Below are 69,325 nucleotides of genomic sequence, written 5' to 3'. Positions count from 1 at the left end.
AGGGTTGTTTAGAGAAATGCTGAAGATTTAAAAATCTAAACAAGATAATGAATGTAAACTGCCTACTAGTGCCTAGAAGGTGATAATTTCATAATAATTAACAGCAGCTATGACTATTACTCGTGTCTCTCTAGCAGTTATTGTGTCTTTGAGGGCCCTGGGCACAGGTTGTCCTGCTCTATTTGTTTCAGGCCTCTGGCAGGGCCTCCAGGTTGCGCAGGCAATACCAGGTCTGGCCAGCAGAGAGCAGAAGACACTTCTTCCTTGCTTCCTTCCAGCTCCCTCCCAGATTTTAGGATTGCAATGCCTTGAAAAGCTTGGAGAATTTCTCAGGGAGAAATGGAATCTTAGGGACAGGCAACAATGTTGGGGAATTATGATCTCAACTGCTCTTGTTTAAGCTTTTGTCACAATGACTGAAATATACCAGTGGTAATGCTGAGAGATGTTACTGAAGAGGATGTACTAATCAGAGCCTAAAGCAGCCCTGTCGCAGGCAGCACCACTGAATGAATGACTGGGAACATTCAGACTGCCCTCCCCACAGATTGAAAATTCTTTGTGCTTCTCACCACTAGCTCACATGAACCCTCTCTGTGTCTGTCTTCACCTTTTCAGTTCCCATACCTTGGCCTGTTGTCCTTAGCCTTTTCTTCATCAGTATGTCCAACAGACAGGGCCCCAGAGGCTCTCTTAGCTTGTATGCGTTCATGGAAGCCTTCTCTCAGAATAATCTTCTGTTAGCTCTTTTAACCTTTGAGTGAGGCCCTGACCTGGGAGATCTAGGCCTTTCTTGGCCTACCCGTGAGGGTCTACATCTGAAGTCAAGTATCCAGCCAGAGTCAGCCCCTGAATGGGTGCCTCTGCTCTTCCCCAACACAAGCCCCAAGCATCTGAAAGGCCAGTCCTTGTCCTTGTTTCTTTTGTCTGCTCAATAGCCCTGCCTGCTCTGGCTGTAGCCCATCTGCCTTCTCAGCTGGCTCCCTCTGTTTAATCATCCCAAGAGAAGGGCCTCCTGCACGGGCAGGGAATGTGTGGGCAGGAGCTCAGCACAGAAGAAAGTTTGTACATCATAGAAATGCAGAGAACAGAAGGCCTTGAAAGATGTGAGGAGAAGGTGGCCTAATCAGACACAGAGGGAGGGGCTGAGCCAATGGGGAAAAGGGCAAGCTGGGCACCCCAAGGACTGAACTGTAGCTGATTTCTCTCCTAGCACCAGAAATTAGCTGCACATGTGTGCGTCAGAACCAGGAGTGCTGGAGGCAGAGCCTATTACATGACCCTCACACTACTGGGAATGTAAACACTGAGTTTCCTGGTTAAAAGCACTGATATTTTGTGGACCTTGCAAGCTACCTAGAATAAGCAGTACCTTAAAAAGCAGCTTATCTGGCACTGTGCATGAGGCACTATGTTCTGCTCTCTTTGGTTGTTTCCCATGAATATTTACTGAAGTTTTATTTAAATGTTCCCCTCTTATCTCAGTTATGATATAGAATATTCAAAGAAGGATCATGTGCCCACATTTGGGCCAATGGGGCAGTACCATGGGAGATTGAGACTTCCCAAAAGGGAAAGTAAATTGTTCTAGCTACAAGAGTCAAGCTAGGTGGCCCAAAATCCCCCTCTAAAAAACTAAAACCAAAACTAAAACCAAATAACGAACAACCTTGGCAGGTCAAGGCTTGAGTTAGAAAGACAGAGTCCCTCAGGATTGAGCCCAAGCCTACTTCAGGACCTCTTGCATGTGCTTCCTTGACCTCTTAGTTTTCTGACTTGTTCCTGGACAAGGGTCCAAGTCTCTTTCATATGGCTTTGCCCATATTGGCTTTGCAATTCCCTCCTTACTCTGATCTAAAGCATCCCTATTTTCCTGCCCTGAGATATCCCATTCTCTCCAAAATGCTGACTTATCTCTAGCAAAGGAAGTATAGATGTAATTTCATGATTTCGAGAAATGTGTTCTACCGTTTTAGCACTGCATTTTATTCCTTTCCCCTCCATCCTCTGTTCCCCCTCCCTTCTTCACTATAGCTATTTCTTGTTTTTTATTTTCCCTTTTACAAAACATCTTGAAATCAATCTACACATGCCATCTCCTAGCCCTCACCTTCCATACCCATCTGCGTTTACTTAGAGGGGAGAATATAAGCAAGATACAAAGATAATGAAAACATGGCATCCACAAGGAAAATATAAGATATTTGAGGCTCCTCAAGCCAAGTACGACCATCCAGCTAGAGCCAGTGTTGGGTGTGAGAGTAAAGAAAAGATAGAAAGTAAGTAATGACAGCAGTGTGGCGAGAAGTCTGAGAAACTGTTGGAGAAAGGGGCATGTATTACTCAGCTCAGGCTGCCAAAACAAGACACCATAGACTAGATGGCTTAAACAACAGAAATTATTTTCTCACAGTTCTAGAGCCTAGAAAACCCAGATCAAGGTACCAACACATTCAATTTCTGGTGAGGGCCACCTGCAGACAGGATCTTCACTTGGTCTTTCCTCTGTGTGTGGCTTGTAGGGTGAAGGGGTGGGAGGGGATGAGGGAAATGGTGGATGGGAAGATATTTGGTGTCTCTTCCCCATCTTGTAATGACAACAGTTCTAGCCCCACCCTTATAACCTTATTTAACTTTAATCACCTCTTTAAAGGCCCTGTCTCCAAATGCAGTAACAAGGGCAGGAGCCAGACCCTTGGAATAAAATTTTCTCTTCTCCATGTCCAGCTGAGATTTTGTGACTCATTATTTCACACTTGTCCCTTTATTTTGCCATTCTGTTCATCTGGTAAAATTCCAACTTTGGAAGAACTGAACCATGAACATTCTCCTTGCTTGCGTCCAACCAGCCGAGCTCTGCTGAGAAGTTGATCCCACTAGAAATTCGTAGTCATCAACCCTTAAGTGAGCCCTCAGTATTTTCCTATTATCGTACTACATTCCTCAGGTCTCCTTTCCCTTCTCCCATTATATATTGTTTTCTAAAACCATCTTGACTACTAAAAATTTTCATCACACACACATATGCACACACGCACACACGCGCGCACGCACGCACACACACACACACACCACTCTCTGATAACCACATCTCCAACTTCATAGCAAAAATAAAAACTATCAGACAGCAGCTCCCTACCAAACCTACAAACAACTGTCTTGTTAAGATGCAGGTTAGGTTGCCATGACAGTAGAGAAAAAAATTGTAGGAACTTAAGACTGTAGTTTCTTTTTCATGCAGAAGAACCAGCGATGATAAAATGGTTTGAGAGTATAGGAGACCCAGACTCCTTCGATTTTGTCACTCTGCCATCCCTAGTATGTTACCCTTACTGCATGATTGAAGGTGGCTTGCTTTCCTATTTACATTCCTATTGCCCTCCCATAGGGGCAAAGAGGAAGAGAAGGTCCATTTTTTTCCTTTAAGGCCTTGATTTGGAAGCTGCATATATCACTTCTTCCTACAGATACTACCTAGTCATAATGTGCATTTTTTGCACATAGCTGTGAAAAGGTCTAGGAAATGTAGCTGTTATTTTGTTGGCTTATTTTATCTATAGCTTATTTTCATCTATAATCATCTTCTACTAATTTCCTCTTACAGTTGAGTCTCTACTGCAATCAAAAGCTAGGATCCTCCACTTCCACTCTGGATTGCATACATCCCTGACTCCTCAGGAACCTTGCATTATTAATTAACCATTCTCTCTCTCCTGTATCTTCAGTCTTTTTATATATTGGAGTAATTCCATCTGCCAAAAGAAAACAAAAATGAAAGAGAAAGAAAGAGAGAAAGAGAGAGAAAGAAAGAAAGTTAGTTTAAGTCCTCCCATCTTAAAAAAAAAAACAAAAGCTTTCATTTGACATCCTCCTGCAGCTCTATCCCCTTTCCTTAATAACTACATTTCTTAAAAACTTGCCTAAAGTCGTTTACTCCCCTTCCTCCCATCACATTCAGTTTTCAGGACACCTACCCTGCCTTCTGCCTCAACAACCTCACTAAAATGGCTCTTTCTAAGGTTGCCAAAGATCTCCAGGTCACTAATTTTGGACCACTTTTCTCATTCCTCATTTTGCTTACTCAGAAGCAGCATTTGAATGAGTCACCAGTTTCTTTTTGCACCTCTTCTCTTTTAGCTTTTATGATGCTTCACTCTCTGGGTTTCCTCCTGTCCCTCTGTCTACTCCTTCTTGGTGTCTTTTGCAGGCTCATCTTTCTCTATCCAGTCTTTAAATAATGACCTCTAAAAGTCTGACTTGATACTTCACTTGTTCTTATTCTACACACTCTAATTCTGTGGTTTGTATTACTTCCTATACAATCTGTATATTTAGCTTCCTAATGGAATTCTACTTAGATATCTAATAGACATCTGAAACTTAATATGTCCAAAACAGAACAGATTTAATGGTGGGAGTTTCTCTCTGCTAGTTACTATTTTCTCTATGAAGTTGGAGTCTAGGTTGAGAGTGAATAATGCTGTGTGTGTGTGTGTGTGTGTGTGTGTGTGTGAAGAAATTAGAGATTTTATGAGACAAAATTTGAAAACAATATTGTGTAAAATGAGAGAAAGAAGGTAATCAGAGAAATCTGGTAAGACATCTACTCATTCTAAGCAGCACAGTATGAACAACTGAATTCTGATTTCCAAAATCCCAGACTTTGAATTCTGGCTCTTTCACTTATAGTAGCTTTCTGGCTTTGGGCAAGTTACTTAAACTCTCTCTAAGCCACAGTTTTTTCATCTAAAATATTGATCAACAATATTGGACCTAAATTCATGGTTCTTCGTGAGGATTAAATGTGCTTAAAGGTAATGTGCCTTGAACATAGTAGGTGATCATCAAATAGTTTATATTGAGTTACCAAAACCTTATTCATTTTTTATCTTATCCTTCTTTCTCACCCTCCACATGCAAATTATCTTTAAATTCTGTTTCTACCTCCTAAATAGGTCTTAGATCAATCTTTTCCACTACGTCCATGACTTTAGGTTAAGCCACTACCATCTCTCACCCAAATTACTGTCATGGACTCCCAATTGGTCCCACCTTTTAAGTTGCTCTCCACACTAGCTCCACTGCAATCTTTCCAAATCTTTCTAAATCTTAACAAATTTCCAATGCTCCCAATTCTTCCTTGCATGGCTTGCAAGAATCTGCATTTGCTGCCTCATTAGATAAAAGGTGTATAATTTGTCTATTGCTGTTGTAATAAATTACCATGAATGTAGTGGCTAAAAACAACACCTATTTATTAGCTCAGAGATCTATTGGCCAGAGGTCTACACAATGTGGCTGGGTTCTCTGCTCAGGGTATCAAAAATCAAGGTTTCAGCCAGACTGAATTCTCTTCTACAGACTCAGGGGAGGATTCAAGTCTCTGTTCTTTTGCTGGCTGTCAGCTAGAGACTGCTGTCAACCAGAGGCCACTCTCAGGACTTGCCCTGTGCCCTCCTTCACCCTCAAGCCAGAAAACAGTCACCTGCATTCCTTGCCCATTATCTGTCTTCAAGCTATCAACAGTGTGTTGAATTCTTCTCATTCTTCTAATCTCTTTGATTTCCTCTTCTGCTACTAGCCAGAAAAAAATAACCCTTGGCTTTTAAAGGACTCATGTGAGTTGGTTAGGACTAGCCAGATAATCTCTCTATCTTGAGATCAACTGATTAGTAGAATTAACTCCATCTGCAAAATCCCTTTTGCCATATAACGCAATTGTGGAAGTAGTATCTTATCATATGCACAGGTCCATCCACACACAAAAGATTATATAAGGGTGAGAGTCATTGGGGGTCATCTTCTAATTCTGCCTACCCAAAGAGAGGAAGCCAGGGGAAATATCCCTGAAGAATTGTAGCTCGAGCTGAGATCAGATGGATGAGTAAGTGTTAATTAGGTAAGGAAGGAAAGAAGCAGCTTCCAGAGAGCATATGAAAAAGCTATGCAACTGGAGGACATATAGCAAAAATAAAGAAGACAAAAAGAAAAATAAAAATAAGAGAAAAAAGAGGAAGTGACCAAAAAAGGCCGGTGTGTCTACAGTGGAGAGAAAAAGAATCAGTGACTCATAGTGATTTGAAATAATGTGGCTAAAGAGGTAAAAGGGAGCCAGGCCACATATGTTTCTAGATTCTGTTAAAATATTTTCCCTATCCCAAAAGCAAAGGTCAAAAGAGTGGGGTAGTCAGATTTGTATTCTAAGCATAGTACATGGGCCAAAGGTGAAGGATAGATGTAAAGAGGCATCAGTAAAATATGGTGGCCCACTTAGGAAGCTAGGAGTGTGGTTCAAGAGTAGGGTAATATCAGTGGACATATAAGCAGACAGATTCAAGGAACACTCAGTAGCTAAAATGAACAGGAATTTGTGATTGATTCAATATGGGAACGATGTAGTTACGTCCCCCAGGAAGCAGACGCTCAAACAAAGATTACTGTGGAGGATGTTTACTAAGGAGTACTCTTGGAGTTAACACCTGTGCAAGAGAGAGGATGAAAATAGGATTGGGCAAAAGGAGAAGCTGAGCAGTAATTCAGACCCAGCAAAGACCTCAGTCAACCCTATGAAGAGCTCTGGGGATGTGAGCATCTTTCAGAGTTGTCCACCACTGGGTTGAGGGGACTAAACCTTTATACCTCTGTGCTGATTGGTCATTGGATATAGAATGCCCAAGAAAGGGAGCATAACCTTGGATGAGCTGGGTTTCTTCTGCTTAGGCAACTCCTGAAGGGTTCTGACAGCTGAGGGCCGTCTTTTAGCAGCACTCTCCGCAACTGGAAAATAAATCCTTCATTTTTGAAGAGAGTTCTGGGCTTTGCATCACAGCATCTAGCACAGGGGTGAAGGATCATAGGGGAGTAAGGCATCAATAATAATTCCTAAATTTCTGATATGTACATCCCGATGGGTGCACTTAACTACCATATATTACAATCATTGGCTTACTTGAGAAAAACCCCACTAGAGTAGGGGCAAACTATATTGGACAACTAGTGCACACCCCTAGAACTGGCATAGTTTGCTAAATAAGTGAATGTTCATCTACTTCTATTTTCACTCCCCTCTCCCTTACATCCTTTGCTCCCTTCCCTCCTCATCGTACTGCCATCCAATGTGGGAAAACTTGAGAAGGTTATCTGAGGCCTCACCTGCACTGGAGTTGAATAAATAGGAAATCAAGCTCCTCTGGTCCAGGCTCTCTGATGGGCAAGACAGGCAGTGCCAGGAGGAAAGCAAGGGGGGCAGTTGATGACATCTCAGGCATAAACTGTCTTTCAACTCTCTTTCAATGCTTCAGCCCCTATAAACTCAGGGCTGGCTGAACCAGGTCCTCTCCAAAAGATTGACTGGATAAAGGCCTGCTGAATCCCCCATAAAGCCAGACTCCATTCTCTAATTTGCTCTTCCACTGACGCCCGCCCCCCACCTCTTACAGCTACTGCTGGGGGTCAAAAGACAGAATTTCACATCGTATTGGAGTTCATCTGGAATCTGAAGAATGGATAGGAATCTGGAGATAGGAATCTGGGGAAGAAAAGGAATGGATAGGAGAATGCATAAGGAGCAGGGCTGAAATAGTAGAAGAGGCAAATCCTGCCCTGAGAAGATGAACCCAGTTCAGTCCTGCACCCTTCAGCCCTGTTCCCGCTGCACCCCAGTGACCCAGTCCCCTTCCAGCCCCCACTCGTGGGAACCTGACACCCTACACAGGCAGCTCTGCCTGCACTGAGAGTAAACAGGGAGCGTTAGCGTGTCGGGTGGGCGTGGGCGCTGCCTGGAGACGGTGGAGAAAGTCAACCGTCTCCTCCTCTTTTGCCTGCGCTGGGCCGGCGTTAGAATTATATCCCATCTTCACGTTACTCGGGTTTATCCTTGTCAGCTCTTGCCACCACCCCCAACTGCCCTCAACACCCAAGTCAGAAGCTTCCTCCTGGGAGCCCTTTACCCTGGCAAGCCACCCCTGGAGCCAAATCCCGGCCCCACCCCTACTCCCGCCCAGCTGTGGACGGCTCCTTGGGAACCTTAAGTGGAAGCCTGAGTGTTGAGCCTACCATAGGAGGTGAAGGTTGCGGAGACAGATGCAGGAGCTACCCTAGTCCCGCAGCGAGGAGCTGCAGGGAACTACAGTAGCAATAGTGTCACGGTCACTGCGGTCACTGCAACACAGTACGGTAAACGCGGCTCTAGGCGCAGACTAAAGCATCCGCGCCTCAGCAGGTGACGCACGCAGACCCGGTCTCCAACGCCACCTCCACGATCCCTGATACACCAGAGAAAGATGTTGGATCCGTGGCAGCCGTCTCTACCCAACGCCTCCTACCCTTCCTTCCCCAAAACCTCCCTCTACGCTGCCAACACTCTTGTCTTCTCTCTCTCTCTCTCTTTCTCTCTCTCTCTCTCTCTCTCTCCCCCCCTCCCTCCCTCCCTCCCTCCCTCCCTCCCTCTCTCCTTCTCTCCCTCTCTCCCTCTCTCTCTGTCATTCCGGGGAATCGAGGGTGGGGGCGGGTGATAAAGACAGGTGGGCAGGAGAGAAATCTCTAAGAGGAGACAGGACAGATCTAGGGAGGGGGCGAGCCTGGAGGACAGTCGCACAGGGAGGGGAGAACTCCCAAGCCAGAGAGGGGGTGCACAGTCACCTGGTGGGACAGAGGCTGGAGGAGGGACGGGAACCCAGGCGGGGCGAGCCGCGGGAGAGTGGAAGGGCAGGCGCCTGGGCTGGAGGCGGAGACCAGGCGGGGCAGGGAGGCGGGGGAGGAGGGCGGTGGGAGCCTGAGCCGGAATCGCAGCGTGAGCAGGTGGAGCCGCGGTGGGAGCTCGCCGGGCCGAGCAGAGTAAGGCGGCGGGCTCGGCGGGCGCCATGGAGCTGCTAAAGCTGAACCGGAGCGTGCAGGGAACCGGACCCGAGCCGGGGGCTTCCCTGTGCCGCCCGGGGGCGCCTCTCCTCAACAGCAGCAGTGTGGGCAACCTCAGCTGCGAGCCCCCTCGCATTCGCGGAACCGGGACACGAGGTGGGTGCCTCCCTCATCCCCCTCCACAAGCTCTTTCTCACTGTACCCCAGGACACTAATAGAGTCCCCCCACGAGCTCCACACTATCTTCTCAAACGCCCACACCGTGCCCCTCATAGTACTCCCTCAGCCCCCAAACAGCTCCCCTCACACCTTCACCCCCACAGCTCACAAGTTCATAGCTTCACACCACTTGGTCGGAACTCCTTCACATCCTGGTCCCCTGATTACACCCAGAGCCGCTGCTCGCCCCAAAGCACAGCCCCTTCCCCAACACGCAGCCCCCCCAGACACCAGTTAGAAGGCGAGGATCTCCTCTTGCCAACCCTGCAGATCTCCTTTTCCCTCTTACATCCAGTTCACAAAGCCACAACAGAGAAGGGAAGGAAGAAAGGAAGGCAGGATTGGGAAGAGAAGGGGGCTGGTTGAGGGAGGGAGCACTCTGGAAAGCTTGAATGGGAAACTGAAGATGTGATCACATCTGACACCCCAGCCCCCAGGCATCCCAAAAAAGATCCTCAAATCTGATTTAGGCTGGACACTAGGAGATGCTCCTTAAAGCTGCCTATCTCCATTTCACTCCTCAAACCCCTCTGCCGACCTAGTTGGAGCTTTCAAGGCTTTGTCCTCTCTTTGTCTGCAAGTAATGTCTCCAGCTATCTTCCAAGGTCCCTCTTCAGCCCTAGGCTAGGTGCTGGGGGCACAGGGCAAACCAGACCCAGTCTGGTCCCTCATGACCTATAGCCAAGTGCAGAGAGAAAAAAGCAAATGGAAAAATCACAGACACAGTGGAAATCTCATGAAAGGGTCTAAACTGTGGGCACCAAAAGAACTTCACAGAGGCTAGAACCTTGGAGCTGGGTCTTGAAGTTGAGTGGGCAGAAAAGGAAGGAGTGGGATTCTAGTGAAGGAAATAAATTTTTCTAAACTCAAGAAGGGAAAGTTGGAATAAATTGTAATCCAAGTATTTACCCCACGAAATAATCTACGCTTTCTCAGCCCAGTTGTTACACACTCACACTTGGATTCTGTCATTCAGCCAATATTTATTGAACCAGAGATTGTGCTTGGTAGTAGGAATGTAAGTTGAATAAAACTGACACAATTCCTACTTCACGGAGCTCAAAGCTTAATGGTGAGACAGACAAGCAGGGGATAGAAGCACAAAGTGGAAGCGCCTTGATAGGGAAAAGATAGTGGGAACACAAGTGGAGCACCTCTAGCCCAGCCTAGCCTCCATGAGAATTAAGGTTGGCCTCTTAAGGAAATGAGATACGGAGTGAAAAAAATTAGGGAGACTGGCTCTAAGCTTCCTGTTGGGGGGGAAAAAAAAAAGTATATATAGGAGAGTCAGTCAAGTAAACAGGCAGAAGAGGCAGAAAGCATCCCAAATAAAAGATGTATAAAAAGCTCCAAGTTTGAATTCATGGCACTTTTATCCACTGTGACATAGTTTTGAGTGGCTAGAACATATATCTTAAGAAGGGAATAATGAACAGGCTGGAGACCAGCCTAGAGAGTTTGCAGAGAGCCTACTAGACCTGACCATGGAATGTGGACTTTATCCTGAGGGCAATAGGAACTACTAAAAGATTCAGTAGCACTACCAGGATTAGTTCTATAATGTGGAGAATGGATTGGAAGACATGAGATGGAAGGCAGGGGGGTACTTTAGAAGGTTACTATATTACACTGGTCTAGGTGAAAGATGATGCTAGCTGAGACTAAGGTAATGGCAAGGGGGACAGAGAGAGGTGTATAGATTTGAGAGCCTCTTCTGGAAATGGAATCAACAGATTAGAAGCAGAGAGGATGGAAGAGGTCAAGGGATGATATTCAGATTTCTAACTTGGACAATTGAATGGATATTGGTGCTATAGCAATTGTACACAATGAGCAAGATAACAAAACAGCAGAAACAGGTTTGGAAGAAGGAATTATAAATTCAGTTTGGAACCCATTGAGTTCAAATGTTAGTGGGACATCCAGGTGAGGTTACCTAGTAAGCTATTGAATCCAGTGGTCTGGAACTTACAGGAGAGGTCTAAGGTGGAAATACAGACTTGAAGGTCTTTGCCTACAGAAGGTAGAAGCCATGAGAACAGTTAAAATCATAATATTTTGTATAGAATGAGAAGAAAATAGGTCCTGGGTCAAGACTCTGCGTAAGACCATTATTTAAAACCCAGGCAGAGAAAGGAGAATTTATGAAGGAGATTCAGATGAAACCGTCAGAAAGGCAGGAGCTATGCCCTTCCAGAAAGCAAGAAAAAGAGAGTTTCAAGCAGGTTGGGGTAAACGATGTCAAATGCTGTTGATGTAAGTTAGATAAATAAAAAACAGGACAGTCAGAACAGCATCTTTCAGATTCAGTAACAAGAAAATATTTAGGAGTTGTAGTACTGAGGCTTGACTATGGTAAGTTGAAGATTGGGCTGGTGGGAGAGGGAGTTATGAGAAGTGAACCAGGGTATATAGCCAAAACTTTCAAAAGTTTGGTAGGCAGAGAGAGAGAGAGAGAGAGAGAGAGAGAGAGAGAAAAGCAGGATATTGCCAAAAATAGCATGAGATTGAGGCAGCTGGGTTAGGGTGGGGGGGGGTATATGTGTAGGTTTGTTGTGTGTGTGCACACATATTTTAAAACAAGAGCTTTTAAAAGTGTTTGATGTTGATTGGGCCAAGAGAGGAAGATTGAAGGTGCAGATAAGAAAGGGGATAGTCAATAGAGAAGAGTCCCTGTGAAAGCAGGATGTGAAGCAATTCAGAGCACAGGTGCAAAAATTTGCCTCACTTATCTAAATGCTTCTCACACATTCGGACGTTACCCAGCCAGTCAAATGTTACACACAGAGACCCTGTCAGCCACACTCACTCAGATATTATCCCCACAGATGCATATGTTACCCAGGTTCACTCCAATGTTACCAATAGAAATTTGGATGTTACCACTTTATTCTTCTTATATAATCCATGCAGACTTGATGGATTACCCATGTTCACTCAGATAGTACCCACAGAAAGAAAAATGTTACCACACTCACTTTAATATTGTCCGAAGTCATTTTGGTGTTACACATCCATCAAACACTACTCACTTTCATTTTATTATTATCCACACACAATCAGATATTATCTATGCTCACTTAAGTAAGCTTTCCCCTGATACTACCCATAAAATTATAAATATTACTCTCACAGATAATATTACAGATAATACCCACAAAGGCTTAAATATTACTTACATTCACTCAGGTGCTCAGTTATTTCACTTATTCAGCTTAACTTCTTTTTTTTTTTTTTTGAGACAGTTTCCCTCTGTTGCCCAGGGTGGGGTGCAGTAGCATGATCACAGCTCACTGCAGCCTTGACCTCTGCAGGCTCAGGTGATCCTCCCACCTCAACTCCCTGAGTAGCTGGATCTACAGGCATGTGCCACCACAAGTGGCTAATTTTTTGTATTTTTTGCAGAGATAGGGTTTTTCCATGTTACCCAGGCTGGTCTCTAAATCCTTGACTTAAGAGATCTGCCAACCTCAGCCTTCCAAAGTGCTAGGATTACAGATATGAGCCACCATGTCTGGCCCAGATTAACATCTTAATTTAGTTTAACATGCTAACATCTATCCATACTCAAATACTACCCATACATACTTGGATATTACTTCTGCTCAGTCAGCAATTTCTATCATTATCTGGATATTCCACTATTCACAAGTAGACCTCTGAATGTAATCTATGCTTCCTGAAGATGTTACCTACAAAATGTTATCTACAGAGAGTTGAATATTAACCTTTGCTGTTTCAAATGTTACTACACTTACTCAGATATTATCTAAACTTAAATGTAAGCCATATTCAATTGGATATTACCTATAAGCATGTAGCTGTTACCATTCTCCAGTTATTTCGTGACTTTCACCTACCCATATACTATTTCAAAGACTAAAGTATGCCCAACACTCACTCTGATATTACCTACAAACCCTTGCATATTACTTCTGCTCCCTCAGTACCCACTATGTGGATTCCCCCATTCACCCAGCCACTACCCACAATCAGTTGGATGTGATCCCTGCTTATCGTAAAGACAAGGGTATTACTTTGATGTCTGTGTGCATGGGTGAACAGATCAAACATGCCAGTAGAATGCAGAATTTGAGGCATCAGCAGCTTCAGTGTTCTGTGGAGTTTTTCCTTAGAAAGGCTTGGTTTTCATTTTATGTCACATTGTCTGGATTTTTGTGCTCATACTTCTCTGCCATTATCTAGACAGAACAAATACCGATCTTCTAAACACCAGGAGAAGAAATGAACTGTCCCAGTCTTCTGAGTCCCCTGGTCTGATGCCAGTTTTCCTCTCATCCCCAGGAAGATGATGAGATGATGCTCATGGGTAGACTATCAAGGCACTTGTGAATGTACCCCAGTAGGTGCTATCTCCCATCCTTCTGCCCATGCCTGTTTTCTAGTCACTGAAGCCACTGTCATCACTCATATTCCACCATGCAAACACACATTAATACACACACACACACACATCATACAAGTCTAATTCTGATTTATTTTGTGCATGACTTTTTAAACTAATAGATTATTTTAGAGCAGTTTTAAGTTTACAAAAAGTACAGAGTGCCCATACACACACAAACACACAGAATTTACCCTATTATTGACAGCTTACATTAGTGTGGTACATTTGTCACAATTTATGAGCCAATATCAATACATTATTCACTAAATTCTAGAGTTTACATTAGGGTTCAGGTTTTTGTGTCGTATGGTTTTGACAGATATATAATGGCATGTATTTACCATTACAGTATCATACAGAATAGTTTCACTGCCCTAAAAATCCCCTGTGCTTCACCTATTTATCCCTTGCTCTGTCTCCCCAAACTCCTGGCTCTAAAATTGCTTTTAATTAGAATTTTTCACATTTCCAAACTGTTCAACAGCAAAGACCTGTGGAGACAGTGGTGGCTGGAAATAAGATAATAGCTAGGAATGTCTGGTAAAACAGCAAAACACTGCACAGTTGCTGGTCATTTTTACCGGGACTTTATCTTCTAAATTTCAGGAGTCCCCAAGCATATCGCGAACTTCATAAGGGTGAGATTTAGCTCCATCTTTATGGTTCATCACAATTAGCCAAGCTCAAGGGCACACACATGGGACGTATCAGCTGGATGAATGAATGAGAAATTGCTTCTCATACTTCACAGTACTGTACCGATTTGAGGTGTGGCAGTTGCATCAATAATTAGTTGAAGAAAGACATCCAGAGGCAGATGTAAGCAAGATAATGGACCTAGAAAGATTAAAGAGGTGGAGGCTGGGGGTGGGAGGACAATAAATTTGGAGGAGAAACAGTGAGTCCAAGATAAACCACAGCTCTTTTCTGAGTCCAAGGACCTCTCTGACAGAGGTCTCCCCCATAAAGGTCCTTTATTCTCCACCATACACACTTACTACCCTCAAATTTTGTCACCTATAAGCCTTCCATAACAGAGAGAGGCCCAGCTTCTAAAGGAAATATAGATAGTTTGCATATAAAAAACAAAAGTTATGCATCTGAAATCATAGCCTCTCACTGACCCCCACAAGCACCTTCCAACATGTGTCTCCAAAAAGACAGAGGCAAAGAAGAAGAAGAGAGGGCATGGTGGAGCACCTCTGCAGAGATGAGAGATGGATGAGGAAGGAGAAAGCAGGTGCACGTCTGTCTTGAAAGACAGAATCATCCAAGATTCATTAACAAGCATGTGTTGACTGCCTCCTTTGTGCTAGGGATGACAAGTGCTAGGGATACACTGGAGAGTGAGATGGACATTGCCCCTGTCCTCAAGAAGCTCCTAGTCTAGTGGGGAAGACAGAGAATTACATACATACTAATACAGTGAGAAATGACATGGTTGAGTATAGAGAGAGGGAAAAAGAGGCATTTAGATTGAGATTTGATTAAGAAGGAGGCAGTATGGGCTGGGTGCGGTGGCTCAAACCTGTAATCCCAGCACTTTGGGAGGCCAAGGCAGGTGATCACCTGAGGTCAGGAGTTCGAGACCAGCCCTACCAACATGGAGAAACCCATCTCACTAAAAATACAAAATTAGCCGGGCATGGTGGCGCATGCCTGTAATTTCAGCTACTCAGGAGGCTGAGGCAGGAGAATCGCTTGAACCCAGGAGGCAGAGGTTGCGGTGAGCCGAGATCATGCCATTGCACTCCAGCCTGGGCAACAAGAGCAAAATTCCGTCTCAAAAACAAAAACAAACAAACAAACAAACAAACAAACAAAAAACCAAGGAGGCAGTATGACGAATGACAGAGCACTGCAGGAACAAACAGTAGGAGGCAAAGCACTTTAAGGATCAGGGACTTGGCTTCTATTCTGATTCAGCCCCTTATCAGGTGTGTGGTCTTAAGCAAAGAATGTTACTGCTGAGCTCAGTTTGGAAGATTTTATAAATAGCATTTATTTGATGCCTACAATTTCTAAATAAATTGGTTTTTGTTATGAGAAAATACAGTCATGCATTAACTAATGATGGGGATACCTTCTGAGAAATGCATCATTAGGTGATTTCATTGTGTAAACATCATAGAGTGTACGCACATAAACTTAGATGGTATAGCCTACTACATACCTAGGTTATATAGTATAGCCTATTGCTCCCAGGCTACAAACCTATAGAGTATATTACTGTGCTGAATATTGTAGGGAAGAGTAACACAATATTATGTATTTGTGTAGCTAAACATAGGAAAGGTACAGTGAAAATACAGTATAAAAGATAAACCATCATATCCCTGTATAGGGCATGTACCATAAATGGAACTTGCAGGAGTAGATGTTGCTCTGGGTAAGTCAGTGAGTGAGTGGCGAGTGAATGTAAAGGCCTAGGACATTACTGTACACTTCTGTAGACTTTATAAACACTGGATGCTTAGGCTGCACTAAATTTATTTTTCAAAATTTCCTTATTTAATAATAAATTAACCTTAGCATACTGTAACTTTGTACTTTATAAACTTTATGACTCTTTTGTAATAACACAGTGTAAAACAAAAAACACATTGTATGGCTATACAAAAATATTTTCTGTTTTTATACTCTTATCCTTTAAGCTTTTTTCTGTTTTTAACTTAAAAAAAAAAAAAAAACCTTTCTGTTAAAACCAAGACACAAACACACACATTGGCCTACACAGGGTCAGGATAAATATTGCCATCTTCCACCTCCACATCTTATCCCACTGGAAGGTCATCAGGGCAACACCACACATGGAGCTGTCATCTCCTTATAGTAACAGTTACTATAAGGAATACATCTTAAAGGACCTGCCTGAGGCTGTTTTATAGTTAACTTTTTAAAAAAATAAGTAAGAGTATACTCTAAAATAATGATTGAAAGTATAATGTAGTAAATACACCAACCAGTCACACAGTCATTTATTATCACTATCAAGTATCATGTACATCATTGTATGTGCTGGACTTTTATATGACTGACAGCACAGTAGGTTTGTTTATACCAGTATCCCCACAAGCACATACATAATGCATTATGCTGCAATGTTACGATAACATAGCTAGGTGATAGAAATTTTTCAGCTCCATCATAATCTTTTGTTATTGTTGTTTTGGGTTTTGTTTGAGACAGTCTCACTCTGTTGTGCAGGCTGGAGTGCAGTGGCACTATCACAGCTCACTGCAGCCTCGAACTCCTGGATTCAAGCAATCTTTCTGCCTCAAACTCCTGAGTAGCTATGGCTATAGGCATGTGTCACCACACCCAGCTAATTTTTTATGTTTTGTAGAGATGGGGTTTTGCTATGTTGCTCAGGCTGATCTCAAGCTCCTGGCCTCAAGTGATCCTCCTGCCTTGGCCTCCCAAAGTGCTGGGATTACAAATATGAGCCACTGCCCTTAGCTATTCATTATAATCTTATGAGACCACCATCATATAGGAAATGTGTCATTTACCAAAACATCTTTATTCAGTGCATGGCTGTAGTTTACAATTTGGGAGCTAAAATGAGGGTCAAAGTATGGGGCTCTGGAAGAGAGGACTGCAGCTTTGAGCCCTTCCTTCTCTGCAATCTAGGAGGCTCGGTCCCCTGCCCTCTCTACCTTCGAGCTCTAATCCCTCTCATGCTGAGGTCATAGGCATGTGATTCGGTCCTTTTCAATCCAATTTGATTTTATCTAAATCTGCTTGGTTGTGATGTAGTGATCCAAAGATTAATCCATCTTTTAATAGACAATGGCACAAAATAATGGGGTCAGCCTCCCAGCTCCTCTGCCTCACACAGGTGTCCCTCCTATGAGCTCCGACAGCACATTATATATCCTTCAGCCTCATTCCTTATCACATCTGTTCATGTATCTGAGTTTACTTCCCCACTGTGAGTTCTCAAATGGCAGGGAGCTTGTCCTGTTCATCTCTTTGTCCCCAGTGCCTAGCACAAAGGGAGTCCTCTGTAAATGTTTATAGAGTGAGAATGAATGTTTGGAGAGAATTAAAATACAAGGCAGAAGTAAAATAGGCTTTAACAGTTGTGTAAGAAACAGGCATGGGTCAGAGAAAGGGGAGAGTAATACCAAATGAGGTATCCAGAAGGGCCTTACAGAAGAAGTAGCAGTCACTTTGAGTCTTGACCAACAAGGGATGAATAGGAATTCACCAGATACAGAAAATAAGCTTGTCATGAGGGGTGGAAGTTGTGAGGAGGGTTGGTGAAAGAGCATTCCGGTCTGAGAAACCAGCTTGAGCAGGGAGAGAGTCACAAGTGCAAATGATGCATTCAAGAAACTGTGTCATTCAGTGGCTTGCTTAAATGGCTGCAGTGCAGGGAGGGGGTAGGGGAGAAAGAGGTCCCTTCTGGGAAGATCTTGATGACATTCTGAGGGGTTGCAGACAGTAGAGAATAAGTGAAGGAATTTTTTTGCTTTTGCCTTTAGAGAATAAAGACATGATCTGATGTGATTTAAAAGGCAGTGGGTTATCAACAGTGTAGAATAGGGAGGTCAAATAGAATAGACTAAGAAAGGACCTTTGAATTTAGCAGTTAAAGATTAGTGTACTTGGGAAGAAGTATGCAGCGATAGGGTACAGAATCTTGTATTGTAATGGATTGAAGAGCAAATGAGAAGACACAAATATCCTCTTAAGAAGTTTGGCTGCAAGGAGAAAGATTTGGAACAAAAGTTGAGAAGAGGCAGGCTTTCTTAAGGAAGGGCAGAATTGGGCCAATTTAACCAAACCTCAAGGGGTTAGAAGGCTAAAGGATTCAAGTTCACCATTTACTGAGCAGTTCCTGCGTGGGGAATGTAGGCATCTGGCTGGGTAATGAGGGTTGGGGATAAGAGGGAAGGAGGGGGGTTTGGCTGAATGAGGGCTGACCTCCTACTGCCACCTCTCCCTTTTCTTACCCAGAATTGGAGCTGGCCATTAGAATCACTCTTTATGCAGTGATCTTCCTGATGAGCATTGGAGGAAACGTGCTCATCATTGTGGTCCTGGGACTGAGCCGCCGCCTGAGGACCGTCACCAATGCCTTCCTCCTCTCACTGGCAGTCAGCGACCTCCTGCTGGCTGTGGCTTGCATGCCCTTCACCCTCCTGCCCAATCTCATGGGCACATTCATCTTTGGCACAGTTATCTGCAAGGCGGTTTCCTACTTCATGGGTGGGTGAGACAACCACGCACCCCCACTTGCCATTCTCCCCTCCTAAAGTTCTTGTGGATGTAGGGATCCTCCCCAGTTGGCAGGGAGGGGCGTAAGGAAGTCCCACCGATGGTTGTGCAGCGCAAGTTTCCTAGGTGACTCCTTCCTGTCTCTTCCCTTGCTTAGGGGTGTCTGTGAGCGTGTCCACACTAAGCCTCGTGGCCATAGCACTGGAGCGGTACAGCGCCATCTGCCGACCACTGCAGGCACGAGTATGGCAGACGCGCTCCCACGCGGCTCGCGTGATCATAGCCACGTGGCTGCTGTCCGGACTACTCATGGTGCCCTACCCCGTGTACACCGTCGTGCAACCAGTGGGGCCTCGTGTGCTACAGTGCGTGCATCGCTGGCCCAGTGCACGGGTCCGCCAGACCTGGTGAGCTTACCCACAAACTATCCTAGGAATTCCTTTGTCACCTCTATTAGATGATTACGACCATTGCCCAGAATCTTCCTCCAGCTGCCCAGAGAATTACCACGACAATTCCTATTCCGCATCCACCACCCTGGAGTTCCAGTTTGGGTCCCTTCTGCAGTTCTCTCTCCCTTCCCAGTGGCACCCCCAAATCCTACTCCTATTTCAGGTACTGGCCACAGCCCTAGAAACACCAGTCCTTGACTTTTTCTCCATCTGTGATTATAGCTGGACAGAAACCCGAGTGATCTGTCTGTGTTGCCTTCAGGTCCGTACTGCTGCTCCTGCTCTTGTTCTTCATCCCGGGTGTGGTTATGGCCGTGGCCTATGGGCTTATCTCTCGCGAGCTCTACTTAGGGCTTCGCTTTGTCAGTGACAGTGACAGCGAGAGCCAAAGCAGGGTCCGAAGCCAAGGCAGGCTGCCAGGTGGGGCTGGACCAGGTGAGCAAAATCTGGAAGAGGCGGAGCTTTGGAGGGCGACGGGGCCTGCTGGAGTGGGTGGGGCTAAAATGAAGGTGAGAAGAAAGCTGGAAATGGGGTTATGGCTGGGAGCGGAGGTCAGGTGGGGACTGGGCTGGAAACTGGGAAGACTTGCCTTTTTCTCTGACCGCCCACCCTCTGTGCTCAGGTGCTGTTCACCAGAACGGGCGTTGCCGGTCTGAGACTGGCACAGTTGGCGAAGACAGTGATGGCTGCTACGTGCAACTTCCGCGTTCCCGGCCTGCACTGGAGCTGTCGGCTCTGACGGCTCCTGGGCCCGGCTCCCGGCCCACCCAGGCCAAGCTGCTGGCTAAGAAGCGCGTGGTGCGAATGTTGCTGGTGATCGTTGTGCTTTTTTTTCTGTGTTGGTTGCCAGTTTATAGTGCCAACACGTGGCGCGCCTTTGATGGCCTGGGTGCACACAGAGCACTCTCAGGTGCTCCTATCTCCTTCATTCACTTGCTGAGCTATGCCTCGGCCTGTATCAATCCCCTGGTCTACTGCTTCATGCACCGTCGCTTTCGCCAGGCCTGCCTGGAAACGTGCGCTCGCTGCTGCCCCCGGCCTCCACGAGCTCGCCCCAGGCCTCTTCCCGATGAGGACCCTCCCACTCCATCCATTGCTTCCCTGTCCAGGCTTAGCTACACTACCATCAGCACGCTGGGCCCTGGATGAGGAGTAGAGGGGCCGTGGGGGCTGAGGCAGGGCAAATGACAAGCACTGATCCTTCCAGACACACAAAACACAAATCACAACTGACGCAGGAGACCGACACCCGAAGCATGGACTAACCCCAAAGCACAGGAAAAGGTAGGTTATGTGACACAAAAGGAACAAGAATGGAACAGCAGTACACAGGAAAGGAGGCATGCCTCTGATATGGGACTGAGCCTGGCCCATAGAAACATGACACTGACCTTGGACAGACACAGCGTCCCTAGCAGTGAACTATTTCTACACAGTGGGAACTCTGACAAGTGCTGACCTGCCTCTCACACACAGATTAATGGCACTGATTGTTTTAAAGACTATGGAGCCTGGCACAGGACTGACTCTGGGATGCTCCTAGTTTGACCTCACAATGCCCTTTCCCAATCAGTACTGAAAATACCATCAGGCCCAATCTCATACCTCTGACCAACAGGCCATTCTGCACTGAAAAGGTTCTTCATCCCTTTCCAGTTAAGGACCATGGCCCTGCCCTCTCCTTCCTTGCCCAAACTGTTCAAGAAATAATAAATTATTTGGCTTCCTCCTGAACTTCCTTTCTGGATTCTTTTGGGGCAGGTGAGGAGGCAAGGATTTTGCAATATCCTTCTGTCGGGTCTCTCCCACTGTTGCACACCACTGTGCACAACCCCTTGCCAGAAAGCCCAGTCTCTGAGGCTCAATGTGACTGTGCATATTCTTTCTGGGTTTTCATCCTCTACCTATATTCCAGTGTTGCAGTAACTGTGAATGGGGATGGAAAATGGCATATCCATGACGTATCATGATTCCTGATCACATTATCCCAAAGTGGTGCCACTGTTAAGATACTATATTAATGGATGCTTGTTAAATTTTGATGAAAAGATAAAAGAAGAAGCACTGTATAGTAAGACTAAATTTATTCAGTGTGTGTGTGAAACACCAGAGATCAGACCATGACAAGTATACAGAAGTTAATTAAAGAGTAGGGATTTTTTACTGTACTCTTTTCTGCAGTGTCAAAACCTGGCCAAGATTCTGCCAAATGGAAGCACTCTTAGCAGCTACAACAAAAAAGACCTGAATAGGAGTCTGAGAACCTAGTCTCCCTTTTACTACAAGAATGATCTAGCCCGAGACAGGCAAAAACCAGCAATATCACCTCTCCACACACAATGACAAATGAGGAAGAACAGGAACTGAGGACCTCACTAAGGAGACATACATGAATAATCAGAGGCATAGTATATTGGAGGAGGGGCCTTTTGATGCTTCATCTTGTAACTGACAGGGGAAACTGAGGCCCAGAGCAGGAAGGTAAGCTGCCCAAGGTCATACAGTAAGTTAGAGCAAGATAAAATAATGGTGTTGAAGTAGACACTGGGCTGGAGATGGGAAAAAAGACCCACCCATGAGGAGTAAAAACAAGTTTTGTGGGACCTAAAGTTTATAAAATTGGTTGCCCTTTTTTAAGAAAGAAAAAGAACACAAAGTTACAGATACAAGATTACTGAGACCCTGACCAGGGCCTTGAAAGGGGCCTGTGCAAGTGATAAGCCCTCAGTTTTAGGCCTCATTCACTTCACAGCCAATATGCCCTAAAATACACCCACTAACTACCCTGGAGAAGGCCGCATGGAGTAGAAGACAGTGAGAAAGGAGAGTGGTTCTTCTGTTTACCAGTGCTGGGGTTGCTCCCGTCCCTCATTTCTACAGGATTCTGGGCTGCAAGAGGCAGGAAGAAGGAAGAAAAGGAGGGAGAAGGCGTTCCAAGCTGTCAACTATGACAGGGATGGTTAAAAATAGAATCCCAGCTGGTCTGTGGAGCTGCAGGCAGATATTGGGCCTTTCTCTCTCATGCCACCTTCTCTGTGGGGTGGGAGTAGGCTGGCCCATAGGCTCCCTAGCACTCCACCGTCCCTTCTAAAGACTGCCTGGGGCTGTTGCCCCCTCTAGCTGGAGCCTGGGCTCCAGATGACCACGAAATGGCAGCCGGGAGCTGGGTAGGGGAGGGCTGGGTCTACAGAATACTTTTACCTCCATCACCCCACTCCATGCCCTATCCAGCTGTCAGATATGGACTCTTAAGCTCCTTCCGTCTAGTTTCCGTTACTTGGAATCTGATAAAACATGTCAGGTCTAGATTTAATATCACTGTCCCCATGAAGTCCTACTTTGTCATTCTGACAAAGTTTGTATGCTCATATTGTACTTACTGCTTTCTCTCTTTTGCCATAGTCACATGTGTTCCTGCCTAATTTCTCCTATCAGCCTGGGAGCAGCATCATGTAGTAGCAAGATGACTGAGCCTGGTTGGGTGATAGAGGAGGGTAGTGGTAAGATCTAATTCTATGTGATAGGCACTTTATATACACTGATTCATTTCATTCTCTGAATACTTCCACAAATAACAAATGCTGGCGACAATGTCGAGAGAAGGGAACCCTCATACACTGTTGGTGGTAATGTAAATTAGTAAGTCACTGTGGATAACATTTTAGAGACTCCTCAAAAGACTGAAATAGAGCTACCACAGGATTCAACAATCTCACTCCTAGGTATGTACCCAAAAGAAATGAAATCAGAGGGGCCAAGCTCGGTGGCTCATGCCTGTAATCCCAGCACTTTGGGAGGCCAAGGCAGGTGGATCACCTGAGGTCAGGAGTTCGAGGCCACCCTGACCAACAAGGTGAAACCCCAGCTCTACTAAAAATAGAAAAATTAACGAGCATAGTGGCATGTGCCTGTAATCCCAGCTACTCTGGAGGGTGAGACAGGAGAATCGCTTCAACCTGGGAGATGGAGGTTGCAGTGAGCCGAGATCACGCCACTGCACTCCAGTCTGGGCGAAGAAGCAAGACTTAGTCTCAAAAAAAAAAAAAAAAAAAGACATGAAATCAGAGATATCTGCACTCCCATGTTTATTGCAGCACTATTCACAGCTAAGATTTGGAAGCAACCTAAGTGTTCATCAACAGATGAATGGATAAAGAAAATGTAGTACATATACACAATAGAGTACTACTATTCAGCCATAAAAAGGAATGAGATCACGTGATCGTGTCATTTACAACAACACTGATGGATGGTCATTATGTTGAATGACGACATAATGAGACCAGGTACAGAAAGACAAACTTCGCATGGTCTCACTTATTTGTGGGAACTAAAATTTAAAACAATTGAACTCATTGGGATAGAGAGTAGAAGGATGGTTACCAGAGGCTGCAAAGGGTAGTGGGGGAACGGAGGGGAAGTGAGAACGGTTAATAAGTACAAAAAAAATTTTAGAATGAATAAGACACAGTATTTGGAGCACAACGGTGACTATAGTCAAAAATAATTTAATCGTACATTTGAAAATAACTTATTCAATCATTTGTAACAAAAAAGATAAATGCTTGAGGTGATAGATACCCCATTTATTCTTAAGTGATTATTACACATTACATCCCTGTATCAAAATATATACACCTACTATTTACCCACAAAAATTAAAAATTAAAAAATTTTTAAGTGGTGGAGTCAGGATTTGAACCCAGGTCTGCCTGATCCCAAAGGCCGTGCTCTTTTCACTATATATTCTGACTCTGCCTAGAGTGATCATTCAGGGCTAGAAAGAAATGAACTGGTTGGGAGCAATGTGAAATCACTCATGACTCTTCCCTGAGCCCAATGTAGAAGAAAAGAGGTTTAAGTCTATAGCTCTGCAAACTTCAATCATCCCTCAGCAAACCCCAGGGAAACTACCGTTCCGGCAGGGGAGTCCCCATCTTGTTTATGGATTAACAAGACGGGGAGTAGCCACACTGGAAATCTCACTCACAACCTTCTAAGAAAGCAGGTTTCTTGCTAAGATTCAGAAACTCTGGGTGATATGGGGACAAATCAAAGAAAGAGAAGTGTCACAGTAAACATGCACAGGGTGAACCTTAGGCCAGAAGATGGCACCTCTCACAGACACCTCCAACCAGAGTCTTGAATGACCACACACTAATAACTAATAACAGTTAGTTATTATATGTTTGACTAGTAGGGAGCAAGAGACACTTTATGGAAAAACTTCGTTCCTTCAAGCTATCTATAGGAGAGAGCAGGTAGGAGGGAAGGAAAGAAAGTAGAAGGGGTGGGGAGAAACCAGGTACCATTTGGGGTCTAAGCTTTGTTGCTGAGACACACTGCCTAGAGTTGGGACCTCCTAGAGACTGTAACCTGTACTACAGATGCTAGCCATCCTTTGGCTGCTTCCTGCTCTCTGAGCCTCATTCACTGCCTCTCAACCCTAAGAAGCACTTGGTCAGCCAGACTCTTGTTTTGTCACTAGCAACATGCACAAAGATTAGCACTTCCATCTCAATAGGGCCCAATCCTTTGGAAACAAAATGCTAACCCAGCCATATAGCCACAACTTCGGGGCAGGAAATAGTTAACCAATTAGGCCCATTGACTAGTACCTTGTCTTAATCAGTTTTGGGCACCAGAACCCTAATTGGGCATATAAGCAGTGAGAGATAAGACATGGAGGGCTCTTGAAAAATGTACATTTGAATGATAAGGCTGGTTTGAGTGATAAGGCTATCCAATTTTCCAGGTTGAAATAAGCAGGCTTTGAGTAATGTGGGAGAGGCAGAAACCTGAGACATTCCCTGCTAGGATATGTGATCCCAAGTATAGTTCAAGAGACAGAGCTATAACACTGAATGTGGGCAAGTAGTAGTAGGTAGAAAGGCCCCATCTGAAGAGGGGCAGATCCCTCTAGGTGGAATCCAGCTTGTGGGAAGGGGGAGAAAATCTCTTTATTGCCTAAAACCAGAGATAAGTCCTTGGTCCTTACAAATTTAGCAGTATCAGTCCTCCCTGAAATAATGGGGTCGTGCTTTGGGGCATTTGAAGGCCAGCCCCCAGGTTGCCCAGATATGTGGACCTGCAGTTCAATTCAACCCTGAAAACGCAAGAGCAAAAGCAATGGGGTGGTTGACTCAGGAAACTTCAAGCATGGAATTTTTAGCTACTACAACCGGAGAGGTGGTGAACTCTCACATATGTCAGGAAGCAGCTGCACCCACCAACTTGGAAAGGTAATACATGTCACATCAGAACTAGACAGCAAATGTGGGGATCTGGCCAGAGGAAACCAATATGCAGCTACAGTGTAGGGAGCTAACACCGGTGTCAAGGTATGAACACTGGTCTGTCTCATTGGCAGAAGGCTCTAGGACCCAGTCTACTCCAATGCCACTTGCTAACTATGGAAAGACTAGCTCTGACTGGTTATTTTTCCTTTCTTAGCCTCAGTTTCCCTCATCTGTCCGACATCTGTGGCCTGTAGACATTTCATGGCTTGCTATGTAGTTGTGAGGGTTACGGAAGATGGACTATCTGTCTCTCCTGGAAAATGTATAACCTTAGGAAGATTGGTAGAGACTCAAGCACTGAGACAATTCTGGCACCTACACCCATATGTAATTCAAAGTAAAAATGATACTGAAGTGTAACATCCATGCAATGAAGTTCAATAAACTTCTGCCTTTCCCATCATGAGTACTTCAGACTAATTTTCTGAAATTTCAAATACTGATTTACTTATTTTATTAGTCATAGATGCACATAGTTTAAAAAGTCTGCTAGTTCTACAGTATTAAGACAAATAGTAGTCCCAGCACCTTGCCTTATGCTTTGCTCTACCCCAATTCCCCTCTCCCAGAAGGAATCACTTTCCAACCTTTTATCCATTTTTTAAAAATGTATCTCCATGTATTTGTATAACATGTGAATATGACTTCTCATTTGTTTCTATTTGGTATTAGTATCTATTGATTACACACCATGAAGATGAAGGTTTAACTCTCATTCCTACCACCAGGCCACCACACATTCTACTATCCTCTTTCCTCCAAATTTAATCATATTGTAACTTTTGTTATGTGACAACCAGGCACTCCAAGAGGGCCACCAATGAGTCTCCCACCTCCTTGTATTCATGCCCCTGTGTCATGCCATCCCACTTTAATAGGGCTGAGCTGTGTAATCAGTAAAATGTCCGAATATTTAATAAAGACAGAATTCAACCCTGCACTTGGATGACCTAGCCTCACCCAACTTACCTTAATCCCTGCCTGATATATCCTGTTTTTAATATTTTGATACTTTGTTTACCATAGATTTTTTTTTTGCATTACTTCCAATTTTTTAAGTATTCATTAAAATGTTCTTTATATTGATTACCAAGGGTTTTTTTTTTATGATCATTAAATTGTGCACCCAAGGCAAACACCTAAATCACTTTACCTTAGTCCAACCCTAACAAATTCTAGCAGCTTCTTGAGAAAGGGTGCAAATTTACCTTCTCGAGAATGTAAATTTACCTTCTCGAGAAGGTAAATTTTTGATACCTTGCATGTCTGAATAGGTCTAACTCTACATTAGCACTGGATTCATAGCTCGGCTGACTATACAATTCCAGGGCGAAATTTTTTCCCAGTTTTGGATCTTGTGAGATCCAAAGTTATTTGACTTCTGATCCTTTGCTTTGCTTAACAACCAGTATACACTTGTAGTCAATTGTGAAATTTTGTTGGTTACACAGGTCAACCCTATTCAAAGTGGGATGGGGTAGTTTAACAATAGAAGACTAAAAGCTAATTGGAAGTTCTGACCAGTGACTGGAGCTTGTCAGCTTGGAGCTTCATTATAGGGTGCTCTGGTTGGGCTGTTTGTTGGGTAACTCCAGATATATAGACCTTTAGGTCTTTCTTCTTGGACTGGTCAGATCTTCTAGGGAAAACTTCTCCAATTTCCTGTGTAGAGAATAAATGTCTTGGTTCCAGCATTTGGGGAGCAGTGGGAGAAGTAGACTGAGGAGTGGGGTTGACTGACCAGGCATTTAATGTGCATATGTGTACTTAAGCTTCTAGTTGGTTTATGGCATCCCTGCTCTCAACTATGCCTGCAGGGCCCTCTATTTTACCTTCTTCAGATGGGAGATCATCAGTTGTCTGTTTGTTGAAAGAAGCAGTAGAGAGTTAGGGCTAGGACCTTGAATTCTACCTTCTTCTCAAAAGCTTTCAAACAATCTCATTTTTCTTCCGCTCCCATTTCCAGAAATACCTTGAACCACCAATTCCTAGGTCTCTTGAGGGATCTATCATTTAATCATGATGGTTCTTTGCTCATCCTATAGTGTTAGGTTTCTGTTTACATGGGACTACTAAGAAAGTAGCCACCTGCCCATCTATTTCTCAGTTCCCAAAATTTTATGATCTCTTCTTTTTCTCTCAGTATCTGAGAATTTATACCTCTAAAATAATAGCCCCTTTAGGCTGGGTGTGGTGGCTCATACCTGTAATCCTAGCACTTTGGGAGGCCGAGGCAGGTGGATCACCTGAGGTCAGGAGTTTGAGACCAGTCTGGCCAACATGGTGAAACCCCATCTTCCATAAAACTACAAATCTTAGCCAGTTGTGGTGGCGTGTGTCTATAATCCCAGCTACTCAGGAGGCTCAGGCAGGAGAATCGCTTGAACCCAGGAGGCAGAGGTTGTTGTGACTCGAGATCCTGCCACTGCACTCTAACCCGGGAGACACAGGAAGACTCCCTCTTAAAAAAAGTAAATAAATAAAATAAAACCAGTTATTTTTTATGAAAAGAGAGCATGGGCAAGAAGGATACTCCCACAGATGGGTACTGAGTCTTGCCTGCTGGGTCCTTGCCTTGTCAGACTGCCTTCCAGTAAGTGTCTTAAGCATAGGGCCTGAAGGAAGGACCTACACAAGGCAGATCAAGAGAAGATGCAAAACGCAATGCATGCCCAAGGAAGGCAGTTCAGTGCAAGATCCCGAGATGCGAGACATGCAAAACTTTGGGTTCCCGTGGGTACTGACCTATAGGTTGCCTTTCCTTGGCAAGCCCCAAGGAAGCCAAGGATGTGCCTCCTCAGGTCCCACTCCAGACCCCTGGAACCCCCATCCACATGCTGAAGGCTGTGTGCTGCTGAGAGCTTTGCACTTCTGGTGTCTGACTGTGAGAATCTGAATGACGCATAGAAATGGCTAAGGCCAGCACCAGCTGAGAGGAGGGAAAGAGGCCAACATGCAGTAGTGTCTCAGGCTGAAATGGCCATTCAGGACAAGGAAGTGGGAGAGAGGCAAGGAATAAATGCAAAGAAGAGTGGCTGGGCTAGGGGGAGGAAGGGCTGGGGGAAAGCCTGTCAGGGCAATGGGAGCAAGGAGGGGTAATGAGAGGAAGGGGACCAGGATGAGGGGAATGGGCAGTTTGAGTGAGTGATCAAAAGGGAGTGGGAAATAGATGGGCAAGAAAGAGAAAGAGGAAAATGAAATTGAAGATGAACATTTGTCTTCGGGAAAAGAAAGAACTTTGGAGGAAAACCAGTGTGCCCACTTACTCCAGCAGGGAGTAAGACATGGTGTTGTTGTGGAACTCAGAAGTAGCAAGCTGCCTGGGTACGTCTTGATTCTAGCATGCATTAATGATGGGGTAGGGCTCTCAGCAGCCTGGCTGACATTACTGTAACTTTTGGGTTTCCCGTGATCTGGCAAATGCAAGTGACTATACTAATTCCATCTTCTAGTCAGATAACAACATTTTGTTTTTTGTTTTTTGTTTTTTTCTGAGACTGAGTCTCCCCCTATCACCCGGGCTGGAGTGCAGTGGCACAATCTCAGCTCACTATACCCTCCTCCTCCCAGGCTCAAGCGATTCTCTTGACTCAGCCTCCAGAGTAGCTGGGATTATAGGCACCCGCCACCACACCCAGATAAATTTTGTATTTTCAGTAGAGACAGGGTTTCACCATGTTGGCCAAGATGGTCTTGAACTCCTGACCTCAAGTGAGCCGCCCACCTTGGCCTTCCAAAGTGCTAGGATTACAGGCGTAAGCCACTGCACCCAGCAGATAATAACATTTTCTAAGTGCTTTCCCTTGTTCTCATCTGGTCCCTGCAATACTCAACCAGTGTGATGAGATGGTCCCGTTATCCCCATTTTACAGGAAAGAAATTAAAACTCAGGTGAAACAACTTGCTCAGAGTCATAGATCAAGTACGTGACTGAACAGAAACAACAGGTTGGTTGCGATTTTATCAAAACCATTATTGACCAGTCTGGGATTATAGGCCGTGGTGGCTCAAGTCTGTAATCCCAGCACTTTGGGAGGCCAAGGCAGACGGATCACCTGAGGTCAGGAGTTCGAGAGCAGCCTGGCAAACCTGGTGAAACCCCGTCTCTACTAAAAATACAAAAATTAACCAGGCATGGTGGCAGGCGCCTGTAATCTCGGCTGCTCAGGACGCTGAGCCAGGACAATTACTTGAACCTGGAGGGCAGAAGTTGCAGTGAGCCGGGGTCGCACCACTGCACTCCAGCCTGGGCCACAGAGTGAGACTGTGTCTCAAAATAATAATTATTATTATTCTAGCAGGAAGTGACTCAGTGACAAGAAGTAACACACAGGTGATGACGGGCTGAGCCCACCAAAAAATATCCCCCCCTCAAAAACCATTCCTTCTTTGTCCATAAAGTCTACGAAGGCAGATGCTTCTCACCCTAGACCTCATGTCTTCAGGTCCCTCTGTAGCAGCTCTGAGAGTCCTCAGTGTGGAGCCCCATGTCAAGTATTCCCTTAGCGAAAATAACAATCAGTTTAGTAATTTGGGAGCCATCAGGAACTCATTCATGGCTTGGATGTCAAATATGTGCAAATGAAATTACTGTTCTTTGTTCTTCCGGAGTGAGGTGGTATTACATACCTCTGTCTTATCTCTTAGGCTGCTTTGCTTGCCCTATTGTTTTAGAAGGTGATTCGCCTTTTTTCTGGTTGGTGTGCAAGACCCATATAACTTAGGTGGTCTTTTGAGCTGTTGATTCTGAACACTAGGGATTCCAAAACTTTTGATTGGTGGGAAGGAGTTAGCTACCTGAAGGTCTGGGGGAAGAGTTTTCCAGGCAGATGGAACAGAGACAAAAAGGCTCTAGGGCAAGAGTGATCTTGCCCTAGAGTTCAGGAAACAAAAGTCTGGTGAGGCTGAAACACAGGGAGCAGTGGGAAAATGGCATGAAAAGGCCAGATGCAGTGGCTTACACCTGTGATCTCAGCACTTTGGGAGGCTGAAGTGGGCAGATCACATGAGGCCAGAAGTTTCAGAGCAAGCTGGCCAACATGGTGAAATTCGTCTCTCCTAAAAATACAAAAGTTAGCCAGGCATAGCGGCACACTCTTGTCGTCTCAGCTACTCAGGAGGCTGAGGCACAAGAATCGCTTGAACCTGGGAGGTGGAGGTTGCAGTGAGCTGAGATGGCACCACTGCATTCCAGCCTGGGTGCTCTGTCTCAAAAAAAAAAAAAAAAAATGAAGTCAGAGAGGAAGGTGGGGTTCAACTCTGGGGTCCTTGCAATGTAGGATATGAAATCTGGGCAGGGATGGGCTGCCGGAAGAGATGGGAATGTCCCCTTTGGAGTCCCCAATTTAATATTACAGAATGGCAGAGAAAGCGAGACTGAGGAAACCCATTCCAACCATGCTAAGCCTCCTAAACAAAGAAGGAATGAGGTGGGTGATAGGGAGAAAACACAAAGACCACCAGTGTGCAACGCAAAAAGCAAGTGGCCTGAATAACTTTGTTAAGCACCACACCAACTTCTCCAACTCAGAGAACAAGGGAGGTTTGAGAGGATATTTGAGACATAATCCTGATTTAAAGCTGCAGATTGTCCCAGGTGATTTCCCTCTAGAGGATGCCTCTGGAGCGGCACCTTCTCATTACTTTTGTATGTTTGTTTGTTTTGGGTTTTGTTTGTTTGGTTGGTTTGGTTTATTTTTGAGATGGAGTTTTGCTCTTGTTGCCCAGGCTGGAGTGCAGTGGCATGATCTCGGCTCACTGCAACCTCCGCCTCCTGGGTTCAAGCCATTCTCCTCCCTCAGCCTCCTGAGTATCTGGGATTACAGTCACCTGCCACCATGCACAGCTTATTTTTTTGTATTTTTAGTAAAGATGGGGTTTCACCATGTTGGCCAGGCTGGTCTCGAACTCCCAACCTCAGGTGATCCACCCACCTCAGCATCCCAAAGTGCTGGGATTACAGGCGTGAGCCACCGCGACCAGCCCCATTGTTCTCTTAAAAGAAAAATGGGAAACATTTTATTGGTGGCAATACGTGAAAGTTTATTACACAGTAGCTCAGGACTCGTTCTCTAAAAACATGTTGAATATATAGGATTTTAACATGTTGTCTGACGGTAAGTATGGTTGAAACAAAGGCTAAAGTCCTGAAAGGCAAAACAAAACAAACAAACAAAATACTGAAAGGTAACACTACCCTGTAGATCTCAGTTGTGTCACTTGAGAGAAAATGAGGATGTTAAACTCTTAGGTGTTTGTATTTAGAGGGCTTATTTGAAAATTATTTATCTCTTCCTTCTGGGGTTTCTGTATATTGTTGCCACTTTAGATAAAGCCGCCATCATCTCTCAACTGCATTATTGTAATATTAATAACTAACTTATCTTTCTGCTTCCATGCTTGCATCCTTACATGGGTTCCCCAAACAGCAGTCTCAGTGAATCTTCTAAAAACTACTAAACAAGTTTTTAGAACTTCTAAAGCCCTAAAATCAGGACTTCTTTTTCCTAGTAAGTGGTTAGCTAAGTTACTTAGATCAACTCTCCTATTGAAAATAATTTTAAAAAGAAAAACTGGACAAAATATGAGAAATGTTTTCTTAAAATCAATAAGGAGATGACAAAACAACAAGGAATTATTATTTCAAAAAGTGAAGGGAAAGCTTAGAGGGTTTGGAAACCATGGAAATCACTTTTGCCCTGAAGGCACTTGCATATTCTCCCATTTCTAATATTTGACACCATCACTCAGGGTCTCAGTGTACAGAAATCAAAGCCAGGGGCTAGCAAAGTAGGAAGTTTCATAGAAGACTGTGGTGGACAGACTCTAACCTCCCTCTACCCCAAGTGTCTGGAAAGGGACCTGTGACTTTCATGTCACTGACAGAAAGTGGCAAAGTGATGGGGTGTCACTCCCAGGGTAGTTATGTTATAAAAGACTGGGTCTTGTTAGTAAACTCTCTCTCCATTGCAAGCTGTGAAGAAGGAAGCTGTCATAAAGTAAGTGGCCATATTGAAGCAGCCCACATGGCAAGGAACTTAGGTCAGCTTCTAGCAAGAAATTAAAGTTGCAGACTCAAGACACCCTATTGTCAGAGGCATTTGAACCAGAACAACTCCGTCTTGAATAGGAGCTGGGTAAAATAAGGCCGAGACCTGCTAGGCTGCATTCCCAGATGGTTAAGATATTCTAAGTCACAGGATGAGTTAGGAGGTCGGCACAAAACACAGGTCATAAAGACCTTGCTGATAAAGCAGATTGCAGTAAAGAAGCCAGCTAAAACCCACCAAAAGCAAGATAGTGATGAGAGTGACTTCTGGTCATTCTCACTGCTACACTCCCGCCAGTACCATGAGTTTATAAAATACCCTATATGGTCTAAAAAGAGGAGGCATGGAAAATCTACCCCTTATTATATCATCAAGAAATAACCATAAAAATGGCAACCACCTGCCCTCAGGGCTGCTCTGTAGAGTAGCCATTCTTCTATTCTACTTTCCTAATCAACTTGCTTTCACTTTACTCTATGGACTCGCCCTGAATTATTTCTTGTGCAAGATCCAAGAACCCTCTCTTGGGGTCTGAATCAGAACCCCTTTCCTGTAACATCTTTTCTGGCAACCACAGAATGGAATACAGTGTGGAAACTCCCAACCCAAAGGGTAACTTTGGGTAAGTGGTGGGATCCTGTAGCATCTTTCTCATGAACCACAGAAGGTACGAAACTGAGGAGACCCACCAACCCAAAGGAAATAGAGCGCAGCACTGATTGGACGACTTTGGGTAAGTGGTGGAGTACTCAGGTAAAGAATGGGATTGGGTTAGAGGCCCAACTTAGGCTAGTTAAAGTCTCTCCCAAAACAGAATGAGTTAGAGGCCCCTCTTAATAAAAGGCAAGGGTGCTTGACTGACCTTGGGTTAGAGGCCCAACTTAAGAGGATTAGAGTCCCTCCTAAGATTTAGGGGGTTAGAAAAAATCATTGTGTGCCACAAAGGTAATCAAAATTTCCTAGTCAATTTTGGCTTTAATAGTGGCTGTCCTAAAACTTTTTGTCATCCACAAAATAATTGTATTCTTGTTTTGTTCCTCTTTAGAAGGTGGTTTACAATCAGCTATAGAGCTATACAGATGTTCTTAAATGTGGGTTTTCTGATAACTTCGGAGATTGTGACATCAGAACAGAGGGAAAAAACTTTCAGAACTCTCAGAGGGAGCTGAAATGTTCATGAATATCAAACAAAAGTTAACTGCGTAGACTAAACTAGTCTGAAGTATCTTCTAAACTTTTTGCTTAAAACGTTGCTAATCCTTTGTTTTGTTTTTCAGAGTCAAGAAAACTTTTCTTTTGAGCTATTTACAGCTTTTAGCAATTGAGTAAACTATACTCCTCTGAACAAAATTTGGAGCATATTTGTTTCTCTCTACCTGATTTCTGCAGAATTTGAAAACTAGTTGTGAATATTCTTAAGTTATGGCAATATATGTATTTGCATAAGTGCAATACGAATGTTTACTTTTGCAACAGGACATAATTGGAGAAATTTGTTATTTTACCAACACTTTGACTGAAATGATGTGCTTTTCTTTAAGGAATCAGACCTGACTTGTAAAGCCAATAAAAGCCCCTTGGGGAATTCGCCTCAGACCTTGCCTACAACAGTCCCCATACAGGGTTTCTGACGTGGTAAGTGAAGAATGCCACTTTCTAACAGGTCCAGAAGCACCAGGTTATCTTGCAACCCCAAGAGGAGAGGAATTTACTCAACTCATAGGTATTTGTGGGTACGAACCCATGGAAGGGCTCGGCTCTAAAAAAGTCTTATGTAGGATTCCTTCTATGGAGCAGAGTTCCATCAAAACCAGTGCAAAAATAGCTTATGTAAAAAACTAATTATTTTTGCTGCACTTTATACAAGTAATCAGGCCAAGCATAACAAAGCAAATTGGTCTTACCCTAATTTATCTTTCGTAAAAATGGGAAACTGGAGAGAGAAATTATGTTTCAGGAACTATGGTGCACTGGTTATTAAATTCTAGTCTCATCAGTTGTTTTTAAGTTTGTTTCTGCAGTTTAGGCTAACCCTGCTTATTCCTGTGAACCAACCAATAATCTCTGACTGCTGCTCAGAAGAAACAAAAGGGATGGGTAATGTGAAAATCTGAATCAGTATTCTAATTCTGGGCGTGTACTAGAATCATCTAGCAACCCTATATTAGCTTGGTTCCAATAGTTGCGCAATTCATAGAAAGCCTTCTAATTTAGTTTACTTGGGATAGTTTTACTATTTTGCTTTACTGTTGTGGAATATCTTGCTGTTTTACTCTTTGTGTAGGAACGTAGGATAAGCTTACTGAACATTTTCTTAAAACTAAATACTTATTAATCTTCGAGATATCACCTTTTCTCAGAACTCAAAGTTATGATTGGCCCTCGCCATAACAATGCTTTCTGATTGAGCTCCTCTCTACCCTAAACACAAAAGGCTGTAATAGTGAGGCAGGAATATCATCACCCCTATTCAGGTGAAGAAGTTACAAAAGATGGATCATCATCCCTCTGCAACCTTAGGATTAAGGGTTCGTTTATAAAAGGGAAGAGGGACATGTCAGAGGCATGTGAACCAGAGCAACTCCATCTCGAATAGGAGCTGGGTAAAATAAGGCTGAGACCTGCTAGGCTGCATTCCCAGACAGTTAAGGCATTCTAAGTCACAGGATGAGTTAGGAGGTTAGCACAAAATACAGGTCATAAAGACATTGCTGATAAAACAGATTGCAGTAAAGAAGCCAGTTAAAACCCACCAAAACCAAGATAGCAACAAGAGTGATCTCTGGTCATCCTCACTGCTACACTCCCACCAACACCAATGACAGTTTACAAATGCCATGGCAACATGAGGAAGTTATGCTATATGGTCTAAAAAGGGAAGTCATGAATAATCCACCACTTGTTTAGCATGTCATCAAGAAATAACCATAAAAATGGGCAACCAGCAGCCCTCAGGGCTTCTCTTTCTATGGAGTAGTCATTCTTTTATTCTTCTGTTTTCTTAATAAACTTGCTTTCACTTTACTCTGTGGACTCAACCTGAATTATTTCTTGTGCGAGATCCAAGGACCTTCTCTTGGGGTCTGAATCAGGACCCCTTTTCTGTAACACTATGAATTCCAGCAAATACGAAAGAAATGCACACATAGAGCCATCATAGTGAAAATAAAGAAAACCAAAGAAAAAGAGAAAAACTTAAAAGCTGCTAGGGAAAAAATATAAATTATATTTAAATAGAGGTATATAACATGTGAGAGGCACTCTATTTGTTGAGTGAATAAAGAATCGCACTTCATTTGGGAACTTTTCTGCTTACTTGCCCTAAAACTCATATCACTTGACCTCTTTGAAACTCAATCTCCTAATCTGCAAAATGCAAAAACAATACCTGCTTTATGAGCACAATTGTGAGGATTAAATTTGTATTGAGTTTTATATAAAGCACCTAATAGTTCCTACTATAATTTAGGTACTCTTGATCTATGCAGATTCTTTCCCTAACAGGTTTTTGATTTGTGCAAATTTACTGTGCAGTCTAGGTCTCCAGGCCAGGTTTCTTCTCAGTTCCAAACAGTCATCTTGAAATACCTACATATCTACCACATATTTCTTTCCAGTGCAAAGGGCAGGAAGCTTCAGCAAAAGCAGTTCTATTGCAATAACAACTGCTCAGCCACAGCATGGGAAAAAAAAAGTCAATGAACAAATACCTAACTTAGAGTACACCTGATAATTCCCTGACTTAAAATGTACTCAGCAGTACTTTAGAAATTTTCATTATGGTAAGAATTAACTGAGGGACTTGTTAGTAATACACTTTCTGATTCTCTTCTCTGAAGAATCTGATTCATTAGGTTTAAGGCAAAGCCCAGGAATCTGACTTTTTAACAAATATCCAAGTGACTCTTACCTTTGTGGAATATTGGGAATACGGCTAGGAGGTGAGGATTACAAAGTTGGTCACACCACTGATCAATCTGAGTGAACAAATATTCCCCACTATAGGAAAGGAGAGGAGAAACTGCAGGCAAGGGGCTAGATCTGGGAAGATGAATGTAACACAGTCCATACCTAGACAGGTTCACTCACTTTTGGAAGGCACAGATGTACAGGAAATAAAATTTTAAGGCAAGCCAACTATGATCTCCTTGTATGGGCAATAATGGGCAATAGAGGTTTTGACTGTGGGGGTCTGAGAAAGCTTTGTGGAGGAACTACCTTCTGAGCCAGACTGCTCTCTACAGCTCTAAAATTCTTTCCAGGTAAATATGAAAAGACAGTCAAATTCCAGGAATGACAAGGAGTTCTGAGCAAAGGAAGAAAGGTAGAAAATGCCAGAGCTGGTTTGAGTAAAAACAAAAAAATAAATGAACTATTTCTTCCATACCCGAAGAGAAAATGCTATGCTAAGTGGATGGAGAGGCAGAAAAGGGCCAGGTGGAAATGAGTGGACAGTTTGAAAATCTGTTGCAGAGGTCTGACCAAATTGCAGGAGAGAAGGGGTGGGTGAGAAGAGAATGTAGACCCTGAAAAATCTACTGAGACCAGGAGGCCCTGAGACAGGCGAAGCCCAAGGCCAGTTCCTGCCTCAGGAACCCCAAGCCCCACACTTTCAAGGGTCACTTTCTGACTACATAACTGACCAACAAATTCTGAGACTTTAGCTTCAAAATGCCAAAATCCTCTGCTAATTCATTCCAGTAGTAGGGACCCTGTAAGTCCCCTCCTGAAACTTTCAACACTTCTCGGCCTGCTCTAAACCCTGCCTACTGATCCAGCATCTTGCACTTGTTCAAAAGTCCTGTTTGTTCTGTGGAAGGAAAAAGTAGAACAGGTGGCAGGTTTTCCCCATGCAGTTCCCAGCTTGACTTTTCCCTTTGGCTTAGTGATTTGGGGGTCCCGAGATTTACTTTCCTTTTACAATTCCTACATCAGGAATGATTTCTCTCTTTTCATTAGCAATTTCTTCTTTTCCCCTCCTCTTCATTTGACTAATTTATTATACTCCTTTTTCAGGTCTCTGTTTAAATATTTCTTACTGAAAGAAGCCTTTCCTTCTCCTTTAGTCTAAACTGTCCTCCACCCATTACCTGTTACGTCCTTCTAATTTTTCATCAGAGCGTGTACAAATATTTAAGATTACATGCTTATTTTTGTTTGTGGCTCTCTCTTTTCACACAGGAAACTCTGGGACCTATCTGTGTCCTTCACCATCCTCTACTTGGTACCTAGCCCAGAGCCCACTCTCACCATCAATATTTGTTTTAAAGAGAGAGGAAGGAGGAAATTGTAACCTTAATAACTCTTAGCCCACAGCATCGGCATACCCGCTTCTCAGGACCCTCTGAATTCTCAAGAGCCTCTTGCCTTTCCTGTCTTCTTCTCTAGAGTGTGTGCCTGGGTTCAAATCCTGGTGTTAATATTCACTAGCTGTGTTACACTGGATAAGTGGTCCATACTGTTTAAATCTCAGTTTTCTGAGGTAATAGCAGTTGCCTCGTAGGGTTGTTCGAAGGATTATGAGGAAATCTATGTGAAACATCTAACAGAGTACCTGGAAAATTATTGATAAAGATTAGCTGCCATTATTATTGTTGTTAATAACTGGCAATCTCTAAGATTCAATGTACATATATATGAGAAAGTTCTCATATTATATATATAAATCTGTGTATCTTTATATATATAAACATATAATACACATACATATAATGCATATGTATATATACTTATGTATACAAGAGTTCTTATAAATCAGTAAGAAAATACAAGCACAATAGGAAAATGAGCAAACATTATAAACATGCAAATTCACAGAAAGAAATATGTTTAAAAATTGTAATATTATTATCAAAGTAAAAAGAAGAGATGGAGTATAGTCTGACTCTCAGATACTCCCATCACTTTCCTCCTATAGTTCCTTCAACTAGTGTTGGGGAAGAAGGAAAAGAAAAAGGCAGTGTCCCCTTTCTTGGCCAGGTGATGCTGTGCTCCCTTCTCTGTGGGTGGTTACTGCTTCTCTGGCTAACACAGACTGGCGTGATGGCCTCTGCAAGGCAGGTGTCCAGATGCTGGCACTTCTGGAGCATATATGTGGTTATTTGGAGGTCACATATTTGTCTAATTCTTCTCATGCCCCCTTATAATACCTCCCACCAGAAATGTATTTGTAGGAATCTTCAGTGATGTCTCTGTATGCCTTCCATGAGATCCCTTGTATGCGCAAACTTGTATGCAGTCTCAGCGAGATCTCTGTTCCATTCCTTGGAGTACTTCAACTGCCCTGGGACACTGCTGTCACCACCACCAGGGTTTCACTACTCTAGAGCTGTGAAGTTTTCCTCCAAATGCAGAGGGAACACCCCTCCTCCCCCCAACTCTGTACCACAGAGATTCAAAATAAGCAAGGTAGTGCAGTTATTGTAAGGGAATTCTGCAATAGACTCCTCCAAGGAGATTTGGTGGCTGAAGAATCTAAAGGTCTTCCCCTGGAAGTGGTCCCAGAGCATGGTCCTGGGGGAGAGCACTGGAGCTTACATTGCTCAATTCTGCCTTCATTCCCCTCTTTTTTTTTTTTTTTAATCTTTCCCTCAATTTATTTCCTTCTTAAAAAGATTATTTAGCAGGGTGATCCCCTGGGAAGTTGTGAGAAATGAAGGCTCTCAAGCCCATCCCAGACCTTCTCAATCAGAGTCTGTACTTTAACAACACCCCTAGATCATTCCCGTACAGATTACGGTTTGAAAAGTACTGATACATAGGACAGAATTTTTGGATTCTCCCACCCCAGTTATCCATATTTAAGTTCATTTTGAGCCTCATGGCTCCATTTCCCTGCCTTTGGCCTATGGTCTTCACTGCCAGTAAGGACTCCTTGGCTAATCAGCTAGTCAGCCTATAGGGTCTACCACAGTAGTGCTGCAGGGAATTCATTTAGGCAGCATTATGGCTGTTCATTTTGAAGCAATGTTGCTATCATCTGCACCAGTAACTACATAATACCCTCTTCTTCAGGTGTGTTTTAAGATATTTCAGCTGGGCGCAGTGGCTCATTCCTGTAATCCCAGCACTTTGGGAGGCCAAGACGGGCAAATCATAAGGTCAAGAAATCAAGACCATCCTGGCCAACATGATAAAACCCAGTCTCTACTAAAGTACAAAAAGTTAGCCAGGAGTGGTGGCACATGCCTATAGTCCCAGTTACCCAGGAGGCTGAGGCAGGGGAATCACTTGAACCCGGGAGGCGGAGGTTGCAGTGAGCCAAGATTGTGCCCCTGCACTCCAGCCTGGTGACAGAACAAGACTCCATGTCAGAAAAAAAAAGATACTTTAATATATCATATAGAAGGAATTGATTATAATGCACCTACTTGTTAGCAAATGCACACAAACACTCACTGTACTTAGAAATAAAGAGCAAAGCTTACACTGAAATCATATATGCACATGATCCTTAAACATAATTCTTTCATCAGCTCGTAGCTTATATCAAAGATTGGTAAGGACAGTACCACCCTCAGCAGAGAGGTGGAAAAGGGCTCTAGCTGGTGTCTACCTGCCACTCTAAGGTGCAAAGCCTCTAGAATTCACTCAGAGGTCCTTTGGCGTGCTTCCTAGGACATAACTCTCAGAAAATACAAAGACCTGCCTTGTAAGGTTTTAGAATTCATTGTTTCCTCTGTCTAGCTTGCTTTCTCTATGGTTTTGACCAGCTAAATGAGCCAGCATTGGGGTATTATTTTTCTCCTCTAAAAAGCCCTTATCTCCAGAACTTTCTGTCTGATAAATCCCATGACATACTAAAAATTTGAAGCCAATGCCTGTAATCCCAGCACTTTGAGAGGCCAAGGTGGGCAGATCACTTGAGGTCAGGAGCTCAAGATCAGCCTGGCCAATATGGTGAAACCCATCTCTACTAAAAATACAAAAACTAGCCAGGTGTGGCGACACGTGCTTATAATCCCAGCTACTCAGGAGGCTGAGATGAGAGAATTGCTTGAACCCAGGAGGCGGTTGTTGCAGTGAGCTAAGCTTACTCCATTGCATTCCAGCCTGGGAGACAGAGTGAGACTCCATATCAAAAAAAAAAAGAATCCAATGTTAGAAAGCTCAAGTCAGAAAGTTATTTTGCAGCTTGATTAGCTTGATTGTTTTGTCCTTTGTAGTTAACAAATTTCTCAGAGACTGCAGGGTATTTTTCTGATTCAAATATCCTCAGGATAAAAGTTTCTCAAGTCCTGTTTAGTGACCTAAGAGGGATAGTAGTTTGTTCACTAGAGGTGAGGAAAGAGAGACCGTTCTCTTTGGAGCAAACTTGTATAGCCATATTATGTTAAAAGGGTAGTGCTATGGTCTGAGTGTGGCTCCCAAAAGCACATGAAGGAAACTTAATCACCATTGTGATAGATTAAGGGGTGGAATCTTCAAGAGATGATTAGGCCATAAAAGTTCTTCTCTTAAAGGTAGATTAATGCTGTTGTTGCAGGAGTGGGTTCCTTACTTGGCCCTCATTTGCTCTCTCTCTCTCACCCTGTCTTTGCCCTTCCAACATGGGTTAACACAGCAAGAAGGCCCTCACCAGAAGCTGACCCCTCGATCTTGGACTTTCCAGCCTCCCAAACTCTGAGCCGATAAATTTCTCTTCGTTATAATTTACCCAGTCTGTGATATTCTGTTATAGTAGCACAAAAAAGACTAAAACAGGTGGCATTTGATAGGATGCAATCATAAGGAAACTTTATTTTTTAACCTGCTCCCTCTGCTCATGGGCTAGTTTCTTCCTTGCCTCTTAGTAAACCTCAGGTAGGTGGGTTCCTGTAGCTTCTCCAGACACTCAGAAAAATTAAAAAGTCCTCCAGTCATTTTTAGTCATGAAACGGTCTCATTTCAGGAGCTGAAAGGTCCAGTCTCATATAATAGTCAAAACTCTGAACTTTATTTAAGACAAATTTTTCTTCTTTCTCTCCTTCCCCAGCCCAAGCCAATTCAGGCTGGAAGCTGAATTCACTCAAAGTTTCACTCAGGAAGCATGAACTGAAGAGACGGAGGCAGGGCCAGGGGCAGGGGTGGGGGTGTGGGTAGGCATTGGCACAGCTAGCTTCTTTATTTTCCAACCTAATCCTTCTACTTCTCCTCCCCTACTCTCTCTAGGGTATGGATCTGACAGGGTTTGGGGTAGAGGCGGGAGAAGGAAACAGCGAGAAAGGAGAAAAGACCTTAGTTCAGGGGAACAGTAGTACTTGGTGGTAGTGTTCCATGATCTTCACGGATGCTTAGTGTGGACTCCTCACACAGGGCACTTATGTGCGGCCCTTGCAGATGGCTCCACTGAACACATTGGTCTGTAACAGCCCCTCCTGCTGGCCACTTGTTCCATAGGTTTCTGCATTTGATTCTAACCCCCTGCTGCCTAGCACCCTTTAGGAGGAAGCCGACTTACTAAAGTGAGATCTGCTGGAAAACAACCTTCACGTTTATTTTTTCCCTTCCTCATCTGGTTCACAAGAAATACACTCTCCAGCCCTACTTTTAATCTTTGCCTTTGCCTTTAATCTTCTCCAGCATGGGTCAAAGACCAGTCACTTTGGCCCTGTCAGTTCTACAGACATTGTTTTCCAGCTTTTCCAGCTGATATTTTAAAGCCCCATCTCATGAGACTCAGGGTGAGGAGGATCTCACCACCTCCAGTCTATCACAAGGTGAGAAGGTGGAGGAAAAAGTGCCACAGTGCCTCAAACTTTTTTATCCAGAGTCTCTCTTCAGGAGTTCTTTTTTTTTTTTTAGACGGAATCTTGCTCTGTTGCCCAGGCTGGAGTGCAATGGCACAATCTTGGCTCATTGCAACCTCTGCTTCCCAGGTTCAAGCAATTCTCTGCCTCAGCCTCCTGAGTAGTGGGATTACAGGTGCCTGCCACGACCCCCCCTAATTTTTGTATTTTAATTAGTAGAGTCAGGGTTTCACCATGTTGGCCAGGCTCGTCTCAAACTCTTGACCTCAAGTGATTCGCCCGCCTAGGCCTCCCAAAGTGCTGCGATTACAAGCATGAGCCACCGCGCCTGGCCACTTCATCAGTTCTTCAACTTCAAACCATGAGGGATTGAGGAATGGATGTTGACCCGTAGCTCACAAAACCTTTGCTGGTCCTGCGTTGGTGGTCCAACACTCCACCTTGAAGTAGGGGGCTTGCCACCTTCTGTTATTTACTTTGCTTCTGGGCTTCAGCTGCATCTAAGACAGACAGAACTCATTTTAATGTCATGTCATACTTTCTATAGCTCCACATTGCACCCATAAAGGTTCATTTTAAAGCTCTCACATAAGGGAGCATCTCCACCTTTTCCAAGCACTATTTTAGACATGTGAATGATAGACTGCCTTCTTTTTTTCTTTCTGTCCTTATTAACAGTTTATTACAGTATTTTTATGATGATTTCTCTTTTCCTTTTTTTACATTGAGAAATAAAGTTGAACAATTCACCGTGACTCTGAGTCAGAAAAAAAATTTTATTTAGGAACTGCAGAGACGTAGAAGCCTGCTGTTTTTCTTGTAGAAACAGTTCAAGAAAATCCCTTTAGATTCGTGAGTGGCTTCTTTGTTTTGTTTTGCTTTGCTTTGCTTTTTACATTGGAAACTAAACTTAGGGAGATTTTAAACAAATTCACGTTTTAAAAAATTATTTTTAGTTCTTCACATCTGGATTTTAAAAACATGGAAAGAGGGTTGATTTTTTTCCCCATTTTGTGTGGCCTGACTGGTGATATTGTGGGTGCTAGGAGAGGGTGCCTGTCCTGATTGGATGAAAGTCATGGGGCTGGTTGGGGTTGGAGAAGAGTAGTAAACAGAATCCTAGAGTAGTGTACTGGGGCTTGGAAGTGACTAGATTACAGGCAGGCCCAGTTAGGACCATATCTTTCTAACACTGAAAATGGCATCAGCATCCCAACCTTAATGATAACCTTATGTAGAGTAGATTTTGAGCTTCAATAAAGCCATGCATTGTCAATAGCCCACCCTTCCTATTATCTGTTTCTGTTTCTATGGGAACTCGTTTACAACTCTAGGCTGTAAATAACAGCAATGCAAAACACCATTCCCTCTTACCTCCCTACACCACCCCACCCCACCTCCAAATAAAAACGAGTCTGGGTTCAATTTACACATGCATCTTTGCTATTTTTATAATTTTAATTTTTCTCTTTACTAATTTTGTGTTTTGGTTTTGGTTCATTTGTAGCCAATAATCATTAGCAGCAGCAATGATTGAGAATTGGGTTTCATAGTCTGACCATTTGGTGATCTCTATAAATAGATGAATAACTTAGAGAGAGATATTCTCTTTTGTGTGGGAGAAAATGGAGAATCTGGATTATTATTTTTTTGTTTGTCTATTTGTCTACTTTGAGCCCAAATGAATTAAGAAACCTGGGCTCGCTGGGAAGGAGAACAAATCTTTCATACTGAGACTGGTGAGTTTTGGGGTTTCTGTATTACCATTAACCCATGATGGAATTTTTAATAGAAGTATAAGCTTTCTTTATTTATCTCTGTTTGTCTATGTGTCCATAATTTAGAAAGATCTTTACCTTTCACTGCGTAAGTATGTGAAATTTTCCTACCTCTAGATAATACTAATGAATTGGATTATCAATCTCTTTTTAAAGAGGCTCTTTTCTGATTGGCTGATAGAGATAAATAAGCACTTATATAAAAACAATATTCTTAAAATTTCCAGAAAATAATGGATTTGAACTTCTAATACTTTAAATACACTACATTTAAAAAATTTCCTTATCTCCTTTTTTAATATGCTTCATTACAGACACAATGACCAAGGTACATTTCTTGGTACTCTTCTGTGTCCAGGTGACTGCAATACAGCTAAACAGTTTTTCTGATGTGATAGCCTCTGCCAGTTTAGTTAGAAACTGTGCAATATGAATCAAGTCCATCTGTAGGAAACTATCTTCATACAGATGAAGCATTCCTAGTCCAGTTCTAAATAAAAATTTCTTCCTGTCTCTGCAAAACATCTCAGACTGGATAGAACAAATCAAGTAGAGTAGTGATTTATGATACAGTGTGAAGATCCTATCTATAAAGTATGTGTCTGGTGTAAGGCCATAAGATTTGAAGAAACAGTTTGAAGAAATTGCCTTCAGAGAATACTTCAAATGTTGCAAAATATCTTAACATGTTGCTGTGATCCACACAGAAGACCAACTGGCATGGCTTATTTATGAGATCTTTGCAAATGTAATGAAGGTATTGGTCCCTTCCAAATTGAGAATGAGCATTACCACAATGACATGCATCCTTGGACATAACTAACATCAGGCCTGTAATGTAAATATGCTGCTACCATACTATGTAAAACATCATGAAATGGCCACTCTTCAAAAAGATGTAGGTAGAGAGATGGCAATGCATAGGATCCATCCAGCTTAATTCCAGACCAGGACCAGGATCACCAACAGGTACACCTTCTCTATCAGAGAGAATGGTGTGTTCAGAGAGAACTTGTTTCACCAGAGTTTTTTCACCACTCCTTTCCTCTTGAGAGGAATAGTTCATAAAGGTCAGGAATGATAATGCATTCATTTCCTACAGTTAGACTACAAATTTGCCCAGAAACACTAGGGGGCAACCCCTGCACCACAATTCACCTTTTCTCCTACTATGCCTTATTTTTCACTGGTCCAAATAACCACTGCAACTGGCAATATTCTCTTCCTGTTTAAATTACTTTTTTCTTTCTTTCCTTCGTTCTTTTTTTTCTTTCCTTCTTTCTTTTTTTCTTCTTTTTTTTCTTTCTTTCCTTCTTTCTTTTTTTTTTCTTTCCTTCTTTCTTTTTTTCTTCTTTTTTTTCTTTCTTTCCTTCTTTCTTTTTTCTTTCCTTCCTTCTCTCTCTCTCTTTCTTTCTTTTGACTGCTTTAATTTCCTGATTTTGAGACTGAGTCACAGTCCCACATTCTTGTTGGTGACCTAAAGCTTTTTCTAATTATTTGACAAGAAGATTTACTTGGAGTGGGCAAAGATTTCTTAAACAGAACATAAAAGCAGTAATCAGTCATATGATGGCTCATACCTGAAAATCAGAGTACAGGTAAAAATGGCTCAGATTCAAAATTCTTGTGTTTTGAAGTCTGACGTGGTGGTTTACAGGTCCTTCTGTTTGTGCTTCATATTCTTGCTAAATGGTTTTTGAAAGTTTTCTAAAGACAATTTCCGGGGTAAACTTTACCAAATAATTTGTTACCAGGAACACGAGGAACAACTGGTGAGCCTCTTTTGTCCTTTTTGGAAAAGATTTGAGATAAGCAGGGGCAGGTAGCGGTGGGCTCATCTCCAAACAGTTGTGAGAGTTAGCATTAAAGTAGTAAAAGCCGTGCCTGACAACTTCACCCTACCTCATCCTCCCCAGTCCTCTCTGCCCAGGTGGCAGGGAGCGTATCATCTGCTGACAAACACACCAGAGGTTCCAAGTCCCCAGTCTTTGGCATCAGTGGCCACCAGGCTGCAGCTCTGTGAACAGCGACTGCAGAGGAGCTTCCTGCCAGCCCAGGGAAGCCATAGCCTGCATATGATCAGCCCCTTTTAGGGAACTAAGGTTGATTTGATGGAGCCAGTGCTGGCAAAGCTCTCCAAGGAAAAGTATCCTGGTACCTGGATTTATCCAGGATCCAGCCTTGGTAGTGGTAAGGGAGGTCACTTTCGTGGCAGGCCAAGATCCTTGAGAGGTTTTGAAAAATTCAAGAACAGGCCATCCACAGTGGCTCATGCCGATAATCCCAGCACTTTGGGTGGCCGAAGCGGGTGGATCACCTGAGGTCAAGAGTTAGAGACCAGCCTAACCAACATGGCAAAACCCCATCTCTACTAAAAATATAAAAATTATCTGGGCATGGTGGTGAGCACCTGTAATCCCTGCTACTTGGGAGACTGAGACAGGAGAATCGCTTGAAGTTGGGAGGTGGAAGTTGCAGTGAGCTGAGATCACACCACTACACTCCAGCCTGGGTGACAGAGCAAGACTCCATATCAAAAACAGAAAGAGAGAAAGAGAAAAAGAGAGAAAGAGAGAAGGGAAGGAAGGAAGGAAGGAAGGAGGAAGGAAGGAAGGAAGGAAGGAAGGAAGGAAGGGAGAGAGAGAAAGAGAAAGAAAGAAAGAAAGAAGAAAGAAAGAAAGAAAGAAGAAAGAAAGAGAGAGAGAGAGAGAGAGAAGGAAGGAAGGAAGGAAGGAAGGAAAGAGGAAGGAAGGAAGGAAAAAGGAAAAGGAAAGAAAGAAAGAAAAAGAAAGAAAGAAAGAAAGAAAAAAGAAAGAAAGAAAGAAGAAAGAAGAAAGAAAGAAAGAAAGAAAGAAAGAAAGAAAGAAAGAAAGAAAGAAAGAAAGAAAGAAAGAAAGAAAGAAGAAAAGAGATCCAAGAAGAAAGGAATTAGGCCAAAATGTATAGATACTACAGATGAAATCTTATGGAGAAATTTCCTTGGACTTACCTTCTTAGCTTCAGGTTAGCAAATGAATAGAAGCTTATAAAAGATCAAGCTGAAATTTCTTAGAGAACCTCCAGCGGAACAAACTTAAAGAAGGCCCAAAGGCCCATATGGTTAACATTCTTGCTGCACCTGTTTAAAGAACCAGGCCAAATCTAATAAGACCATACTCATTTTGTCATCAAGAGTCTTTGAGGTTCTTTGTAATAAAAAGTGGAAAGACTATAAGGAAAAAATTGTGCTTAAACTGAAAATTATGTGTTGTCATTCCAGAGCACTCCTGACTTGTCCGATTCCAGTTCTGCGGGAGTTGTTTTGCAGCTCTATAAAGTGTAGATAACTGGCAGCAATGCTAAATCATTCTTGACCATAGACATGCAAATAGATTATGTCCAGTGAAAAAGCAACAGCAACAAAAAAACCCATCTGGCTCTATTTGCACAGTCATTTTGATATTCCTGATCTATAAATGTGTCTGTCCTTGGGATTCTCCTTTCACCTGGTTGTAATACTTCACTGTTTTCCTCGTGAATGCGTTAAATAAAACCTTTAACTCATGTTTATTCTTATATCTGTAGAAGAGTACTGATCTTACCTGTTTATGAAAATTATCTTTTAATGCCTACTTAGAACTAAATTATCATTTAATGGCTTGTCCCTATCTTTGCTTTAGCCATAGAGGCCTAGAGACTTTAAGACAAAGCATCAGAGACTTCTGAGGCAACCCAATCTGGCAACCTTCCCAGCAACCTAGCGCAGAAACTTTCTAGAAGCTTTCTGATGACAGCCCTGTTCAGAAGCACTTGCTATTTTTTCTGTTCTATTGACTGAAGTGTCCTGACACTTTTTTGGCAGACACTGTAATGTGCTGAGAAGTTGTACCAGGTATCTCATCATCAAAATGGAAATTTCAAAAGGCTGTCCTGAGTAGCCCCTGAGATTGTGCACCCCACTTTAAAGATGGCTAATATATCATATTGTCAATGCATAGATGATGGTATGATAATGGCTTGCTGGAAAAATGCTGAGGATACTTGCCCAGTTCAGAAAAAAAGCCTGCCTCTTTCACCACAGTATATGCTCTCCTGGGTCTTTACGGCTTGCTTGAATGTGTGTAGGACCATCGTCATTATCAAAACATATATTCCTAACAGCCGAGAGTGAGACCTTTGCTTAGGGCAGTTAATAAACAAACCCAGAAGTTAATGCTACCTTGGGAACATGTCAACTTTCTGAGTCATAAAGCCCCAAGTTAGTAGCTGGAAAGCCCATCATCAAGGTTAAGGGCATCCCCCAGAATGCTGGAATGATTTTGACAATTTGAGAAACTTTGTTTAATTATTGCTCAGGGAAGAAACATCCACAGACATCTTTGTTTAGCAGAGGACTTCCGTGACAGGTGAGTCAAAGTAAGTAACAAGAACAAAACAAGCCAAGCGAGGTGGCTCACGCCTGTAAACCCAGCACTTTGGGAGGCTGAGACGGGCAGATCACCTGAGGTCAGGAGTTCAAGAACACCCTGGCCAACATGGCAACACCCCATCTCTATTAAAAATACAAAAAAATTAGCCAGGCGTGGTGGCACTCACCTGTAATCCCAGCTACTCAGGAGGCTGAGGCACCAGAATCACTTGAACCCAGGAGGCGGAGGTTTCAGTGAGCTGAGATTGGCCACTGCACTCCAGCCTGGGTGACAGAGCAAGACTCTGACTCCAAAAAACAAAAAAAAGAACAAAACAAATCAAAAAGTTTTTACCACAAGTGTGTCATTGTTAACAGTTTGATATACAGCATGTCATGACTCAGTCCTTTGTTTCTGGATCATCTAATTTAGGACAAAGCTATTTTGAGCTAGGGAAAAGAAATTTCTGGAAAATTGAGAAAATCCAGTGTTAGTAAAGGAAGGCTCCTTTGCAGTACCTATTGCTTTCATGAGAAGGATTTTTCCCTAAACCCTCTGACCCTAGGTCTTATGCCTCTCAAGTGAGTTACCTGACTTGAAAGGGGAACTGGGTGTATGTGGCCCAGCCCTGTCCTCCTGCCCTCTTTCTCTCCCTCTGGGAATCTTCCTATCTACAGAGCGGTAGTGCTGATGGCTGCTTGACTCTGGTTTTTCAGGTCAGACTATAACTTGGCAAATCTCTAATACCAGAGGAGTTCAGGATTGGGAATTCTACTGTTGCCACATACTTCTATTCCAACTTTATTAGGGAACAGAGATGCCATTTATTGGGCCGTCTAACACCTCAATATTTATTATCAATGTTTCTTTGGAAAATTGGCTGGGGGCTTTTGCTTCTGGCAGTCATCGTACAGGGAGTTACAGTGTCACTTACAGGATATCAAATTAGAAAACAGCTGTGGAAAATTATGTGAAAACCCAATTTCCATGGACACTGTGGACATGGTGATTGTGGATGTGTAATGAACAGGGCCCATGATAAGAATGTAATTGAACAATGTTTTTCCATGTTCAACACATGCAGAATCTCAGAATCCTTTACATCATTCTGAATGTATCTTGCCAGAACAAGAGAAACCATATCATAAATGTGAATTCTAAATATATAGCTCTTTTTAAAATCTACCATGACTATTTATAACTGTTGGCTCAACAGATGCACCCCCATTCCATCACCCTTCTTTTTGGAAACAGAATACCACTAAGAGCCACTACAAGATATCCTTTTGATAGGTCTAAAAAGTCCTTCTGCTGACAAGTACCGCCTGAGAATGAGTCTTCACACCTGCTTGGCAGGCTGTGCACATCTCAAATATTCAGGGAAGCACGGAGGGTATGGCCCTCCAGGGTGCTGCTGTCAAGCACTGTAGCAGAGTAACCTACTGGAATTACTTGTAAAACCATCCCCACAAAAGCAAAAATCTATGTGCTGCTTCTTGTCATTCCAGAGGCAATAGTTAAGTTGTACACATAGAAAAGACCCGTATTCGGGGATGTTGCTTCCTGACCATTTTTGTTCTTTTTTGCAACTGTGCTACCCAAATGAACAATGAGCAATATACTAGAAACCCGAGGCTGTCCACATGGCGAGACCTGATCCGAGTTCCATTGCAATGTTGCTCGAAAAGTGATTTGTTTTGCAGGGTTGTAGTCTCTTACAGCCAGAGGGGGATGGAGGAGAACAACCACTGAACTCAAAGGCAGCCCTGGTTCCTTTGATCACTGCAAAGCCATCTAGGAAGTAGCTCCTGACAGACCCTTACCTCCCTGGAAGGCATGGCCTGCTAGATAACCCCTCAACTGTGGGCCAAATAGCACAGTATTTGGATGGAGAGGAGACTTCATTAGAGGGGTGATAGAGGCAGCTCTCTTTCTGGTAAAAATTAAAACTTATATAGGGCCATAAGGATGAATGGCAGCAGAATATACTGAAAGAGTGAAATAAAACACAGCGTCTTGTGTTTTATTTTCCTTACCTGCTCAGGGTTGTTGTTTTGAGAGCTGGCCCAGGACCCACATAATGCTGGCTCAGAGCCATATTAAAAGATGTGAGGAGTCTCCCCTTATTTCCCAGAAAAGCCTTAGCTTCAGGGAAGCTTCAGCGAAGAATAAAGGGTCCATGAGGTAGCTGTTTAAGGTTTTGCCCATATGCCCAACAGCTTCCCACTGTAGATCGTGTTAGCCACCTCTATCCCCAACCCCTGACCTCGGATAATCGAAGTCCACAGGACATGACATGTTGATACCCATTACCTGACCAGAAAAATGCTTTCTTTGTCCTCTGTTTAACTCTATTCTTTCTTTCTTTCTTTTTTTTCTTTTTCTTTTTTGAGATAGAGTCTTGCTATATCACCCAGGCTGGAGTGCAGTGGCACAATCTCAGCTCACTGCAACCTCTGCCTCCCAGGTTCAAGCGGCTCTCCTGCCTCAGTCTCCCAAGTAGCTGGGATTAAAGGTGCCTACCACCTTGCCCAGCTAATTTTTGTATTTTTAGTAGAGATGTGGTTTCACCATGTTGGCCAGACTTGTCTCAAACCCCTGACCTCAGGTGATCCGCCCACCTCAGCCTCCCAAAATGCTGGATTTACAAGCATGAGCCACCGTGCCTGGCCTACCTCTATTCTTTCTAATAGTTCTTGTTAACTTTGATAACATGTCTGCAATAAGCTCTGAATTACTGTAATGTTTGAAATGTACACTGAGAAAGTTCCTATATACAACTCAACTGCCATCCATACCATGAGAATAGTGATTTGTTTGGCTCTTCTCCAACCCATTAGAGTTGAACAAAATATTCAAGACTCGCTTCTGGCTTTTTCAGGAGTCTCTGAATATCCCCTCTTGACCACCTTCTGGGGTATTAAATTAAACAGAAACAAAATTTATGGAAATATTCAACAGCCCTAATGATCTATAAGCATTTGCCAGTGCTTAATCTGTTCCAGAGGTATATCTACCTCCTCAAATCATTCTTAAGAGGCCCCAGGTACCACCCAGCTTCTCTTAAGCATTTTAGGACTTTTTCCTGTCACAGAAGCCTTCTCTGCCCCCTCCACTTTGTCCTGCCTGAGCTGAACAAATCACCAAACCAGGCACTATGGACTGCGACTTGGCTGTACAGGTGCCCTTTCCATAACAATGATGTTCTTGAGAGGCATGACTCTTAAGCGGACATGAGTCTCCGGGACTTTAAATTCTGCTTGTTACTTTCAGACAAACTGCTGACAAGCCCGGTCAGCATGCACTGACCTGAATGCCCTTTTCTACATCATTAAACCCCTTTTTAACTTTCTGCTGTGGTGATGATGTGTATCTACACTGGATCCACACTGTGCTTCTTCCCCCTTTCTGTTTAATCACACCTAAATCAAAAGCAGAAAATCATAGTTAAAGCTAATTTGTATGCATATTAAATATTAAAATCCATATTAAAATTAATGACATGGTGTTATGGTGAGACCCCGTAATAACACTACCATGTGACAATTTTCTATTTTCGCTTACTATTGCTATTAACTTCGTGTTGGCATCACTTGTTCCTCTACAGGTGAAAAGTACATTTGATAGCAGCATGTATATGTAAATAATTTACAAATGACACAATTTTTATAATTATTTTTAAAAATTGAAAACCCTCTAAAAAACTAATTTTTAAGATATCTCTGAAAAATATATATACTCCTACTCTTTTGTATCTTACCCTAAACATTACTTTTTACAAATAATCTTATATGCTTTCACTCCCCTTTATTTTGCTTTGCTGGTAGCTCTGATGGTATATGTTCACTGGTGCCTTTTGGGGGGAACACTCCAGAACCTTGTTCTACCACAGACACAGAAAGGTGTTCTGATAATGAGTACTGGTATTTTGGAAAATAAAACAAAAAGCAAAATTTCACCACATCCCTGTGAAAATATTTCTACACATTCCTGGAATTTGTCTGATGTAATATCATTGGCAAAGTAGAAGGTCATCCTAAATTGACTTTGCATCTTTTTCCATTATGCACCATATGAAGAAGCATGAATTGTAGAGTCTTCACAACAGAAATAGCTTGTTCTATATTACAGGACTCCAGATTGAGTGAGGGATTCATCTTGACTAACAATATTGTTACATTAATGCTTCAACACAGTCTCTTATATTGAGTACTGTAGAGAAAGAAGCATAGAATAAGTTTATTACTAAGAAATAAATAATTATTACTAACTAAGAAAAAAATAATAAACCCAACTTTCTCTTTACCAAACGATTTATCTGGAATTACAATCTGTATCATTGCAGTGCTTTTACGAATTCTAGGCAATATCTTCTCTCTAACTTAAAAAATAAGTAAAACTTAAAAAAAAAAAAGAAAGAAAGAAAGAAAAGCAAGTGGTAAAACTTAAAGCTCCCCCATCTCACCCTTCATCACATGCTAGGAGAATATCTTTCACCAATTCTTAACTATAGATACCCAAGTAAGAAATAGTCTGTTTAACGATCACATCAGGGATCAATCAAATGTTGAGGTTTACCAACCTCGGCAATATTGACATTTTCGATAGGCTAATTATTTGTTGTAAGGTACTATCATGTGCATTGTAAGATGATTAACAGCATCCCTGATGTCCATCTACTAGATACCAGTTGTGACACTAAAAAGTGTCTCCAGACATTGGTAAATGTCCCCCCTGGGGTGGGTGGTGGAGGAGATGCCTGCAGTTGAGAACAACTGGTCTAGAGAAAAGACGGTAACTGACCTAGTTTAGATGGAGTGCATAATGCTGGGTCAGTTAGCTGTGAATCAAGGAGCAAGGATTAGTAAAGTACAGCATAATTCTATTTGAATCTATGTGGCTGCTCCTTCAAGCAGTGCTAAAAAGTCAATCTGCCGAGTGTTCACTACACTGTGGAGATTCCCTCTAGGGTTTGGCTTTTGTAGCTTTGCTCTTTGTTGAAGTCGTGCTATGGTCTGATTGTTTGTGTTGCCCTAAAACTCGTATGCTGAAATCTTAACAGACAAGGTGATGATATTACAAGGTGGCACCTTTGGGAGGTGACTAGAGATTAGATCATGAGAATTAAAGGGATTAATGTCCTTATAAGACAGGCCTTAGAGAGAGTCCGCAGCCCTTCTACCATGTGAAGACAGAGAGAAAAAGCACCATCTGTGAACCGAAGAGCAGACCCTTACCAGATGCTGGATCTGCCAGCATCTTGATTTTGGACTTCCCAGTCTCCAGAACTATGAGAAATAAATTTCTGTTGTTTATAAGCTACTCAGTTTATTGTATTTTCTTATAGTAGCCACAACAGACTAAAACATGCTATTAAGCTTTTTAATTTATTATATTTATTTTTTACTTTTGTCTGTAATTACTTCTTGTTTTTGAAGTTTTTCCCATGTTTTAGGTATTTCTATTATCCTCACAGTTTTAGTATTCTGCCATCTTCAAGTAAGCTTTAAGTTGATTTTTGTCCAATCTGAGTTAGAGTGTTGCTTTTTTCTATTTAGCTCCCTCTCATTAGTATAACCTGAAATTTTCTAGGTAAAATATGTGGGTTTTATTATGTCTGTATTTCAGGAAGAAATAAAAGGTGGATGGTCATGACCGTATATTTGACGCTCACTTGTTTATAAACCTTGGAAGTCTGCAGCCAAGTTAGCAGCTAGTCGAAAAGGATTAGAAGAACAAACCCCTCACCATCATAAAGTTCAATGTATTTAACAGTCTGGCTGGGTAATTAATGCTTAAATGTCAAAATGAGTCTGCTTGAAGTATTCTCTTAGATACCCCAAGCCACTGACCTAGAGAAATGATCAAGATTTCAGCCTTTCCCTTGAGAGAAATGTTGCAAGCCGAGTTTGAGAAACTCAGAAGAGAAATCCTAAAACATGAGAAATTTCTTCTGAGATAGAATGCTTGAAAGAGCTGAGAGCTTTCAGAGACATTGTGAGATCAGTAAGATTTCCCCTTTGAAATCTTGCATTCATCCCCAAACCCAGTTGGAGCAAGGGCAGAGAGGCCGCACTCTATAGCAGAATATCAAAGCACTGGCAATGGTAGAATGGGAGAAAGCTTGAAGAACACAGACTCCTAGTGACAGAGCAAATTGCTTCCAGGAAAGTAAGCAGAGCATTCTGGGTGGCGGTGACAGTGTGACAGCAGTCATCTCAGAGTTGGGTGCAGTCAGGAACTTGTGTCTATCAAAGTACATGAGGGACATCTACTTGTGCCTAGTAGAAAACAGTTCTTAGGCACCAATCCCCAACAAAAATGGAGGTGCTAACACCTACCAGCAAACAGGCAATTATGAAAGAAGGATGATAAGCTCAGCCTGTTTTGGATGGACTGGGAATTAATGTATTTCCATCACTAATTGGTGATTTGGGGAGAAACAGAGGCTACAGAGGTAGATTTTATGGTTCAAAGAGGACACATCAATTCCATTTCTTTTACCAAGGCATGCTTTTGGAAGGAGCTTCTTCTTACTCAGGGAAGAGGAGAAGGGATGCTATGTTATATACCAAGGGCCCATTATGAAATGCAACAAGCATTTTATGACTTCTGAATATACATGTAGCATTGTGAAGTTCCGAAAGATAAACTCAATACGTACTTACCCTCAGGGAGCTTACAATACAGTGAAGAATGGAACAATTGCACAAACACAGTATATAATAAAAAGTCATACAAGAATGCTACTTTGACTAAAAGGAAGAGAAGTTCATATGTTTTTAAAAATCAGGAATAGCATTCTGACCAACTGAACATATAAAATAGATTCAAGTACAAACATTTAAGAGATAATTTCAGGAGCCCATATGAGAGTCAATGAGAGTCTATGCTAGGATAGTGGCAATGAAACAGAAATGAAAGAATGGATTTGTGAAATGTATACCTAGTATCTTCAAGATTGGTTGACTAATTGCATATGGGAGATAATTGAGATGGGGAGAAAGGAAGCACTAGGAATTGGAGCAATGGAGATACGGTTAGCTGAAGTAAGGAAGAAAAAGGGAAATCAGATGGAAGATGACAAGCTTGCTTTTTGAGATGCTGCTGTAAATACAAGACACCGAATATACAAGAGGCTGGTGATTATATAGGCTGGTACACTGCATGCATAAAAAGTTGGTGATTACATAGAGTGTTGTCATCTCACCTTATTTTCCCCTGGTAAGGACTCCTGTCTTTTGATTCTGTCTGTTCACAGTCACACCCCTGGTTTAAAGATACTCTGAGAAGCATAAGTATGTATGCCTTGAAAGCCAGTGCTTAGGATTCATGCCATCACCACCGCCTATACCCTGTCACTTCTTTATTTAGCCTTAGCTCCCTTTGAGTAACTCAAATGCCTACAGTTTTATTTTCCTGCATGTGTTGGCGCTGACGTGATTGGGATGAGCCAGCTCAGCTGGAATGGAGGAGTACGCCATTATGAAGCTCTGTCAGGGGAGGAATGACTGACTGCAGCAACTCAGGGACTGTCTCTCTCTCTCTCTTTCTTTCTTTTTTTTTTTTTTTTTTTTCTTGCTTCCCAGCACAGTCCTGATGTGGATGCTGGAAGGATAAAATTTACAGTCTCAAGACATGATTCTCTATAAATCAAAATGAAGGACTTTTACTAAATTGAGTCTCTTCAACTCTTCTCTGAATTCTCTGTATGTCAGCATAGAATTCCTTCAATCTTCCTTTTGCTACTACTTTATGCTCATAAATTTCATTTTCACTTCTGACAGCTTATATTTGCTTGGGTCTATTTTTCAATGTTGCTGAACGTTTTCGATATTTCCTCTTCACTGTTTATAAAAGGAATATGTACTCATTGTAAACATAACTTGATTTGGAAGTTAAGAAAAAATATAAAGAAGAGAGTATGTGACCTAAACTCTCACCACTATTACCATTTTGATCCAGTCTTTTTCCTCTTATGTACATTTTAATTTTAAAACATAGTTGGAATCATACTATGTAAATTATTTTGTTTTCTGGTATTTGTAACCATTATATTATTAGAATTTTCTCACATTATTAAAATTAGTTTAAATCATTTTTGATAGCTGCATGAAATTTTATTATTGTGGATGTTGTATTTTTACTTATGATATTAGCTCCTATGCTGATTGTCTAACTCTTTACGGTAAAAATTTCCTGGGCTATGCATGTGTCTATACATAGCAAAAAGAGAAAAATGAAAGAATGAAAACCAAAATAGTACAAAGAAAAAAAGCCTTTTTTTTTTTTTTTTTGAGACAGAGCTTCGCTCTTGTTGCCCAGGCTGGAGTGCAATGGTGCAACCTCTGCTCACTGCAACCTCCACCTCCCAGGTTCATGGGATTCTCCTGCCTCAGCCTCCAGAGGAGCTGAGACTATAGGCATGCACAACCATGCCAAGCTAATTTTTTAAAATATATTTTTAGTAGAGACAGAGTTTCACCATATTGGCCAGGCTGGTCTCAAACTCCTGACTTCAGGTGATCCACTCGCCTCGGCCTCCCAAAGTGCTGGGATTATAGGTGTGAGCTACCGCATCCGTCATGTTCTATAAATTTTAAAAACAAATTCTATCAAATTAAAGAAGTAATAGTTTCTACTTTATGTAAAATGTTCCTGCACATTTTACATAAAGTTGGCATGTAAAACATCAACTTTAAAATGGAGAAGATCTGAAATAATGAGGAATCTTAATTTAGCAAAGAAATTGGATAGAAGACAAGGTTTTGGACATGAAAGAGGGTAACCATGGAGATAGGTATATTCTCCAAATTCACCAACCATCTCTAAAGGAATGGCAAATAAAAGACTGGAAACAAGTCAAAACATTGAAATTGTAAGTATTTATTCCTTTGCTGGTTGTAAATTGATAATTTTAACTATGATATTCTGTTTGAAATGTAAATGTTTAATCTTTCCATCCATGGTGGAAAGGAATGTCTTCCAGAAGTGGGGAGTGAGAGGACAGGAGATGTATTCTGACCTCAAAATTATATGACAGTGTTTCCAAAATGTATTTGCTTGAACAGATATCTTCTAAGCAAGTGTTATAAAATACTCAATTAGGGACATGAAATTTCCATTCATAAGCATAAGAAACTTATTTTTGAAACTTATTTTTGCTTATTTCCATAGATTATTGGGGCACTAGTGGTGTTTTGTTACATGAGTAAGTTCTTTAGCAGTGATTTGTGAGATTTTGGTGCACCCATCACCCAAGTAGTATACACTGCACCCTATTTGTAGTCTTTTTTTCCTCATCCCCTTCCCTTCCTGTCCCTCTGAGTTCCCAAAGTTCACTGTGTCATTCTTAGGCCTTGCATCCTCATAGCTTACCTTCCACTTATAAGTGAGAACATACGATGTTTGATTTTCCATTCCTGAGTTACCTCACTTAGAATAATAGTCTCCAATCTCATCCAGATCGCTGCAAATGCCATTAACTCATTCATTTTTATGGCTGAGTAGTATTCCATCATATGTATATGTATATGTATACGTATATGTGTATATGTGTGTGAGATATATATATATGTGTGTGTGTGTGATATATATATATCTCACACAGTTTCTTTATCCACTTGTTGATTGATAGGCATTTGGGTTGGTGCCACGTTTGTGCAATTGCAAATTGTGCTGCTATAAACATGCTTGTGGAAGTATCTTTTTTGTATAATGACTTCTTTTCCTCTGGGTAGATACTCTTGCAGGAGTAAGGGGATTGCATTGTGAAACTTACTTTTTGAAGAGCGTGTTTTGACCAGAATAAATATGTGAATTATACCTTTAAGAAGTTGAAAAATTGGCCGGGCGCGGTGGCTCAAGCCTGTAATCCCAGCACTTTGGGAGGCCGAGACGGGCGGATCACGAGGTCAGGAGATAGAGACTATCCTGGCTAACACGCTGAAACCCCGTCTCTACTAAAAAAAACTACAAAAAAAACTAGCCGGGCGAGGTGGCGGCGCCTGTAGTCCCAGCTACCCGGGAGGCTGAGGCAGGAGAATGGCGTGAACCCGGGAGGCGGAGCTTGCAGTGAGCTGAGATCCGGCCACAGCACTCCAGCCTGGGTGACAGAGCGAGACTCCGTCTCAAAAAAAAAAAGAAAAGAAAAGAAAAAAAGAAGTTGAAAAATTATAAATCTTATCAGCTTCTGGTTAAATGTGTGATTTGTCTGTGAAGACATTTAAAAAAAAAACTATGAACTTTGTTTACTCCAGAATGATCTATGGTTTTCAAGTATACTGAAGTAAGAAGAACTCTGTTTGAGGAAAGTAAACTACCACCATGAGTTAAAACGTGTAAAGCCACGGCTTTTTATTTTTTTTAATTTTTTTCCAGAATCGATTTTCCAAGAAACTTCACTTTCAGGGATAAGTAAGACCTTGACAGGCTGAATTAAGCAGCATATCAAGGAGGGAAAAAAAGATACCTAACATGAAATATACCACATATAGTTTCTAGTGGGAGAAATGAGCATAGAGGGAGTCTTTTGAGCCAGTTCTGCCTTGAGGCAATGCTTCAGAATCAAGAAGGGGAAGAATCTATCACAGTTCCCATTTTAGTAAAGTTTCTGCATGAGGTTTCTTAAGTTAATCTGTATAATTTTAAGTTTGGCAACTTTTATACTAAATGTTTTGTTTCAAATACAAAAATATAGCAGTAAAAGTATATAATGTAATATAATATGATATAGTAAAAAAACATAATATCTCTCAGTTTGGACATTTCCTTATTAGATGCTGCTAATTAAAATAGAAAAATGTTTACTGGTGAAATAATCTGTGTCTGGACCTTAATTTTTAAAGACAGCCACATGTTTTATCTCTGGCTTATATAATCATGCAAATTATTACAAAAAATGCATTTGGGGAATATGGAAAGGTCATATTTTAACCTATGCAAAGAGTGTTACCCTGGATGAGGTTATATTTTCCTTTAATTTTCAGAGAGATTTTTGTTATGTTCAGATGATGCTGAAACCCTGTTTGGATCTATATTCTATAAAATCAATTTTAAGTTTCTTAAACAATAGGAGGATACATATTTATTATACTACACACAATATTTGCTAAACCCATGCATTCTTATGCATTTTTATCATGTTATAGAATATATCAGTTCTCCCTAAAGCCCAAAATGGGTATCCTTTTATAATATGCTTGGATAAAGTAAAATTATGTTTTTAAAAAGGAAATAACAAGTTTCTAATGTTTTAAACAAGAATATAATAAGCAAATGATTTGATCTGAGAATATCTCATATTGACTTATCAAAGATTGTGAAAGGATGTTGTACTAAAGTAAATAATAGTTGCTTTGACAAAAGAAAAATAACTTGAAAGAGTTAAAGTAAGGAAGAATTTGAAGTTAAATAAAAACATCAGAATAAGGCTGGGTGCGGTGGCTCACACCTGTAATCCCAACACTTTGGGAGGCCTAAGTAGGCAGATCTCTTGAGGGCAGGAGTTCAAGACCAGTCAATATGTAAAAATTTAGTCTCTACTAAAAATAAAAAAAAACTAGCAGGGTGTCCTGGTACGCACCTGTAATCCCAGCTACTTGGGAGGCTGAGGCAGGAGAACTGCTTGAACCTGGGAGGCGGAGGTTGCAATGAGCTGAGATCACACCACTCCACTCCAGCCTGGATGACAGAGTGAGACTCTGTCTCAACTAAAAAGAAAAAAAAAATCAGAATAAACTCATGACTCTAAAAGACTCTGATTGTCATAAGAACATTTCAAGCAGCTGTTGATGTCATCCTGCCTGCAATGGAAGCATGGAAAACAATCTACTCGATAATCAGACTTGGGTCTCTTATATTGGTTTGCCACAGAAGGTATCACCAGATAAGTTGGGTCAAATATTAGAAAATCAAGGCAAGACTGGAATAGACTGTTGTAACAAGAAAAAAAGAATACCTTCACAGATAATTCAAGTATTTAAGAAAAAAACAGAGAAAAAAAGCTATCTGTTTTGTGCTGCTATAACAGAATACCTGAGATTCAGTACTTTATAAAGAACAGAAATTTATTTCTCACAGTTCTGGAGTCTAGAAAGTCCAAGATCAAGGTTCTGGCATCTATTGAGGACCTTCTTGTTATGTCCCCACGTGGTAGAAGGCAGAAAGGGGTCAACCCACTCCCACAAGCACTTTTTATAGCAGCATTAATCCATTCATGAGGACTGCGAAAATTGTCAAAATCAAAATGGAGTCACTTGTGTTAAAAACCCTGACAAAGAAAGCTGAGGAAGGCTATGAAGGAGGGATTCTTGTGCATGAATTCTTGATATCACAGAAGACTTTGCAAAGCCACAGCCTGCACAAAAGCCATCACAACCTTACACATAAAAAAAAAAAAAAAAAAAAAAAAAAAGCTTCTGGCCGGGCACGGTGGCTCATGCCTATAATCCCAGCACTTTGGGAGGCCGAGGTGACCGGATCACCTAAGGTCAGGAGTTCGAGACCAGCCTGACCAACATGGAGAAACCCCATCCCTACTAAAAATGCAAAATTAACTGGGCATGGTGGTGCATGCCTGTAATCCCAGCTACTCAGGAGGCTGAGGCAGGAGAATTGCTTGAACCCGGGAGGCGGAGGTTGCAGTGAGCTAAGATCGCACCATTGCACTCCAGTCTGGGCAAAAGGACGAAACTCTGTCTCAAAATAATGATAATAATAATAATGCTTCTGGGAGGACATCTGCCTAGCAACTCTCTGTCCAGTCTTGGACTGGCACCACCTTTGTTATTAATCCTTATAGTCAAGAATAATTATCTCAAAACAATTATATAATCCTCCTCATTTTTCCTTTAAAAACCTTTGTCTTCGTTTATATCCCTGAATATACACATAATTTACTGTGGCAGACGTACATATTCCCATTGTAATGCCTATTCCCAAATAAACGTCATTTTCTTCTAGAAAGTCTTCCTTTCCATTTGTTAAAAAAAACACGTTGAAAGGCGCTCCCATATACCAAGAAGTGACAGATAAGCATAAGGAGAAAACCTACCAGCCAGCAATTGATACCAATTGAGTCTTTAAAAAGAGCCATAAATTCATAACTATTCTAAAAATGAGAGGTGGGAGAAGGGAAAACATACTAAAAAGTAAGATATGTATCTTTCAAATTAGCTTTATAAAATTATGAAATAATGATTAAGTTACCTGAATCAAACATTCGGAGCATTGGTCAACACAGATGTTAACAATTTCAAATGGTAAGCACACATAAGAAGGGTACATTTATAATCTTTTCAGTTTAAGAGTATTAAAATACATTTTGACTAGTCAGATTTAGAGATATCTAAAAATTAGGGCAAAACAGGTAGACTGTTGGGTAAAGTGGGAAAGAAATAAAGAATAAAACAGGCATGTAAATACATAAGTAATACAAGAAGTAATAATGATATCATAAAATTAATGCTACATTTAAAATAATCCACATTACTTTAGAATGGTCTAGTCCTTGAGTCTCTGAGAAATAAAAGGAGTTGTTTAAATTGGGTTGGACTGCTCTGTCTTCATTCTATGTTGGAGAGAGGAAGATCTATAGAAGTCTAGAAACAATATGATTCATAATATGGGATCATCTCAAACCTATCTTCTCTAATAAACCAGACTTCCTAACAAAATGTCCATGCTCAAGACACAGGTGATGGATTAAATAAAATAGCTATCAGAATAATTAAGCTCAATCTCATAGGACTGGGGTTAGGGGAAGATTGTTGGACTCTTGTTTCAAAATGACTGAATAAAGACTGTGTTTTCCACCATCATGTTAAAAATAATTCTAAAACAGAAAAGAGGATCACAAATGCAAACTCTGTCTGTCTCTGATGAAACTAAGAAACATCTGAAACCACAAGGATAGATATCAAGACAGTACAGGACACTTTAGTGTTGGAAATGCTTGTGGAATAGACAGCATTCAAGTTCTATTCAATGCTGAAGTTGTATGAGTCCTCTGCTCACAATAAAGGAAAACCAAAAGGACCTCTAGTCCTTAACTAGGGAAGAAGTTTCTATCAGTAATATATATTTTTTTGCCCATGTAAGAGGCATGTCACAGCAAAAGGTGGGCATATTAGATTATCCTGCCCATTACTTTTATACAGTTTCTACTATTCTATTGCATTATACATAGTTTAAGATCTTACTTTGGCTTCCCATGTAGACTTTGTTGAAGGATGACAAATGTTTTGAATAGCTAGCTAGACTATTCCAGTCACTTGGCCGTTAGATTTCTTACAGAAATTAATGAATCCAGAAATCAAATTAGTCAGTGTTTTCTGAGTGCAGTTATTGCAGATCAGTCTAATCTTACTGGAATGCATGATAAATTTGTGTTTCTGGCCTGAAGAGTTGAGAGCCAAAGTGAATTTTAATGATCCATTAATGTGTCTTCTGCCTGCTTAAACAGCTGCCTAAATGCCACACATGCTGGATGACAAGTTGGTATTCTGTATCATTGTCTCTACTTCCTTTATTTTACTTTTTTAAAGGCAAGGTCTCATTCTGTCACCCAGGCTGGAGTATAGTGCCACAATCATAACTCACTGCAACCTTAAAATCCTGGGCTCAAGCAATCTTCCCACCTCAGACTCCCAAGTAGCTAGAACTACAGGTGTGCCCCCAAGCCCAGCTAATTTTTTTTTTAAACTTTTCTGTAGAGACAGGGTTTCACCATGTTACCCAGGATGGTCTTGAACTCCTGGCCTAAAGCTATCCACCTACCTCAGCCTCCCAAAAGGCTAGGATTACAGGCATAAGTCACTGCGCCTGGCCATTTATTTTTAACAATATTAATAATAATAACCAGCAGTGATAATGGAGAACACAATATAACAAAATGAGCTATTAAGAAATTTAACTAATTTTGTTTTAACTTGATTTTACTATTTGCTGCTATAGACAACTCAGGAAGAAATAAAAAGTAATATTCCCTTCCCTTGCGAAATTAGTCAAGCCTTTGGGTTTCTAGGGGGTCAAGATGTTTTATATGGAAAATGCACATTTAGGTTCTTAATTCTGATTGTGGGTTGAACAGGGAAAATCGAGTAGACTTCCAGGAATTTTGAAAAATAAGGATTTATTTTTCCTTGGGGACAGAGAACTGAGCCTGCTCATACCAGTGCCATTGAAACGGCCACACCTTGAAAGGGGCACAGTCTTGAGCACCAGGTTTGGGAGCCTGCAGGAGAAGTGCTGAATTTCCCCAGACCAAAGGAAGCTACTGCAGAGCCACCCTCCATGGAAGGACCCCTGCCGCCCACACCTTCTCTACCCCTAACTGTCCCCAACATATTGCTGGACAGGCCGACCTTGGGGTAATTAGACGAGGCACCAACTAGGACACTGGTTCCCCGACACTGACATCGTGTGGTCATAAGGAGCAAGAGCAGCAGAGATATGCAAAGCCCGAGAGATGGTGTGAGCCCCATGGTACTGCACAATCTCGAAAATGGGAAGACAACTAAAATTACTAATAATCAACTTCCCAACAGCACGGCAGGCAGGTGTGGGCTTAAACTCTTCTTATTGAATCCACAAAAATATAAATGTGACACCACTCTAACTCAAGTGTCAAGGAGTAACTCATACATGTAACTCTAGTCCCTATATTAATCCCTAATGTCCTTATCTAAAGAACACACCCACAAACCCTTATCTGTATCCTTAGTCTGTTTTCTTTTTCTTCAGAGCTCAAAACCAGAACGCCCTTGTGGTTCATGTGTTTACTTGTTTTTATCTGGTTTACTTGTTTACTTATTTATTACCTGTCTCTTCCTACTGGAATTTGACTCTGTAGAGGTATGGATCTTGTCTTTCTTATGTGCCACTGTATCCTCAGATTTTATTTTATTTACTTTATCTGTTTATTATTTATTTTATTTTTTGAGACAGACTGTCACCCTCTTGCCCAGGGTGGAGTGCAGTGGTGCAATCTGCAGCCTCTGCCCCCCTGACTTAATCAATTCTCATGCCTCAGCCTACCAAGTAGCTGGGACTACAGATGTGCACCACCACACCTGACTAACTATTTGTGTATTTTTAGTACAGACAGGGTTTTGCCATATTGGCCAGGCTGATCTCAAACTCCTGGACTTAAGCAATCTGCCCGTCTCAGCCTCCCAGAGTGCTGGGATTACAGATGTGAGCCACCATGCCTGGTAGTATCCTCAGATTTAAAATAGTACCTGAAAGACCCTAAGAGTTCAGTAAGTACTTGTTGAATGAGTGGACAAATGAATTATATACCTGAAGCTTATGGAGCAAAAACGATACCTCACCACTGCTATGCACTTGATGTATGTCACTTAATCTTTGCAACAGCCCAAATAGGGGGCTATAATTATCTCATTTGATAGATAATAGAACAGAGAACCCAAACTACCCACCACTGAGCTCTACTGATCCTCACCATTCCTGATTTCCATCTCACTATTTACCATTTCCAAGAACAATTCCTTATATATCTCCCACTTTTCCTCCTTCAGGTTGGGTCATGCCCCTTCCCCATTTGCTCTCAAAATAACTTACATGTAACTATCATCCATTACAATTGGTGATGGTATCTCCCTCTAAATCCTGAGCTCCCTGAGGTGTTCATGAGACCTAGCATAGGGCCTGGAACAAAGTAGGTATTAAAAATGTTGTTATAAGATAGTGACTGAATGAAGGAGTAGATGACCATGCTCCTCATCCTTAACCACCCCAGTCCCACTTCTAGTTTTTTTTTTTTCTTCCTTTTTTTTTTTTTTTAAACATGGTCGCACTCTGTCACCCAGGCTGGAGTGCAATGGCTTACCTGCAACCTCTGCCTCCTGGGCTCGAGTGATCCTCCCACCTCAGCCCCCCAAGTAGCTACGACTACAAGCACAAGTCACCACATCCAGCTAAATTTTGTACTTTTTGTAGAAATGGGGTTTCATCATCTTGCCAAGGGTGGATTCGAGCTCCGGAGGTCAAGTCCTCCACCCACCTTGGCCTCCCAAAGTGCTAAGATTACAGGCATGAGCCACGTGCCCAGCCCCTTCTGTGATATTCTTGCTTTACTGCTGCAGGGAACTCTCCTCATCCCCTCAAGAAGGTCTACCCTGTGCCAGACACAGTACTTAGTGTGGGAAATACAGAAATGAATAAAACTGTCCCTACTGCAAGGGAGCCACAATCTAGTAGAGTGGAGTGGGGGCATAACCACAAATCCTCACAATCAGTGCAGTTAGCACTAGAGGTGTGCAAGCGGTCCTTTGAGAGAATGAAGAGAAACACCTGGCCCTGAAACAGGTGTGCTTTTCTAAGTTTGGCAGGACAGCAGGGATGAGAGTGACAGCACAGAGCTCAGTGTGACTCAATGGTAGCATGAGGGGAAGTGGTGAGAGATGAGGCTACAAAAATAGGCAGGGACCAGATCACAAAGGGTCTTTATTCTGAAGATAATGGGGAAACACTGAAATATTTGAATCAAGACAATGATGTGATGAGATTGGCAGTTCAAACACTGGTCAAGTGAAAGTCCTGAAATAAGGCAGCCGCTGTATTAGAAAAGTGGACAGACTGCAGAGGTAAAATCAATAGAATAGCTGTTTCCATGTGGGAGGGGGATGAGAGAAAGTCCTTGAGCCAACAAGGACTCCCAAGTTTCTCTGTGGATGATGGTACCATTCATTGGTAAAGAAAACACAAGAGGGGGAAATATTCTGAACCATACCTAGTAGGGCCTGCCACATAGTAGGTGTTCAATAAATGGCTATTGAATGAAATGGAATTTAAAAGGTAGAAGATACTTGCTACTTTTGAAGTACTTTTCAACTGCAGCTCAAGACAGGGGTATGGGGTGTATGTAGCTGGTAGGGGAGGCCTAGGCATGAATGTCAGCCGAAAAGTACCCAGAGTAAAAAGAGGGCCAAGAAAGGAATACTGGAAAACCCAACTTTTAGGAGGTGCTAAAGGAAGAAAAGACTAAGAGGAAAACCATTAGTTGACACTTAGTAAGCAACTACAGCAAGGACTGTACTCGATGCTTTAAAAAAAATTGCAACTGTGTGTTCCCATGAGGAAAGTGTTTAGAAGGTATTTCTATATGTCACTGGAGTCTAGAACCCAGGACTCCGTGGAAACTGGAGAAATCGTACAATGATTCCAGGTTCCAACATTTGTCTTATTCCTTGTAACTGCCTTCCCACATCCAACCGCTTTCCCATCCCTTCTCATGGAGTCTGGTTTGGGTGAAATTACTTTTATTGATGGTGAGGGCAAGCAGGTGTGAGTGGCTGCACCTCTTTCAGAGGACACAGGACTGGGCTTAAGGAAGGGAGGGCCAGAGTGGCCGCCTTGGTGGATGCAGGATTCGCTCCTTATTAGGGCGTGAGTGCTACACTCTGAAAGGATTTATTTTAGGACAAGGCACAAGCACAGGGGAGGCAGACAACACCAGCCCTCAGGCTGCATTCTCTATTTGGAGCGAAACTTCTTTGGCAGCCCCAGGTCTCCTGGGATCTTCCTCGGTGTCCTGCGGAGGCTCTGGCTCCAGCTCTAGCGTGGGCTCCAGCTCAGGCTGGGCTTCCGGCTGGGCTTCAGCGCTCCGGCCAGGCCCAAGGCGAGGCGGCTTGACCGGGGTGGGCGGTGGCGCTGCAGGGCCTTTCCGGCCCGAAAGGGCCCTTCGGAGGCTCTGTACCTTCTGCAATCCGGTGCGCCGCAGCCGCTGGGCCCTGGACTCCACCGGCTCCTCGTCCGAGCTCTCTCCAACTTCGGCCTCCAGCTGCTCTGGGCCCAGCTCGGACTGGTCCTCCGGGCCCAAGGGCTCTGGTGCCTTCCGGAAAGCGCTGGCTGGGACTTCACCCTCCTCCTGCATATGACGGACACAGCACTGATCCTGGCAGCTCCTTACCCCAGCAGCCCAAAACTCACGCCTTAATTACACAAGGGAAACCTTTTAACTCCGCAGCCAGAGTCTGGGGGTTAAGGCAGGCGTGGGAAGGTAAGGGGAGGGAAAGCTGCGTGCGAACTGCAAAACTTAGTAAAGCAGGTGAGGCCCGGTGAGGGGCGAGAGGAGGATGGTGCCCACAGTCACGGAATGCCCTTTCAACCACCGTTATTTTAGGGATTGACTGGGACTTAACACCAAATTCTGCGGACGTGGCCTGAGCTAGAGCTGGGCGGGCTTGGATTGGCCAGGCGGGGCTCAGGCGTGAGAGGGAGGGATGGGGCAGGGTCTTGGGAAGTGGGTGCGGCTCTGTGAGTCTGTTCCACAGCAACAGACGGCGGGAGGGGTCAGGAATGTGGGTGTGGTAGGTGGATGGAAGCGGAGAGCCCCCAGCTGGTGGCCCAAAGGCCGGCAAAGGCCCCGGACTGGGGACCATTTGAGGTCACTGACCTTGAAGAGCAGAACGTGGAGCTTCCCGCGCGCCACCAGCAGCCCGTGGTTGGCCTCCAGCCGCTGCACCTGGGCTGCGCGGCGCACCGCGCGCTCTTGGGCGTTGTTGGCGTGCGAGCTTACGCGCTCCGCCTTGGCCAGCAGCTGCGCCAAGGTGTTGCTGGTGGTGTCGTGGCTGCGACTCAGAGCGCCCAGGCCGCTCTGGATGCGGCGCACGGACCCTGCCAGGCCTCCCTGCCTTCGAGCCAGGCCTCCCTGCCGCTCCCGCAGCGTCTCCAGCATGGAGGCCAGCTTCTCCAGCAGGGTCACCACCGTCACGGCGTGCACGGGACCCCCAGCCGGCGCCTCGGGCACAGGCCCCGGCTCCAACGCACTCTCCCTCATGATCCCTGACCGCTCAGCTCCGTCTGCCTGCAACCACTGGCTGCACTACAGTCTGGGGCTGCCTTTCCCTGGCTCCTCCCCAGCTCCAGCTGTGACTCAGGCAGGCGGAGTTGACCTTCTGGGGCGGCGGGAGGAGGCGAGGGCGTGGGGATGTTGGCAGCGGGGTCTCTTGAAAGCGTTTCGCCTTCCGCTGCCCCGCCCCGGGGACGTACTGGGAAGCATGTTGGCCCCAAATCGGCCCCCTGCAAACCCTCTCACTGTGAGTTTGAGTTACCCTCCTCCGCTCTAGTTCCCTGGTGTGCCTGTTTCTGGTCTCTCCACTGCAAAGGACGAGTTACGGAAATTTTTATTTCATGCATCTTAGTGGGCGCAGAAACTATGTTGGCACGGCAAGAGGGGCCTCCGTCGCCGTCCACTTTCGGCCTCCCACACCGCCGAAGATTGTATTTTCGTGGCCCCCAGGCTGGACAGGCGACAGGGAGGCCCTGGAACATTCTGCTTACAGATCGCGAACTGTCAAGGCCCGAGGCCCCGCTTTGTGACTGGACAGGCTGCTCATTGTGGGCTGGCGGGCGGGGCATCATCTGGTGTTTCCCTAATAGTCATCACCAGGGTTTAGCCGCAGGCTTCGTTTCCTGCTTCTCTATTTCGTCCTCTTGGGTAGAATTATCCTGTTTCTTTTCTCTAGCTCTCTGCCCTCTCTTTCTTTAAATCTCAGCCCCCCCTCGCTCCAGCACCCAAACTTGGGGGATAAGCAGGACACCTCTTCATCTCTTCTTTTAAAACCCTTAAAAGGGTTAGAGTAGGCACTGGTCTTTGCTTTGATAGAGGTTACTTGGGCTCCTGCCTGACTTTCTTTCTTTCTTTTTTTTTTTTGGTTTGTGTCTTGTGTTCTGTGGAACTGCGGAGAGTAAAGATAAATTGCTGCTACAGAGAGAGAGAGAGTGGGCATGGAGGATCCAGTTAATGATGTGGATTGTGAATTTCTAATGTCAGCAGTTCGAAAAATCCCATGCCTTAGCCGGACGCCTGGCTCACGCCTGTAATCCCAGCACTTTGGGAGGGCGAGGGTTGAGAATCACGTGAGGCAAAGAGTTCGAGACCAGCCTAGGCAATAT

The 69,325-nt window shown here is 42.9% G+C and overlaps 2 protein-coding genes across 2 annotated transcripts; one reads left to right on the top strand and one right to left on the bottom strand.

The window, feature by feature from the left end:
* The first annotated feature begins 8,667 nt into the window (after positions 1-8,667).
* Positions 8,668-20,889, top strand: CCKBR (cholecystokinin B receptor). Its single transcript, XM_033206210.1, has 5 exons — positions 8,668-9,012; positions 18,449-18,700; positions 18,867-19,116; positions 19,424-19,596; positions 19,784-20,889. Exons 1-5 carry the CDS (start codon positions 8,862-8,864, stop codon positions 20,308-20,310), a joined length of 1,353 nt encoding a protein of 450 aa, XP_033062101.1. The 5' UTR covers positions 8,668-8,861; the 3' UTR covers positions 20,311-20,889.
* A 45,781-nt stretch (positions 20,890-66,670) lies between these two features.
* On the bottom strand, positions 66,671-68,373 carry CAVIN3 (caveolae associated protein 3). The gene is made up of 2 exons (XM_033205572.1): positions 67,824-68,373; positions 66,671-67,295 (listed from the first exon to the last, which is right to left on the bottom strand). The coding sequence occupies exons 1-2, from the start codon at positions 68,205-68,207 to the stop codon at positions 66,888-66,890; spliced, it is 792 nt and encodes a 263-aa protein (XP_033061463.1). The 5' UTR covers positions 68,208-68,373; the 3' UTR covers positions 66,671-66,887.
* Positions 68,374-69,325: the final 952 nt, after the last annotated feature.

Source organism: Trachypithecus francoisi, unplaced genomic scaffold (genome assembly GCF_009764315.1).
Source record: "Trachypithecus francoisi isolate TF-2019V2 unplaced genomic scaffold, Tfra_2.0 Lachesis_group8, whole genome shotgun sequence".
NCBI classification, from domain to species: domain Eukaryota; kingdom Metazoa; phylum Chordata; class Mammalia; order Primates; family Cercopithecidae; genus Trachypithecus; species Trachypithecus francoisi.
The sequence above is the reverse complement of the archived record's forward strand: the minus strand, read 5'-3'. Positions and strand labels throughout refer to the sequence as shown.

Coding starts and splice junctions, on each gene's coding strand:
- CCKBR (XM_033206210.1), top strand. CDS start 8,862: ATGGAGCTGCTAAAGCTGAACCGGAGCGTGCAGGGAACCGGACCCGAG. Junction 9,013..18,448: donor TCGCGGAACCGGGACACGAG/GTGGGTGCCTCC, acceptor TTTCTTACCCAG/AATTGGAGCTGGCCATTAGA. Junction 18,701..18,866: donor GGCGGTTTCCTACTTCATGG/GTGGGTGAGACA, acceptor TCCCTTGCTTAG/GGGTGTCTGTGAGCGTGTCC.
- CAVIN3 (XM_033205572.1), bottom strand. CDS start 68,207: ATGAGGGAGAGTGCGTTGGAGCCGGGGCCTGTGCCCGAGGCGCCGGCT. Junction 67,296..67,823: donor TCCACGTTCTGCTCTTCAAG/GTCAGTGACCTC, acceptor CGTCATATGCAG/GAGGAGGGTGAAGTCCCAGC.